The following is a 64,957-nucleotide window of genomic DNA, read 5'->3' as shown; positions in this document are numbered from 1 at the left end:
AAGGTTTTCGGGCGCAGGTAAGTGCCGATATTACATGGAAAATCCCAAGATGGCGCTGACCGTGAGTTTTGCGCTCGTGATTTAGAACCATGTTTTCAACCCTTGTGAAGGGCGATGTAAGTTACCCAGCTTTATGACTTGTCTGAGACAGAAAATCTAACTTTTACTCAGCACGCGAAGCGCAAGCGTATCATTGCCGACCGCTATGCTAATAGCAATGTGGTGAAGCCCATAGCGCTGAGCGGTATTGAGAAGCGTGCGGAAGAGTTTGTCAGGCAGTGTGCTGATGCAGCAAGTAGAAGTGTGAATGTCTATGTAAGTTCAAATCTTCAAGCACGAAGAAGTGGCGGCGAGTCCTGTATCAGTAACACTGACACTATTGTCCCTGATCACCAGGTCAAGCTTCATTCTTACGCCTGTGACTGTGTAACCCATCACTTGTTCCACCCTTACGGAACCAATAGTCTCCAGAAACAAGAAGACACGGACATGATGGAGCAAGTCACGACGGACGATAGTCTACGAAGTAAGGTTGCCCGAGTTTATGTGCAGTGGGTGCTTGCTAACCCTCAACTTACTAACCAGACCGCCTTATCCAGCATCACTACCCCGTCTTCTACCAGTACTTCTCTAAGATTCTTGACTTGTTCTTCGATCCACGAACCACTCCCCTTGCTAAGGATTTCGTTATTGGTGCTACCTCCAAAATTGATCCCGCGCCGTTCACCCTGTTAAGCCGCCTTCAAGACAAGAGGGAAAGCGGCAGTAGCGTCAATCAGATGGACGCCATTGACATCGCCGCGGAATGTACGGATCACATGGTAGCTGGCATCGATACAACGGGTGATTCGCTGTGTTTCTTGTTGTGGGAACTGTCACAGCCGGCATCTCTCGAGATTCAACGGAAACTCCGGGAGGAGATTCGAGAGAATCCAGACGCCTCTTTTGACAAGCTTTCTTACCTTGACGCCGTGGTTCAAGAAGGCCTCCGATGCTATCCTGCGATTCCAATGTCCCTACCTCGCGTGATCCCACCGGGAGGGAAGACCGTCGATGGCTACTTTGTTTCCGAGGGTACCATCGTGAGCAGCCAGGCCTACTCGGTTCACCGCAACAACGATGCAGTCTTCCCCAACCCTGACACCTTCAACCCTGAACGCTGGCTATCCCCCACCGGAGAAGCCGAGAGGAAGAGACACATGTTTGCTTTTGCTCATGGTGGAAGAGGCTGTGTCGGAAAACAGTAAGGACTTACACTACCTTCCCACAGACTATGGGCGCGAGCTTATGCTAATCCCGAAACAGCCTTGCGTTAGCAGAGATGAAGATTTTACTCCGTGGCATATACGAACGATATTCCACTGTACCAGATCCTTCCATCACTCCCGAGAGTATGCGATCTCACGACCAGATCATTTCTGCCCGGCCATACGGACAACGTTGTCTCTTGCGATTCGTTCCTATTGCGAATGAAGAGGCTGTATAAGCGACTGCTGGTCACTCCTCTTTGAACTGACATGACGGGAACATGTTTGAAATCGCGAGATGAGTGACTAATGCTCAAGTTGTGAAGAGGCGGACTGAAGATGATTGTAGTAGCGTTCTGAACAGTTGTTGGTCAGCAGCGCTAGAGCTAGACCCAGCAGAGGTCGTCTCTGTACAAACGGACGCTACAATAAACTTTTTCTAGTACGAGTTGATCACCTCTAGCACGAATCACTTCCAAGCTATCCGTGACCCGTCCACCATTGCTTCGTTACTGAACTGGGATTTCTGCTTATCTTGTCAAGTTCTTGGCGAGACAATCTCTCCTGAAAAGCGACTTTGGGTTTCATCCCTCTGAACGATGCATTTCGTTCAATTTGTATCCGTACTCAAGTCACTTACCCCATTGCGTCGTCAAAACCCGAGGCGGGAGGCGGGGCGTGAACGCAACGGTTGTGAGTCAAATCATCCTTCAAGAGTGGAGTTGGGGTCTGAAAATCACGGGGGCCTTGGCCACCGGGAAATCCCACCGAGTCAGTGTCGGCATTTCATTGGAACCTTATTCATTGCTGGCGCTGTTGCCATGGATGGTGCAAATTGCGTAGGATCTCTTTTCAGCGTCGGTACTTTTGCTTCATGGCTCACGGCCAAGCGTGACGAAATCCGACTTGATAGTGGATCACCAGTGTCGAAATACAATTCATCACCTTGCGAAAGAGTCTTGAACCGGCGGTGAGGCATAGCTCTGAAGGCAGCGTACAGAGGTTCAAAATCCAGCTGCTCAGCGAAATATATCGCGCATTCAATGCGAGAGCGAGCGCCTTTGATCAAAAGTTTGAGAAAGACTTCTCGTGGCTATTCACAATAATGAGTTGACGTGACGATGTGAAAGCTTGTCTCGGACGGAGAATTGCGCTCGCGAGGCCGGCGGAAATAGCGGGCGCATGCAAAGGTTTTTACAATGAGTTCAGGCTCATTTTACACAGCCCACCTTGGTCGCGAACTAGTAAATTGGCATTTCTTTCTCTAGCTGTCACTCAGCCCTGGTCAATCAAAGCGTTGAACTCTAAGAGAGAGCATCTTGACCCAATCCTTGCTCAATATGGTTGTGATCCACCGGACGGTCCGGGATGCAGTGCCTTTCGAAGCACACAAGCATGGCCAACATGCTGCAACGGGACCATAATGTAGTCTGTATCTCGACCAGGGCAAACGATATGAGAAAGACGATCAATTCAGTAGAGGCAGGATTGTACTCCGTACGCAGTAGTCCGCAGAGTCCGGGCCCGGCCTCGGACTCAGAAGATGTTCGTCTGTTAATGTGGAGCCCGTTATTCAGAGTTCGTGCTCTTTAATCAATTTGACTTCATTACCTCTTTGAGTCAAACTCTCCTTGGTGATTGGCCTTGGCTCTCAACTTTACCGGACCGCCGGGCTCGGTCGGCACCTTTTGCCTTGGAATACGGCATGTACGGATATATAGCTTCTATAGTCGCCACGCCTTAATAACCCGGTCTTGGAAAGAAGCACATCTCCAGTCACTCCTTTGATTACCTAGTAATTCTTTTTTACACAACTTCTCTTTGCCATGCGTTCTCACCTTTTGTCGCTGTGCGCTTTCAGCGCCACATTAATTAGTGCCGCTCCCTCCGGCCTCGGCTGTTATGACGAGTCCGCCTTCAAACCCGAGGACATCATCCTACGCGACGTTCTCGTTGTCGGAGGTGGAGCTACCGGAACCTACGCCGCCGTCCGTCTTCGGGACCAGAACAAGACCGTCGCCGTCGTAGAACGCGCCGACAAACTCGGAGGCCACGTTAACACCTTCCGCGACCCCGCGACCGGCGCACCTATCGATTACGGCGTGCAGGCATTCATTCAGAATGACCAGACAACACAATTCTTCGAACGCTTCAACGTCCAGCTGAACGCCTCCGCTCTGTCTCCTTTCCCGAGCAAGATTGTCGACTTCAAGACCGGTTTCGTCGTCCCCAACGCCACGGCCGTCGACCCCAATACCCTCGTCGGGCCCCTGGCGAACTACCTTTTCGCCACTCTCAACTTCGACTTCTTGGCTGAAGGCGCCTACGATATCCCCGAGAATGTTCCTGAGGATCTTCTTCTGCCCTTTGGCCAATTCGTCCAGAAGTACAACCTGACCGAGGTTGTCCAAGTCGTCTGGATCTTCGCCCACGGTGTTGGCAACCTTCTCGAGACCCCGACCCTGTATGTCTTGCAGAACTTTGGCCAGCCCCATCTCCTCGGTCTCTCCAGCGGCTACCTGTACGCCCCTGGTGGCAACCAGCAGGTGTACGACAAGGCCGGCGCTTTCCTCGGAAACGACGTCCTGTACTCCAGCACTGTCGTTGCCTCCAAGCGCTCTGATGATGGCGTCAAGGCCGTCGTTGCCACCTCCACGGGCCGCAAGCTCATCAAGGCCAAGAAGCTCCTGATCACCATCCCTCCTACCATCCAGAACCTCGCGCCCTTCGACCTCGACGACTCTGAGACTTCCGTCTTCAACCAGTGGGAGAACGTCCCCTACTACGTTGGTGTCGTCTCTGACTCCGGTCTTCCTGACCTGACCAACTTCCTCAACGTCGATATTACCGCCCCTGATGCCCTCCCCTCCAAGCCCTTTGTCTGGCGCCTGGAGACCGTCGGCGTTCCTGGCTACCAGACCGTCAAGGTCATCGGTGAGGCTGACTCTATCAAGGCCCAGGGCTTGGTCACCGATGCCGTTCGTAAGGTCGGAGCCTCTTCCAACAGCACCTCTGCGACTGGCGGCGAGTTTGCCGCTTGGGAGGAGCACTCCAACCTCCAGCTTCACGTTTCTACGGAGGCTGTCAAGGCCGGTTTCTACCGCGACTTGTACGCTCTTCAGGGAAAGAGAAGCACATACTACACCGGCAACGCTTGGTGCTCTGACTACTCTCCCCTGCTTTGGCAGTTCACTGAGAAGAGAATTCTCCCCTCCCTGTAAAGGAGATTTTGTTCATAGAACAGCGTAATTAGTAATTTGACATACCACTGCTGCGAACACCTTTCTTGGTCTGGTCAAACCAATGAACCTCTATCATTCATCTTTAGTGCTATCACCCACTGAGCCTTGACACCTGAATAACTTACAGTTTGAGTGACTACTTAGTCTCCAAGAAGAATGTTCTTTGGCTCATGGCTCTTAATGTCACACCGCAACATTATATACGTGAATGGATGCTAGTACGGACATGTGACTAAAAGTTGGCCCCCTGCCATGTTTCTCCGCACGAGTTTCGAATTGAGTAATTAGAGCAGCGCCCCTATAGTATACTCCATTGAGCTCACAGAGATACAAATAGGTCCCTGCCAAACCAGCCTTGAGGATAGGTGCAAGGTCTGAAATCTTCCCGTCAAAAGTTCTAAATAGCTTTTTTCGTCCTGCTTCTTCAATGTTCAATCAGTTTTCAAATCTAACAAGAATGCTCAGTGGAGTTGACCTGATACTCTACTCGTAAGAAAGAACTCAAGATTTGGTCTTATGGTATGCGAATATTGTTGTCTAGGTCCTCTGGTTTATATTGGCATTACAAAACTGACCGAACGTTAGACATAGAATGGCCCTCAAAAAGGGGTGCCCCGTTTATGGATGAGCATCAGATATATGTACACATTAGGGCAAATGAATATATCGGCCAGCTAGTTGACTCTAATGTTTCTAACAAAATGTGCAGTCATAAGATCTTCTATCCTGCTCAACATCGGTTAGTCGCATTCTCCCATGTTTCTGGCCCCGGCGATCCTTCACCAACAGGGGATTTAGTTTAGTAATCCATTCACACACGAGTACCGGAGCTTTTTAGTCAACGTGCTCCAGGAATTGCGATTTTGAGGTGGATCAGCTAGAGGGTAGCATTATTGATCTAAATCTAGGCTCTCGTCGCTGATTATCGTCTTCGTGAAATGGGAATTTGTGCACCTTGCCTAGGTAGGGCACTTATGTCGTAGTCACGGTGACCTGGTCGTTCTAGTACACCAGAATAGAAGTTATCACCGTGATACGTCATCGTCAAGCATGGAGGGGCTCTGCTTGAGGCATCGTCGCCACTCGTTCAAGTGAGAGGCTTCAAGACCAAGTGTAGGTCCCAAGCTCTCATCTTCCCACCTTTGAGACATGTGTGGGGTGGTCGAGGCCCTTGCTGTATTTTGGAGCACCGTATCAATGCTGCAGTGGTCACATTGTTATGCCTTAAGCACAAGCCTACTACGCCCCTCTAGAGATCTTTGGATTAGCACCAACCCCAACTTTACAGACTCTAACGGCGAGAGGGAGAACTCAATGCTCAAAGCAACGAATTGCTCACATTGCAGAACAGAGCACTCGGCATTCAAAAGAAACATCAATCCTGTTCCAAGAAATTGGACACCCAGTCCAAGAGGCCATAGGAGACGCCGAGTTTCATGATGGCACTCGACTAAGCCTGTTCCTGCAGCCTGGGAAAACCTTAAGGCTGAAGTGATCTTGGCAGTCGGCCTGTCTCCGAGAGGTCGGCCTCTGATTTTACCATTAGTTGGCGGCGCTGCGGACAGTCCCGCCCCCCGGACTCCGTGAACCGGCCGAGGTGGTGTTGTGGGGAGCTTCAAAAGCCACGACCAATAGAAATACCGATGCCGGCCTTCGGGGAGTTTTCATTGGTTTTTTCCATCAACGCATGAAAGGCGCGCCTAATCCATGAAGCATCAAGTCGCAAATACACCGCTGCCAAGGCCCCCTGTCAGAAGGTTGGGGGCTGGGTTAAGCTTGGTCACCAATAATTCCACGATCCGCCGGCGGCCTATTCCCCGAACGAGCCTATTTGGGAGGTGGGCAGCGGTCTAGAATGGCTGCTCGAGTCAGTGAGCATACTTTCTTTAGCAACCTGTCAGCAGTTTTGGGTGTAAGCGAGGAAGCACGCTGTTTCAGTCCAAGCCCGCAAACTCCGACAGAAACAACCAATAAATTGTTTCGGGTGGCCTTTGATAGGAAACCTCAGAAAATAGACAGACTTTCTCTAGCGGCTATGATTTGATGATTTGACTGTAAGTAGCAAAGGCCTGTTCAGTATGACAAAATATCTCAAGGCAATTATGTCAGAGTAACATGGTCATTCGCATATGCTATCCAACGAATATGTCGATTTATTGAAGAAAACGAAAAGGCAGCCACCACTTTCTTCTCTTAGTTCCACATGGCTCGTGACCCAAAATAGCATGTTTTAAAACCACTTTACAGAATACCACACCATCTCTCATATATGTCGTCCGTTAAGGTCACCAGGTCTGACATATACATAGTCTGAACGGGGGGCTCTCGAGCCATTTAGAGTATCCAGTAGGGCTGGGTGCGTGTGGGGGACGTAACATACACAGAGGGGCAAAGTGCCAAGAAACAATGCATTGAGTGACTGGCCTTGACATGTTCAGCTCTTTACTGCAGAGCCAGGTAGTATGGTTCAGCTCTACAGAGCAGAATTAGGTAGGTAGTATTATCGGCCTTGTTCAGAATGACCGTCCGCCGAGCCGCACCAGCCCAAAATGGCTTTGAGATAGTCTTGGATCAATCAATATGAGGTTCATGGAGCCATCTAACCGAAAGGTGTTCGGACGTCACGAGCAATCGAAACCCGCGCCGAGAGTCCGGTAAGACTAACGACCTTGTCTTCATTGCCTTAGAAGGCCTTCAATAAGACCTTCATACTTTTCCCCTGAATATTCACTGCCCCCAATATGGAGTCTTGAACGTCAAAATCAGACAGGCCTCAATCTCGGAAGGCTTGGTTAAACATCGTGTTCTGGCGACTGGTTGGCCTTGATGCCACCCACGGCCCTCAACTTGGTCAGGCCAACTAAAGACGTCTAGAAGTTTGTTTAATTGCTATTTTCAACGTGAGACGAGGATTATAAATGCTCAGCTCCTTGGCAGATGCTTTGGTGATCTTCAAGATAGTAATCAAGACATCATACAAGCAAAGCATCATCATCATCAGATATTCGAGTATAAAGAGCAAGCCTTCGTCCTTTTCCAAAGCTATCATTTCTTCTTCATTCATCGCATCAATTTCCTTCCTTTCACTCAGACTCAACTTTCATTCGCTTTACAGCACACCCACATTCACTTTTCATTCATTTGATTCCTTAACTTTCACAATGGTTTCTTTCAAGGTCTCCAACATCCTGGCCCTCGCTGCCGCCGTTGCAGCCGCGCCTACTGAGCTCCTTCAGTCCCGCGCCGTTGTGGCTCACGACTCCATCAGCCCCGTCGCCCAGAGAATCCAGACTGGCGGCCTCGGCAAGGTCATCGAGACCTTCAACCCCCTTCTCCACATCGCCCACGGTTGCCAGCCATATCCCGCCGTTGCCGATAACGGTGATACCAGCGGTGGTCTTCAGGATACCGGCAGCTCCACCGGCGGCTGCCGCGATCAGTCTAAGGGTCAAACGTATGCCCGCGCCGGCACAGTCGACGGCAAGACGGTCATCATGTACTCTTGGTACTTTCCCAAGGACCACCCCACCGGCGGTGACGTCGCCGGAGGCCACCGCCACGACTGGGAGAACATTGTCCTCCAGATCGACGACCCAGCCGCGGCTACCCCCAAGATCATCGGCGGAGCTGCCTCCAGCCACAGCGGCTACAGCAAGGCCAACGGCGCTCCGCCCATGGACGGTAACAGCGCCAAGGTTGAATACTTCACCACCTTCCCGACCAACCACGAGCTTCAGTTCACTCAAACCAAGGGCAAGACTTACCCCATCTCCGACTGGGATGCTCTCCCCGCCGCCGCCAAGACCGCTCTTCAGGACACCAACTTTGGAAAGGCTAACGTTCCCTTCAAGGATGGGAGCTTCGAGAGCAAGGTCCGCGAGGCTCTCAAATAGACGGGCATTATATACATGACATAACGGCTTTATGGGCGCTCCATTACGATTTTTACGGATGTGTTCTTTGGTCAACCATTGTTGTAAATTTGGGTTCATTTTTCATTAGCTAGCTATTTCTGATCTATCTTTCCAATACGATGAGTCTGAGTTGTTCTTTCAAAACTTTGCAATGTAACGATTGGCATTGAGTTGTTGTGACATGCTGGACTCTCATACTCTATCGGGAGTACAATGCATGCCAAGTATGCGCTTCGTTGAGTTCTTAAACTCAAATTTCTCTATCTATAATGTTTCAATTTCAAAAAGCGCCTTCGGTTGACGTGTGTAGAGACACTGTTCCGAAATCTTGAAATGCCAGTGTTGATTATCAGAGGCTGGCAAATTGTCAGCAGCTTTTTCTGCCCTCCATTGACTTCATGCGCTGTGCATGAGACACGAGATGGCCCGACCTCTCGGCCTGTATCCACATAACATAGGGAACTTCAGCGCGAAGATCCGTTATCTTGCCGATCTCAGACGGGAGTCGATTGACTTTCCGATGTGTTTGGTTGATCTAAATTCTGCTCACCTTCTCCGTGGACTTTATGCCCAACAGTTGAAACGAATCCTTCAGCTATCCGATGTCGAAGGACCGCAACCTATTTATCTACGTAATGCTCAAAGAAAAATAAATTCGATATTGCAACGACTAGGCTTCAGTATTTCATTTTCATCAATCTTCATAAAATCATGTTGATTTCTGACAATATGACTTCCGGTATCCTCTCTCGGCCTGGGCGAATTGAGCTGGCCTCTATTCCTAGGTAGGTAACTCATTGTAATATCAAACAATCACGGCCAGAAATATACAACTTACGATTCAATCTCTGATCTTTCAATAGCTTCATTAGCCTCACTATTCGTTCATCACAAGATAAGGTAGTTCTTCCGACATGCTGAGCCCAGCTCATACTTTCGGATAACCACAGTCAGCCTGACAATTGATTCAAGGAACTTTGACAACATTACACAGGCTATTTTTGACAATTTCGTACATCAGACATCTCGATACACGAATAATACTGATTGGTCCAGACAATTGAAATTTCGTCGGCTCGGTCTTCATTAATGCCGAGAACATCATTTCCCCATGCCGGGTGAATCTACGTCTTCCGACGAGTCAGTCCCGCCCTTCATCCCATCTTCGGCGGAGACGTTTACTTCCTCTTATTTCTCAACTTCATCACCCATGTTGAAGCACGGATCGATTGCAGCAATTCCTAATTCTATCTCATCATCTCACGGCGTTTCTGAGATGTCAATTAATGGCGTGGTGGCTTACAATGTGGCCGTCTTCGTCAGCACCCTCTTCCTTCTCGAGGCCGGCGCCGACAAGTTCGTGGACAACACGGCCATCGTCGCTCGGCGCACCGGCATCCCGGACACCCTCATCGCCCTAATTACCGCCGGCGCCGAGTGGGAAGAAGTAAGCCCCGCCTCATCCTGACTCTCTTTACATCTTGTCAACCACATCATTCTCTCGGAGAACAGCCTAGACTCACAATACATCTCCAGCTCGTCGTGGTCGTCAGCGCGCTGGCGCAAGGCCGCGCCTCGCTCGCACTGTGCAACATTGTCGGCTCAGCCATCTCCAACATCCTCGGCGCCTTTTCGCTGGGTCTCATTTTCCGCAAGCAAGGGGTCGCGGTGGAGTTTGATCGCAGCGCGCGCATCTACTCGCTGCTGTTGCTCGGTATTACGACTGCTGTCATTCCTATCACGTACTTGCCACGTACGCTCCTTTGGCGGGTCACCGGCATCGTCTTGATTGTTGGATTTGTGGTCTACCTACTATCGATAGGATGGGCAATCAGCCGAGGAACGCTGGTAGCACCAGAAGGTTCAGACAGCGATAGCTCCAGCGATGGAGATGACACTTCATCCAGTTCTTCAGACTCTTCCATTTCTTCTCGGAGAAATAGCCGCGCTCCAGCATCGCAACCTGTACCAGAAACTAACGACACCGACGGCGAGCGACAACCCCTCCTCCGTCCCTCGGACCGATTCCTGCGCCGTCGCCGCGGGCTTACTTACCACATCGCCTACCTCTTCGCCGGCTTCCTCGCGATCTGCCTCTCAGGCTACATCCTCTCCCACGCAGCGACCAACATTGCCGACGCCCTCGGTGCCTCCGAAGTGCTCTTCGGTATTGTCGTCCTCGCCATTGGCACAACCCTGCCGGAGAAGTTCATCGCCGTGCTCAGCGGCCAGCGCGGGCACGGCGGCATCTTGGTTGCTAACACGGTAGGCAGCAACGTCTTCTTGCTGACGCTCTGCCTGGGTATTGTCATGGTTGGCACGGAGGGGGCGTTGGGGAGCGCGGGGAGCGTATCGGACGCCGAGTTGGCTGTTCTATGGGGTAGTACTGCACTATTTACGGGGTCGATGTGGTTGAATAGGACTATTCAGCGGGTGGTGGGTGGTATTATGTTGATTGGATATGTTGGGTTTATTGTTGCGGAGTTTACTGTGTTGCGTAGATCGGGAGATTTGTAGGCTGATCATGGGTAGAGTCGTCTGTAAACATAGTTGTGTCGTGATGATACTTTAGGATGACTGTCCTTATTCTCTTCGTCTGAAGCACGTCAGAATGTGAGGATGAGTCTTCGGAAATTATCTTTCAAAAACAACTACGTCAAACATCTCACTCCAGCCGTGCCTTCATCCATAGATCAGGGGAGATAGAACCACCTTTCTTTGAACCAGCTGTAACTAAATCCTAGCAACGGTCTGCTTCGCTGTCTGGGTACCCAGAGTGGCAACCCATTTGACCGGTCAGTTTTCAACTGGAAGGTGGTGTTCATAATACACGCATTTCAGGCAAAACCTGTCTTGGCATGACCATCGTCACTTACCAAAGGAGCTTTTTCCGCTCCAAGGGGTCATCTGCTCTTTGACCTAGTACTCAGATCCGTTTCATTGGGTAATTCTACACCGCAATGCCATCAAACCTGTTGTTATCCATGACAACAAGGTAGCCTCACCTGGACTCAGTCTGGCGCTTTGCCGTTCCAAAGATCGAGTTCACCCGGCGCACACGTCTACTATGCCGCGCGAAACTGTCACAATCCGACTGTTGCTGGTCTTCTACACTCATAATTGCTATAACTATTCGCCTCTAGCTTAAATGCGGGATGGGTACACTTCAACGTAGCATCGGAACTTTCGATATATGAGGTCCCGGCAAATATCTGCAGGTGAACAACCGGTTGGCATATAGAGATCCTCGTCTTGGCGCCTCCCCATTTCAATTTGAGAACCCCCAACTTGTCCTGAACGTTTTGGCGAATTGCCGTTTGCGGTAGCTTCTAAATGAACCATGATAGATGAATTGTCTCTGGGAATATGAAAGAGGCCATAGGCTAAATCCCCGCAAACTCGGTAGTTGAACGTTACCACCAGCTCAATCCCGCATACTCGCTTGGCCGGCGTGAGCCGTAATGCTAATTGCGTTTAAGGATCTGACAGCCATGTCTTGAGTCTCCATAATTTTGAGTATAAATAGAGTGTTCAAGCGTCTTGAGACAGATGATAAAAAGCCTTCACCAAAACCACAAGCCATGAAGTCCATCATCATCGCAGCCACCATCTCAGGCGCCCTCGCCTCCCTCAACTGTACGGCCACAGCCGAAGTCAAAACCTACTGCTGCCCGGACACCAAGTCCGAGCTCGTCAAGACTGGGCCCGCTGGTACCCTCATCATGATGGGCTGCGCTGCCGACAACACCAATAAGTACATCATAGTCTTCCTGACCTTGGCTCAATAGCTCTGAGATTACTGATGAGAAAATAAGGAATTGGTATTGGAACTACAACGGCCTCTACACGGCCTACTCGACCCAGTTCAAAGATTGCTACCTTAACACCATCCCTTTCAACGACCTCAAGGGTAAGCCCAACCAGATTCCTACGAATTCAATGCCTACATCCTCATATGTCCTAAAACATGCTGTTTGCTAACGATACTCACAATGACACAGTTCTCCCCGATTGCAAGGACGATACATACGTTCTCGACCTCACCCGCGGCAAGTCTGGACCCCTCGACAAGTGTAACCCCAACTGCGTCAGCCAGAACAAGTTCCCGGCCAACACCTATTTTGGCGACCGGCAGAAGGAGACCAACATGGCGTCTGATTTTCCGCGTCCCAATCCGAGCCCAGGATGGCCTGGGGTTCGTAGAGGGCGCAGAGTCTAGACTTCGACCCCTTTCAGTAATGAGGCGGAAGACCTCGAGTTCGATGTTGCGAGATGTGAGGTCACGAAATGAAATTGCAACGAGATTTGTACTTTCTTTTAGTTAAGGTAGCAGCGATATTGTGAAATTCAATTATAGTCGATCTTGCAGACCATCCAGTCTCTGATCCAAGTAAAGCAATGTCCAAAGACGGGGAATATCCAAGTATAAATAGTCAACGCCGTACCGTTGCGGTCAATCCAAACTCAAAAGGTATCAAAGATATAACGTCAAAAAAACCCATAACCTAACCCCTACCATTAATGAGCCGTCGAACTCTCCCCTCCCCCATGATGCCCCGGCTTCAGCATCCTCTTCAGACTACTCGGGTCCTCCAACGCATCAAGCGCCTTCTGCGTCGTACTCTTGACCGGCTCGCCATCATATCCCGCCTGGTCCATGTGCTCCAGCGCGCTCTCGTTGGAGCTGAGCGAGCTCGAGCTGGGACTCCGCGCCACCATGTTGATCATCTTGCCCTCCTTCTTCTTGGCCTCGACCTGCTCCTTCTTGAGCTTCTGCAGCTTCTCGTCCTCGCAGTGCATCACCACGATGCCCAGCCCGGGGAAGTTTGCCTCGAGGAATTCTTTGAGTTTGGGGAGGATCGACTTGTCTGGTCGGTAGGTGCCCGAGTCGTTATCGATGTAGAGCTGGTAGTACGACGGATTATGCGGCGGGTGCTCGTTCGGCGGGCCGTTGGGCAGCTCCTCCGTCGGGTGCGTCCGCTCAGGCGGGTCCGCCTCCTCCGACGCATCGGGCTTCTCGAGCCGCCGAATGAAGAACTCGCCCGAGCAGGCGATGTACGTCTCGACGTCGCTGTGCATGGTATGCTTGCTAAGCATGTCGATGCTAAACTCCTTACCCGTCTCCGTAAACCGGAACATGCCGTCGAGGGTCAGCACGTAGGTGAAGATGCGGCCGCCCTGGTCAAAGTGGACGAGCTTGAGGAACTGCAGCGCGGCCTCCTCGGAGCGGGCCTTGAAGACGCCGTACTCTGTCGAGCTGTCAAAGTTGTAGACGCGGCTGTGCTGCTTGTGCAGGGCCTTGTTGAGGATGCGGCCGCGCAGGCCGCTCTTTGCGAACATGAGGCCGATCATGGGGCGGAACTCGACGTAGCGGTGGTAGAGTTCGGGAGGGACGGGTCCTGAGAGCTGCATCTCGTTCGATTGGAAGCTGTGACGGCGTGTTAATAACGTGTTTGGCAGGACGGTGTCGGGAGATGGAACCTACTCGTATTTCTGTGTCTTGTTGTCTTTCTCCTTGTTTTCTGCTTCATCGAACAAGTCGGACCGAGCATCATTCTCCTCGTCCCGGTTGACCTTGATACCAGTAAGACGGCCAATCATGGGACTAAAGTGCTTAAAGTAGGTGGTCGGCCCGAGTGTGCACATCTGCGCGTGCGGCGGGTCAGACTGTCCTAGGAGCTCCATACTAATCCACAGCCTGGGGGACATATCAACGCGCGGGTCAAAGTGGCTGGTGATGGCCTTGACAAAGTAAGCCCGCTTGCTTCCCATGCGCTTCTTGGCCGTGAACTCCTGGCCGGGGCGTGGATACCCCTTCCAGTCCGGACCGACGCGGGGCACCCTGACGGTGACGTTGCCGAGACGGTCGTCGTGGTCGGGCCAGTCCTCATCATAGAGGCGGCATTTGAGGATGAAGCCGTCGGCGGGGACGTTGGCCACCACCCACTCGGTGTCCCATACGGGCTCCGTCGTCTTGCGGATGGTCTGGGTGCGGAGGGTGAGGTCCGGGTCCTCCTTGTGGCGCTTCGGGACGGCGGCGCGGAGGGTGACGTGGATAAAAGGGTCGGAGGACTGGGTGCCAATGTCGGCGGCGGGGAGGTTGCTCGCCTTGTGGAAGATGAATCGCACGGTGTAGCCGGGAGGCGCGTCGGGTAAGGGTGTCGGGTCGAAGCCGCCAGAGGGCTTGGTCTTGTCCTTGACCTTTTCTTTGCCCTCGGAGTAGAGGCCCTTGAGATCGCTAGAGTGGTGATGGGGCTCCTCGTGGGGCGGCTTGTGACCGTTAGCATCCGGGTTCTGTACGCCCTCGATCTTGTTCTCGAGGGCTGCTCCCTCTCCGTGCTTGGGCTCATGTTCGTTGGTTGGCGGCCCACCGTTTGTTGTTGTGGCTGATGGGACTGTGCCATCATTGATCTGCTCGCTAGCGGCGGCCGGCGCGCCGTTGGGCGAGGATGAAGGTGACGAGTGCCCGTTCAGGTCCGGCGCATCGTGGGTGGTGGCATTGCCGTTGAGGGCCGCCGGGGAGTGAGTTGTGCCATTGGGTGCGTGGCCGTTTGTCGAGGGACCGTCGGCTGCGGTGCCATTCACCGTGTGACCGTTGAGGTTCCCAATCGGCTCAGAGGTTGTTGCTGTTGTTGTCGCAGGCTGGGCGGCGCCGAGATCTGTTGGTGGCGCCGAAGTTGTGGCCGTGGTGGTGGAAGTTTCGGCGGCGGCAGAGGTGGACGGGTCGGCGGAATGTGGGTGCCCGTTGGGCCTTTGTTCGTCGGCGGCCGACATGGTGCGGATGGTGGTTATAGTGCGCGATTGAAACAAGAAATACTTTGATTGGAATTACGGGAAAATGTCTGCGATCGCGACACAGACAGCGACAGCAGCGACGGCGATGGTGGCTTGAAATGCGCCCGTCGGGGGGGCCGGAGAGAGGCGTTGGGAACCCCGGCAAGTGTTGGCTTGCGGAAGAGACAAGTCCCTGTGTCTTTCTCTCTCGTGTATCTCAATTTCTTAGGATCTGTAGGGCGCAGATGGAGCGAACAGAATAGCGCCAGATCCTGTCAGAAAAACCCTGCAGCGCCGTGGTGGCCGTTGCCAAGACCCGAGAGTGTCGATCCCCCCGAATCGTGGAGGGGCAGCGCGCTGCTGTGTCTTTCTTCAGTGCGAGTGCGAGCTCTCAGTCACTCTGTCTCTCTCTCAAAGCTGGGCTAAGCTTCACTTCACTTCTACGATGAGCTTGAGCTTGAACCGGGAACTGAGTTTGGGTTTGGAGAGCTGTGTCCAATGATGTCTTTGGGAGGAATCACCAAAAGCTTGGCATGGGGTCCGTGGTGTCCGCTTGCAAACGAAACGAAGCTTTGGCGGCGGGCGGGAGGAACGTTGGTTTGTTGAAGAAGATGCGCTGGCCGAGGTGACAAGGGGATTCGAGGTACTAGGTAGGTAAGGTAAGGTGGATGGCGCTTATTCGTCTGTTGTGTTTGAAGGAGAAGTATCTATGCTGACGGCCAAGGGGGTAACCAAAAGAACAAGATATGACGATGGCAGGAGAGAGTTGTTTGGAGGAAGGAAAAAGAGAAAAGAAGCCTTGAAATGGGAGGTAACCGGATGGAGCGAGAAGGAAGAGAAAGACTCAGTCAGACCAGACCACTGACCAGACCACTGACCAGACAGACAAGACGATGCGAGGGGCTGGGGGGGTAACAGAGACGGGGTCCGAGGGAAATCACAGGCCGCAGTCCAAACCATCAAAATTGCCCTCTTTTGGGTTAGACGTGATCCTTGACTCTTGCGCGAGCTAGCTAGCTACTCCGTTCGTGTAGGCATAGTACGAATAGAGACTAGGACTCTTTGCGAAAAACAAGGGACCCTGCCCCCTGTTCATATCCTCAGCCTCTGTTCCCCTGTACAGATAGATCATCATTAGAGGCATGGCATGGGTACTGAGTAAAGGAAAAGAGAGAGAGAGAGAGAGAAACCGAGCCAACATCTCAGCATAGTGAGCACCTACACACCCACTCAGCATCACACAATACGAAAAGAATAAGATACGGAACCATAGAACGCAGCAAGATCAACAAAGCGTCGCAAGCAACATGCAACTCGCGCCTGCGCCTGACGTCATGGCCCCCTCCAAGATTTGGCGTCGAGGGTGCGGCTAGAAGATGCCGAAGCCGGGGTCATGCTGCTCAGCTTGAGCCAATTGCCATCCTAATTTCGAGCCCCCATTCCGGCCATCAGCAAGCATAAGTTCCTTGAGCCTTGAGCCTTTAGCCTTGAAGTACCGCTAAGGTAAAGTACAGTAAGCTCTCATGCGCCATAGCCGGCCATGTCCGGGATGCTGCCGCCAGCACTCGCAGCGTTTCACCATCACGAGCCTTTTCCAACTTTGCCTTTTCTTATTACCCTACAGTAAACCTGCAAGACTTGGTAAACATTGTGCCGCTCCCCTTGCATGACAGGTGCTGCAGTCGCCAGTGAGCGCCCACCGGGACCACCAGTACGTAAGAAGACCAGCATCTGCGCAAATCTTATGTGGAGAGATGATGGCAACAACCAAGATAAGGTGAACAAGCGTGACACAAGGTCTCACCAGCTTGCCGACCATCCGGCTTCCCGTCTTCTTTTTTTTTTTTGTCTCTTTTTTCTGAGTCCTGCCAAGATTTAAGGTAGGACCACTTGATTAGCTGATCTGCCGCCTGGGGCCTTCCGCTGCATTCCCGTCTCCGGCACACTCCGTTCCGATTGTCTCGGCGCTGCTCCACTGAAACTCGGCCAGGCCACTCCGCTCCGCTCCGGGTTCTTGTTGACACCGACACTCCAGAAAGCATGCTGATTGAGACGCCTACAAACGCTGAAGATTGCTTTGAGCATTTATTCTTCACTTTCTTGATGTTGTCTCATCCATTCATGAGCTCAAATGGCGAGACGTCCCAACAAATCCATCTCATGTCAAATTGGCCAATTGCAAGTTGGATGGCGCATCAGTACATTGCTATAGTACTTGTACCCTCAATAGAATATCGCAACATCAGGATCATAAAGGCATCTTAAATCTACTCTGACAGGCCTCATGTTATCAGCTCAATAAAGCAGATATCATGATCATCTTTGACTCACTCCAAGACACCATTTCTTTCTAGCCCAGACTCGAACCTTCGAGGTCATGTCCACTTTTCTTCAACATGATGTGCCCTGATCTCTTTCAACTCACCTTCGTACCTGGAAAGGACTTGACCATTCGATTCCCTTTCAGGTGAAGAGAATCTCTATCTTGCCCCATCCAACTATTCCTCTCTACCAATTTTCCTTGCGGGATCTTACACTCATTTCCCTAGCCCTGTCCAGAGTTGCTCACCCTATTAATACAGCAATTCACGAACAAGCAAGTGATAATGGCAGGTCTCACCAATGGGAATAAGCTTACAACTATCTTTGAAAGCCGTTACCCAGATCAATCTCATTCCAAACTTATAGCCCTTTCCCTAGTCCGGGCCCGACGGTGCCAATGATGAACCTCCGGGAGATGGAAATTTCCCTCTTTCTCCCGGGCCCGTCCCATCCATAAGGTATATCGCTGCCTGACAACCATCTCTGAAAGCTGCCATTCTTTGAGACCATTCTTCTCAAGTTGGCCTTGCGGTGTCTCAATATCAAGCCTAACTATTACTTTCACTGCCTAGTAATAGTTTCCGGGAGCTCCCTCTCTCATCGGAACCCTTCTACCCGCCTCGCGCTCACTTTAGACCATACCCTAAGATAATTTTCACTGCCTGATGATGTCTGGCAACAGCTCTCCAAGCTCCCACCATTCGAAGTGCCTTGCCCCCATGTGTTTTTCACTGCCTGCACACCCTCATCAAGACTGCTCTGCTTACACAAAGCCTCATGATGCACTTTATGGATTTGAGAGGAATCGAATTTCCTTGTCAGTCATGACCGCCTCACTATAGCCTCGGAAAGCCTTCTTTCTCATCAATTGTTGTCCTTTATGGCAGTCTATCCCTCGATCTTGCTCATGATATGATTGGTAACCTGGCAGCCGCCTGCGAAATGATCTCTGCCTGTCATGGGAATAGGTCTTCCTGCACCGAACAAGTCCTCAAATCGGCTTCAGGATAAGGCATGGCAGATCAGCCACTTGCTCTCGACCCACTGCATATCTAATGTGATTTCTCACGGCCTGGCAACAGTCCTGTCTGGCTCACATTCTTGAGGATCACTCGGCCCTCCCACTTCTCACCCTGTAAGGCTATGCTACCTATGCTTAATGATGCTATTCACTGCCTTGGACCAGCCTTTGGAAGCTCTCGCCCTCTGCGTTCTCCTAAATCTTATCCTATTTCTCATGCTGTCTTTCTCTCCCCATTTATCGTGCTGCCTTCTCGTGCCCCTTTTCCGTACTGCCTTTCCTGTACTGGAATCTTCTCGCGCTGTCTTTCTTGTCCTGCCTCTCTGATATTATCTCTCTCTTGTGCTATTTCTCTCACTTACGATGTTATCCTTATGATATCTCTCTTATGCTGTCTCTCTTGTGTTATCTCTCTTGTGCGGTCTCGCTTATACTATCTCTCTTATACTATCTCTTCCTCCTAGTCCCTCTGTTGCTACCTTTTATATACTACGTCATTGATATCGTCTCTCTCCTTAACTTCAATTCTCTCTCTTGCGTTATTTCTCTAGTGTTATCTTAATCTCCCGTGCTGCCTCTCTCTATTATAGTGTCTCTTCCTCTAGTCCCGTACTTATCTCTCCTTTTTACGCTATATCTCTCTCCTATGGTATCTCTTTCTCTTATACTACCTCTCTTTCTTTTACTATCTCTATCTCCCGTACTGCCTGTCTCTCTTATAGTACCTTTCTCTATTGTGTTACCTCTTTCTCTTATAGTGTCTTTCTCTCTCGTGATATCTTAGTCTACTATATTGCCTCTTTCTCTAATACTATCTCTTTCTCTAATGCTATTTCTCTCTCCTGTGCTGCCTCTCTCTCCTGTGCTGCCTCTCTCTCCTGTGCTGCCTCTCTCTCCCGTGCTGCCTCTCTCTCTCGTGCTGCCTCTGTCTCCCGTGCTGCCTTTCTCGTCCACCCCTCTTCCCTTCCTAGCTCCCGCCCCTTTCGATCTCGCCCTATCCCGTAGCCCATGATATTATCCACAACGAATACGGCGAGAGCTAGGCGGGGCGAGCGGTCATAAAGGGCTTTCTTTCCCCTTCAGCCTTGTCAACAAAACTTCTCCTCCACATCCACATCAAAAAAGTCCATTCAAGATGGACCAGCAGTACCACGAGGGTAAGTCTGCCAACCTTTCTTTCATTTCAGTGTTTCTGGACCCCTCAAAATTCTGATCGAGGGCATTGGGCCCCTGGTTCACTGCCTCTGAGGCTTCCACCTCGATCGCGGTATAAAAGGAACCCTCTTCTCCCTCCTCGCAGCTCGATCCTTGGCTACCAGACACCGGTCTCTCGGCCCCAGAGGCCATGGGAGATTGGCCTCCCGTCGCTTTGAGGTGCAAGAAGAGATGCTGACGATGTATATTAGAGGAGCGCAAGCGCCTGGAGTACTACCAGGCGGATAGGGCCAGAATGGCTGGTGCTTACCAGTACGTCCCGTAAGTTCACCCCGAGTCTCACTCAAAATATCCTCTTCTGATGCTAGAAATATAGGCCCGAGGAAGCGTACCCGGCCGAAGCTCTGGCGGACCCCAACGAGATCGAGGGTCCCCGTCTTCACGACAACTACCACGAGGCCGCTCAAGGCGCCCACGAGAATCCGTTCTATGTCGAGCACCTAGGCCAGAACGTCGTGCTTCCCCAGCAAGCCAACAACGCTGTCGAGGGGCCGTTTTCTCAGCAGGGCCAGAATGATGCCATCCAAGCCGAGGATTATGCTCCCATCGACCCCGAGCTCCAGAACCAGGCCATTATTGCCGTTCAGCCGGCCGGAAACGCTCTCAATGAGCCTCACGTTGCTCCCGCAGGCGATTTTGCGCACCCGAATTTCAACGATCTGCTTCCCGATTACATCTATGACTTTCAGACTGGCGCTGCGAACATTCAGCCAGGTCACGCCGGCCAGATCGACAACTTGCTCCAGGACGGCTTCAACATCCCGTACCCTGACTTGGGCCCGATCCCTGCACCCTTCCCCGACTTTGGCGATCCCGCGATGTTCCTTCAAGAGCACGAGCAATGGCAGCATTACAACAACCAGGAATTCGAGCAGTATGGGCAGCAAATGGTCGACATGCAGGCTCAGGGGATACCTTATCAGGACGTACAGCTCCAGTATCGTGAGGAACAGCACAATGAGGGCCAGGAGTATCAGCGGATGCCTTTCCAGCGGTACGCGCAAGACAATGGATATCATATTCATGGACAGGGCCACCACGACCAAGATCTTCACCAGCAGCATGATCGCCATGTCCACCAGAACCACGCATTCGATCAGCCGCAGCAGAAGCAGCACCATCATGACCACAACGAGGATGCCCCTCTTCAGCAAGACGAAGCCCAGGACGCCGCCGCCGCTCCCGACCCGCTCGCACAGGACAATAGCCCTCAGCCGGCCGCCAACGTTCAAGCTCCTCGGGCCAGAAACGGAAGACGGTCCCACAACAGGAACATTGAGTATTGTCAGTTCAACGACGGAACGCCAGACCCTGAACCCGAGCACTATGGCCTGAGAATGGTCTCTCCAAGACCCCCTTGCCGGGAGCTCCCGAGAATGGTGAATGGCGTCCAGAAGGTCGCGATCGAATGTAATCGATGCGACAAAGTTCTTTCGCGTAAGGACGAAATGCGTTGGCATCTTCGCCTTACTCACTACGGCAAAAGATACGGAAAGAAGGGGGTCCACATCGAGAAGGGCCGCCAACAGGCCCTTCTCGATTGCCCCCAGTGATTGTACTTAGGATGGAAGGACTTGGGGATGGTTCTGGAGTTTGTTTGGTAGCTAAATAAAGAAGTGCTTTTCCGTAGACGCTCGTCAGTAGATTTAACGTGACGATTCGTCAGCGAATAAACTAAGCGTGAGCGAGCGATCACAGAAGGGGCCAGAGAGGGTTAAAGTGCTGGCTCAAAGAAAACATCTTATATAATCTATACTAAGATATCCTCTTTTGAAAAGTCTTTCCCGCAAAAATGAGATGCGCTGGCATCTTGGCCGCGACCACTATAAAGAATAAAATTGCGCAGAGGGATTCTATATCGAGATGGACCGCTAGAAGACCCCTTTTCGTTGTCCTCGCGAAAGCAGAAGGAAGATTATGGAGTATTCTGGTGGGATAGAGTCGGTAGTTAATCCAGACGTGCTAACTGGGAAGTCCAGGAGATAGTGACACATTGACCAGGGTCAAGATCAGGTCCTGCTAGAATGCTCTAGAGATGGTTATTGATCCCCTTTGGGCGAACTGGTGTCGAGTACTAGAATGGGCTTGATAGTTGATGAGTGAGCCTTGCTTAAGAAACTCAACAACCTGGAAACTTGACCACTTGATGTACGGATCGTACGGTGGACGCTGCGGGAGAGATGATGAGCTGAGTGAGAACAAAGCACCAAATGCACGAAGCTGGACCAAAGGTTCTAAGTGAGAACAAGGAGCAAGTAATTGACGACTTGAGCTGTAAATGCTTGCCCTTGAGTCGGACTCTAGTCGTGGACTAAGACCAACTCTTCCAACCTTAGGGAATCCCACAGGAAGAGTTGGTATGAGTAGGACTTACTGGGATGTCTAGCCGATGAACGATCGTGTCACATATAAGTAGAAGGTAATTGAAGAGAGTAGAAAGATACAGGAGTTCAGTCAACTGTGTTTGCAAAGAAATCTGTTTGAAAGAATCCAAGAAGTACCATCGGACATATGAGTGTCCCTCAACCTCGGAAGCACATTCTACGTGAGGATTCGATGACGAATAAACAACGCGAGATTGAGCGTTCACAGAGGAGAAAACTACTATGGTTGGGTATATGTAGTCTATAAGGTCTACCCACCTTATAGTGAATGGCGCCCAGAAGGTCGTAATCGAGTGTAATCGATGCGACAAGATTCTTTCGCGCAAAGACGAGATGCGGTGGCACATCTGCATAGTCTATTACGGGCAGTAAGGTATTTAAGTAACTAGTAGGAATTACGAGATATTGCCTTTGAGTAAGGGCAAGAGCAGACCCTGCTTGCCTGCCCCAAGAGCGATTGATTGCATTCGCCGAGTCTGGCGCGTTGGAATCCTTGGAACTTGGCAGGATCGTCTCTAGTGTATGTAGAATCTGACGATAGCTTCCAGCTGAGCCTACGTTTTCTGCACATCTCATCTGCCTCGGTATCAATTGTTGAGAGAGACCAAAAGAGACATCAGAATACTGGAAGAGTTGCTCCAGATATTCAGACAAACGTCAGATTCTTATTCTTGAAGGGGATCAGGGCTAGAATGACAGCATGGTGATAGTACGAAGTCCGATCAATGACACCATCAGTCAACATGCCAACAGACCCCTTGCTCTGTTTGTTGTTCGTCTGGCCAAAGATCAAATCATCCGCGTGCCCCAACTCCATGCCCTGGCGCAGTAGCGCAGCACTCTCCTCGGGGAGGTAATACGCGCCGGTCCTTGCCTTGCCCACGCGTCCGTCGCGGCTGATGACGACAATCCAGGCAAAGTTCATGATGGGGGCGCTCTGGTCGGCCGGCATGTCGATGCCGCCTTCGAGACCGATCCAGTAGTCTGCGTCCTTTTCGACCTCCCGGGCGTTGCGGGCCCGGTTCAGGGCTCCGCGGAGGGTCTCTTCGTCGGTGAGGGGCTGGTCTGGGACGCCGGAGGGGACGCTGACGCCGCGGACGGTGTAGGTTGCGTCTGGGAGGGCTGATTCGAAGCCGAGTTTTGCGGCTTGGACTTTGACTGGGTTTTTGGAGGCTACAATGATTGAGATGGGGGTTGGCATGTTTGCTGTGGTGGTTGGTGTTGTGATATGGAAGAAGGTAAAGCAAATTCTAGGATAATGGTACTGGCTGAAATGCTGAGATTTGTGTTCACAATGGAAACTCAAAAAGATTGTAGTATGCTGGTATGGAATCAACTGAGAATGAGGTTGCTATTGAGTTTCTTATGAGATATCTAGAGTTGAGGCTGAGAAAATGAGTCATCCGGGGAACATCTGGTGGAGCGAATTGCTTTGGTTAGTAGATAGTTGCATTTTCATGAGGCTAAAATGAGTGGATTTTGTACCTTTGAACGCGCAATTGGCAATTGCAGCTTACCTTAAGGTACCTTACTGGAGACGGCGGGCGGGAAGGTCGCCGGCACCCTGGCCGCTGCCAGGCGTTAGGGGAGTGGAGTGGGCCCGAGTATCAAAGTTAAGGGGTAGCACGCTGCACGGGCCTGGGATCCCACAGGGCTGGGCCGATTCAACCCCTAACGTCGGTGGCATTAGATAAGCAAATCTTGGAGCGAGCTGGAGGGGAACCTAACCCGAACCTGAGGAGACAACCCTGGGGCTCTGAGAGATGGGATTTTGGAGGGCCATTTGGAGCATCTGGAGCAATTTGGGGGGCATCCATGTGCTATGAAATCTCACCACTGCGGCGGACTGCGCCAGGGGCCATGCGACAGGTGGCACTACGCCCAAACTGCAGCAACGGGATTGGCGGCAGCAAAATAGCCTCGTCTGACGACCCCTGCGCCGTGGGCCGACCAAATGTCCCCTTACTGCGTAGCTTCCTGAAAGTCTGAAAGATGAACCACCCCCCTGGTCGAACCTGTCGTCCCTCGCCGAATCTCCCCTCCTCGCCGGTGATTATTTGGGGAGGGTTTCTTCCCGGCCCTGGTAAGCTCAGATAACCTAACCAAAAAGCTGCCAGAACGACGCGATCCCGTCCGAGGTTTCGCATCCTCCTTTTTGCGGGAGATTATTTCTTCTCTTCAGTTCTACCCTCCACCGTTTCGTTATTTTCTACCGAATTACTTACCTCTGCGCATACCTCGACTTTCGCAAAGCCGCCCCCCCCCCCCCCCCCCCCCACACCCCACCCCACCAACCCCCCCCCCCCCCCCCCCACACCCCCCCCCCCCCCCCTCCCCCCCCCCCCCCCTCCCCCCCCCCCCCCCCTCCCCACCCCCCCCCCCCCCCCCCCCCCAAAAGTCAAGCGACAGCAAATCGCCCACCATGGCGCGGAGACAACACCTCACGCTCATGGTCCTCCTGGCCGTCGTCGCCTTCTTCAGCGTCTCCTACCTCTTCTCGAGCGGCACCAGCGAACCCTCATCCCCCGCGCACCCGGCCGCCGCCGTACCCCTAAAGGGCGATTCCGTATCGTCGAGCGGTGACACCCCCGATCTTGGCCACATCTCGAGCAGCATCCTGTCCGGCGAATCCATTGCGCCCAAGTTGGAGAATGCGACGGCAAAGTAAGCCTCCCGCCCTCTTGCAGGAGAAGAATACCCACATCCCGGGACCGTTCCCTCGGGTCTTCCTGGTTCTCAAGGTTATGCTAACACAGTCTCCTCCCCGCAGAGCCGAGCTCGGCCGCGCTTCGTGGAAGCTCTTCCACACCATGATGGCCCGCTTCCCCGAGAAGCCCACTCCCGACGACAGCCTCGCTCTCAAGACGTACATCCAGCTCTTTGCCCGCCTCTACCCCTGCGGCGACTGCGCTTCCCACTTCCGCAAGCTGCTGGCAAAGTACCCACCCCAAACGAGCAGCCGTAACGCTGCCGCAGGCTGGGCCTGCTTCGTACACAACGAGGTCAACACCCGGTTGAAGAAGGAGCTGTTTGACTGTAACAAGATTGGCGACTTTTACGACTGTGGGTGCGGCGATGAGGATAAGAAGAAGACGGAGGGCGGTGGTGACAAGCCCAGCGCTGAGCTGGCCAAGGACGGGTGAGTTATGTTGCTTGTGGCAATGACTTTGGAATTGCTCTACATGGAGCTTCTTTCGCTGATATTATGGCAGTCTGACCAAGGGCGGTTAAAGTGTTGATTGATCGATATGTTTTGGATATCCGAGGCGCGTGACTATTGTACCATATCTACAAGAATACCTGTACAAAGAAGCATTTCCTGGGCTGGCGTTGTGGATGACCACCGGATCCAGCGGAACAAATTGAATTTGAAGGTTTGGACGCATTTGCTCTGATCTGTGTTGGAACGGAAATCGTCTATATTGGGGTTAAATTTCACATGCCAGTATCTATGGTGGCAGAATCTCCGTCCCTGAAGCTATCGTCCTCACGTGGGCCTCTCTGGAATAGCATTGAACAGCTATTGAAGGGGTGATACTGTGACCCTAACACCCAAGCCATAAGATGAATTTTCTGTATAACGATATGAATTTTGTTAAACGATCACATTCTTCGTTGAATTCAAATCAGCTCAGTATCTTCCAATGCGCATGGCATCGTTGCGCGCGTCACCAATGACTGATTATGTCAGCAGTCACGTGGCTCATCCAATCGTCCCGGGCGGGCAAGGCCAACGCGTTCTGGAGCTGCCTGAGCTTCGTCAAGCTCCATTCAGCCTTCCACCGACGACACATCAAACCAATCCAACCCCCCTTCGATATCTACGCCGAATCCTCCCCCCTCCCTCCGACCTCCAATCCTCGACAAACCGAATTTTCACACGAAGTAACGAGATACACACCACACATAAGTCATCAAAATGGAGTTCACCACCACCGGACAGCTGAACGAAGGTACGGGCGGGCAGAAGCTTGGATGATGCTATTGCGGGACCACACACCCCAGAACGGAACACTGAAGCTGATGATTGCGGGCGGACAGACGGCATTCACATCGACATGGAGAGATTAAAGAAGGGAGAGGTCAAGTGAGTGATGATGCTACATCCTCGGCCCCCCACAGAACCACTGCTAACCTATGTCGTAGCCTCGGAACCTCAATGTAAGCTACCCCTCCGATCGCCCCTCCCCTCCCGCATACATCTGACACCTCGCGATAGTATGGCAGTCACCTTCAAGGACGGTGTTATTCTCGGTACGTCAGATTTACCCATAAATGTCTTCCCAAACGCATACGTCCCCACGGCGGCCACAGTACACTTTGGTCACTTTTGGAGGGGCAAACAAACAGGGACCATACGAGGAACGTACAACTGACGACGAGTCACTCCATCTAGGTGCTGATTCCAGAACAACGACGGGCGCCTACATTGCCAACCGAGTCACCGACAAGCTCAAACAAGTCCACGACACCATCTGGTGCTGCCGGTCAGGCTCCGCCGCCGACACCCAGGCCGTCGCCGACATTGTCCAGTACCAGCTCGGCCTGTACGCCATGCGCAACGGAAAGCCTCCCATGACCCAGACCGCCGCCGCCATCTTCCAGGAGGTCTGTTACGCCAACAAGGATCGCTTGACGTAAGTTTTCTTGCCTCCTGCTCTCGCGGAAGTGTCTCCGAGCGACCATGGGACATAGGGACGCTAGCATCCGGATCAAAACTAACTCGAAACGATTCACAGCGCCGGTCTCATCATTGCCGGCTGGGACGAGCGACACGGCGGCCAGGTCTACTCCATCCCCCTCGGCGGATCCCTACACAAGCAGTCATATGCCATTGGCGGCTCGGGTTCGACGTACATTTACGGATACTGTGACGAGCACTGGAAGGAGGGCATGGAGGAGAAGGAGGCCGTCGACTTTGTCAAAGGATCGCTCAAGGAGGCCATCAAGTGGGATGGCAGCTCTGGTGGTGTCATTCGCATGGTCGTCCTGACCGCCAAGGGCGCCGTGCGGCATCTGTACCTCCCCGACGAGGACTACAAAGTGCAGCACTAGGTGGGAGCAGTTGAATGTGGGAAAGCCAGAGGAAGAGGCGGAGAGAGGGAGACGTTTATTGTGATGCGGCTTGAGGAAAGTCAACTGGTCGCCCGCATCGACACCGGCCGGGCATGATGAGCAGCAAGACGTCACACAGGCTAGTTTGCCGCGCGGTCACGAAATTGCCCCCCGAGTCCCGAGGAGAGAAGACAGAGCGAAGAACGTCCATGCCGGGGCGAGATCTCGGGCTTGGCGACAGACGATGAATGTACAATAAATAGATTACCCGCAAGACGAGATTTCTTCACGAGAGGCCTGAGGGTTATTCCATGGACTGTAACACTGACACTGTGACACCCCAGAAGATTGCGATAACGTACGGTACTACACACAGCACGGAACGGGAGTAGGTACGGGCAGCTCGCGTGGTCAATATGATGAGATGCGATTGCGTGCGATGCGCCGCAACGCCACAATAGACGGGCGAAAGAATAAGAGTCTGGGGGTAAGGTTAAAAGTTCAAGTCCTGGTATTGGTAGGAAGTGGCTGAAGGAGATGCCGGCACGCGAACGCTGCCACCCGTATGCACGATGCAGGGAGGACGGCACAGTCACTCTACGGAGTACCTACATGGTAGATTAAAAAAAAAAATAAGGGGTGTCAGAGTGTCACTGTCGCTATCACTGTCGAAGCCTCGGATTCGGAGGCGGTGAGGGATGGTATGGGGGAGGAAGGGGACTTAGCGCTGCTCGGTTCTGCGGGATGGCGAGTGATGAGCGGGAACAAATCAGCGGCGGGTGCGGGGGAGGACGGGGGGCGGGAGGTGCCTTTGGCTTCTCGTTGGAGGATTTGCGATGTGATGGTGCTGTGTAGGTTAGCTTAACCTGTAGGTGAGGTTAAAGGTGAGTTTGTCTGCCCGAGGCACGCTTGATGGCGTGGTGTGTTACTTGGGCAAAGGTATCCGGAAGTTGAGTACGCAGTACGGTTCTTGGGAATCTTGACGCTGAGAGAATGTCGACTACACAGTACCCAGTCGACACGAAGCAAAGCCATCCAAGTTGTGACATACGGAGTACGAGCAAGTCAAGTGCATGACTAAGTTGGAGAATGATGACGGAAGGGTGATAGCAAGTCGTTGGCCGTCGGTAACGATTTAGGAAAGGTCATGGAAGGGCGGTGGATAGGAACGTGGGACGGGGCTGTCGGGCTGCGGGCTGCGGGTGTGCCACGATGGCTGCCATGGGCTGCAATATCTGGCGATTGCGCGATATGCCTTGCTCCGTCCAGATTGATCATTAGGGTATCCGTACCTGGGGGCCGGGGCGGTATTGCGGTGAAGGCCTCATTATGTGTGTTGTACCTATCCATAAGGTATGGGGTAGTGTTGATTAATAGATGGGGGAATTTCTTGGAAACAAACCCCAAGATCCCAAGACCTCGTGCCGGAGGGAACGCCGGGTATTGGCCGGGAGTCACCATCCGTGCAGGCCCCCGAGGGGGGGGGGGGGGGGCGTCAAGGCGTCTTGGAAGGGGGAAAGGGGAGCTGGGCGTGGGATGGATGATGATGAAAGCTTGTTTTTGTGTTGCCCCTTTTGGCCGTGTTGGTAGTGGCAATGGGCATTGCCGTCGAATAAGGTATCTTACTCTAAGTGTAGTAGGTAGGTAATGGGTGTCAGGAGGTGGGATAGCGGCAGCTGAGTGTTTGTACATAGATTGCTAGCGGTGTAAGCAGCAGACAACCCTTTGGCGCGAATGCAACGATCCGGCGGGCATTTGGTCGTCTCATGTGCCGTTAGTCAACATTCAGTTGGTGTTGACAGGTATCTCGCGTTGGACGGGCCCGGCGGGTACCTGGGATAGGTAGGCGACCAGGAACGGCGGTTTCTATTTTCTGAGCCCCGAAATGACCGGTCGTTAAAGTCGCCGTGGCCTCCGTGTCCATTGTCAGAGCTCGAGACAGCTTTCTTTTTGAGCAGTGCGATACTCTGTGGAAAGGGGGAAATAATGGGGAGAGCGTGGCTGGCTATGCGATTATGGAGTCAACAACGACGATGTTGCTTGATTTGGACGGAAGTGAGGTCCAGATTCGGTCGGGACTTGAGCGGGGGATACTGGAATAGAATTCCAGGATACCAGAGGGGCATGTACATACATACACAGTAGTGTAATGCCACTGCGCGGTGTTTGCGAATTTGCAGTACGTAAAATGGGAGAAGCTTGTCGATGTTTCCTCCGAGATCCATTTTGTGCCATGGCCAAAGTTGCATGCTGCAGTTATTTTGGTGGAGCTGGAAGGGCATCTCGGGTCCAGCGTGTCGTATTACGGCAGGCAATTGGCGATTGGAATTACGATGCGAATGCTCCGTACCCAGGTATCTATCTTGCTGTGGTAGGTACGGGGTACCTATCTTAGGTATTGCTACTCGATTGGTTCCATTGGGTGTTCAGGTCACCTCAGGCCAGAAAGGGAAGTGGCAGGGCTGGCGGGCGGAGAGGAGGGGAGAGGGGAGGAGAGGGAGATACGTACCTTATCTTATCCGATAAGACATCAGAACGGCAGAACGTGCCAGGGGGTGAAAGTGTCGAAAAGTCGAGGTTCCAGGTTCCCCTGCCGGGCTCAGGTGGCCCCCTGCTCGCCAAATCTCTTATCAGCGGTATCGCGTATCTGAGAGACCAATGGGAGAAGGGCATGGGCACACCCTCTCCTCCCGAAGATGCGGATGGGTCGTCTGTCTTTCCGCCGCGTGTCAGTTCCAGTGGTCCGCCGTCTGTTGCAAGCGCTCTCTCCATTATTTCTTTTCATTTTGCGTTTTTCTATGCAGACGCTCCGACTCGAGGCTGTTGCCAACTTGCTTGAACATGCTGCGAGTGCGACCTGTCAGGTCAGTCAGTCTCTGTTGAGGCGAAGTTGAAGCACGGTTGCGGGCTGGGGAAGCATCCAAGCCTTTCAAGGTCTGAGGCACAAGGCAGAGAGAGAATTGCTCTATGGCGAGAATAGTATTCGTTGGGCAGCCATCCGTCCCATCGGGAAATGTTGGAGACTTTGGTACTCCCCAAGTTGGGAGAGCTCGGGAATGCTCAAGCAAGGACCAGGGCTTGTGAGGTTGCGGCTGGAGAGGAGCGCAATCTAGGTCCATGTCGAGGTGAAGCTCCAGCCTCCAGGACCTCGGCGCGAGGGACGAAAGAGTGAGAGCTGGATCATGGATGGAAAATGGCGAGAGCAGGATCGCAATGAGGCTGTGCTTGGTTCGGTTGGGCCCGCCGACTAGGAACTGGGAGTTTCCGACTTGCAACGATGGCACGAGCAGAAATCCAGATTCGGGGGGCAGCCTGGGAGGCACGGAGGACCCTTGGATTTCTTGGCCCACAGGTGACGGGTGGTGTTGCTGTTGCGGGAGCTGTGAGTGGCTGCTACCTCACCTTACCTTGCCTTCCATCCATTGCTTGCTTGCTCGTGGGAGTGGCACAGTCGGGTGTTGGTGGCTAGCGCGGGCTTCTGTCATGTCATGTTTCGGGTGGCTCCTCATCTTTTTTTGCCATGCCGCCACACGAGATGCAGTGAGACATTCAGTCAAGATGAGATTCATGATGGTCATTAGCTGTACATGTAGACCTTCTGCAGATTTCGAGCAAAGACGGAAGAGGTGATGAGTGAAGAGTTATAAGATTTGGGTTTCCATTGCTGAGAATCAATCACTCACTGCTCACTGAATTCTCACCGAGTCTTAGAGTGAAGCTCAGAGTGAAGCTCACATGCCTGTGAATGACAACTCACGCGCGGATCCAAGACACGCGGGGAACCACGGCCGTGGCATCGCAACTGAGCGTGCATGCTGCCAGCTGCGCTGTAATAAAAATGGAACAGTTCGCTGCACGGCACTACTTACTTTTGAACCCGTCAGCCACCATGAGTGACGAGCGACAGACGGTTTGGAGTCTGGAAACAGTCTACAGTGTAACAGTCTGAGGGAGAGAGTCTGGAGTCTGGAGTGATGCATCTGTGCAGTGTGCCGTCATTTGGGGAGCTGCTGCACATCAACAGGTGGTAAGGTCCTCTCAATGCTCTCTCATCCACTCATCCATGAATCGACTTAACCCAGCTGAGCCTTCTGGCGGTCATCCTTTTGCCATCTACCTCATCCGTCTCCACCAGACCGCCAATCTCATCAAGGGTCCCCCTCTAACCATCTCACTCACTCTGAGTATCTATCCTCTCTCATCAGGTCACAAAAGTATGAGAGCTGTTTCCCTTCTCATACATCTCGAGTAAAGACCAACCAAGCCACACAAGTAACTCACATTCATGACCTGATACCATCATCTTTACTCGATATCTCATCCAGATAGGTGAAGCAAGGTGCCCATCCTCTGCAACAACAGCATCCACTCCCCAAGTTCCAGGCCCAGTCCATCGGCCATTGCGTCTCCAGCGCTCTCTCCACCAGCCCGCTGCCCCCTCTACCGTCCCTCTACCGTCCCTCTAAGGTCCCGCTGCCCAGGTACCTAAGCATTGAGCGCTGTTTCCTGCCTTCACCAAGTTTCCCCCTCCATCGCTCCTGCGCAGTAAAGGGCCACCCACCTGCCTGCCGCCTGCCACCCACCGCCGCCGCCGTCGCGCCCAAATCCTCCCGCCGTTCTTCTTTTCCCACCCCCCCCCCCCCCCCCCCCCCCCCCCCCCCCCCCCCCTCCCCCCCCCCCCCCCCCCCCCCCCCCCCCCCCCCCCCCCCCCCCCCCCCCCCAACCCCCCCCCCCTTCTTCTTTTCCCCCCCCCCCCCCCCCCCCATCTCTATTACCCGTCGCCCATTTTGCCAACCCACGCCAGCTTCTCCCCCGATTCATCCTTCATCCACCATCCATCCATCCATCCACACACACCCATCCAACCCGCTCTCCTCCGACCCTTTTTCTCTCTTCCTCCTTTCCTCCCCCAGTCTGCTTTTCTGTTCTGGCTTGTCTCGTCCTTCCTCTAGACTGGACGTCTTTTCAACAAGGGGGGCTTCTTTCGACGACTTCCTCTTCCTTTGATCTCGCCGACCCCCTCCCCTCCATCGGTACCTTGATTGTTTCTTGGTACTCGACATCGCAGACGCTCTGCGAAACAGAACAGAAACAGATTCTCGAGTCGCATAGTCGGACGAGCCCTCTTACCGCCTCAAGATTCCTGCTCCGCCAAAAGGTCGCCATCGCCGCCTCCTTCGACACCACCCAACCGTCTCTGTCAGGCCTAACGCGTCTCGTTGTGAGCCTACTGCCCTTCGACCCGATCCGACTAGACCTTGTCTACCTACGACCTTTTTGCACTCGACACCTCGTTGCTATCTCCGACGAATACTTCCTGCGACCGCGGCAAAGATACACCGTTGCCCCTTCATCGCGTCGACCTTCCCGCCTCTCTACCCAAAGACTCAGTATCTAGTAGATCCATCGCCTGTCGACAGGCCCTTCCGCCTCTTTGTTGGACGACTTAGGTGAGTTCATTCCGTCTTGCCTTCCGCCTCGGCGATTCTCCATCTTCCCTGCCTTTTCCCTACAACCCATGTCGCACTTCACTTGATTCGTCCTGGCAATGAGAGGCGCCCCTGTGACGTCGTTCGAGCCTGCGCGCGATGCTCAAGGCTGCCATCAGCTCTGCACCCAAGGCTGCTGCCATCACGATCAAGACGTTGGGCTGTGGTCTCAGCACGCTTGTCTGTGTCGTTGTTTCCCTGCTGGTGGATTCCGGCTGTTCATCTGCCATCGAGCTGCCCTTCTCATGCCTTGACCTGCATGTGCGAACACTCAGCCTTGCTTGCCCACCCTCCGCTGCCCATACGCACTCCCCTTCTCCCCCCCCCCCCCCCCCCCCCCCCCCCCCCCCCCCCCCCCCCCCCCCCCCCCCCCCCCCCCCCCCCTCCCCCCCCCGCCTCCCCCCCCCCCCCCCCCCCCCCCCCCCCCCCCCCCCCCCCCCCCCCCCCCCCCCACGATTACGGCTCTGGCCTCACGTCACCGCCCTGGCACAAGCTCTTGAGTCAGCCTGAGGTTCGAAAAAATCGGCCTAGTGCCGCGCTCGTTTTCTCGGTCGGGAGTCTTGGGCGCCAATGTTATCACACGGCAACCGTTGCTGCCCCAATACTACTTTGGCCTCGTATAAACGCAAACCACAAGATGCAATTTAGACATGATGCTAACTCGTCGTTCCTGCAGTTGCCTGTTCCAACCATCCTAATTGTAATTCAGTCTTGCTGGAATAAAACGATGCTATGGCAGCTGTAATCGGTGACTACGTCTCTGATCCCTCTCGTTTCCATAACATGATTGCCAACCCGGGCATTCAACACCAACACTCGCACGATTCTCACTACCGATCCTCAAGTCGGTCAAGAGACGTCCCTGCACACCACGCGTCTGCGAGCCCGAGATACCAACATTCTACGAGCGCCCCGCCCACGCGTCAAAAGCGCCCCGAACAAGACTCGGCCGAGAAGCCCGCGCCCCCTAGCGCAGGTGCATCTCGCTTCCCCTCGCCTCCATCATCTTCGTCGCCAACAGGTGCCAGGCCCCAGCATGCTGATAGCCCCGCATACATGGCAACCGATTCTCGCGATGCCGGCCATGCTGGTTCCGTAGTCGCCTCTGAACAGGCTCACCCCGCTCCTAGCCAAGACTCACAACCTCAGCAACCTTCGCCCGCATCCGATGGAAATGGTGTTGCCGGCGCCACAAACTCATACCCCCTCTCCGATGCCTCGTCTCCCGTACAGCCACCCCAAGGCCAGACAATTCACATTCGCGACTTGGCCCATATCCAGAGTCTCGCTAAGGCCGACCTATTATCGGGTAATGGGCCGGGGATACTGAACGATCCGCCGCTGCAGGCGATGAAGTACGAGATCAGTGCGATGCCCATTGGCGACATCATTGAAATGGTCGCTGCCCTTCTCACCAAGATCACCACCACCAACGACCTGCAGCATGATGCCATGCAGCGCAACGTTGCGCATCAGCAGCAGGCGAGCCAGAACAGCGAGTCAGGCAACGGCTCGCAAATGAGCCCGTTGAGCACGTCTGTGCTTGCTTTCCATGGCAAGAACATCCCTGCTATCACAATTCTGAGCTACTTGTCCCGCATTCACAAATACTGCCCGACCACCTATGAGGTCTTTTTGAGTTTGCTAGTCTACTTTGACCGCATGACGGAGCGAGTCAACGAGATGGTGGTCAAGCACGAGGAGGCGCGGAGGGTGTCTACTTCCCAGTCAACTCCAAAGGCACAGTCGGCCGACGTCGAAATGCGTGACGAGGACGACGAAACCGACTCGGATCTTGCCGACGATGACGATGCGGACGAACAGAACACCAAGACGAGCGAGAGTACCGGTAGCATTGTACCTCAGCCGACACCTCCTGGCGCGCCCCCGGCTACGTACTTTGTTGTCGACAGCTTCAATATCCATAGACTGGTCATTGCGGGCGTAACTTGCGCGAGCAAGTTCTTCTCAGACGTCTTTTACACCAACTCCAGATACGCCAAGGTATGTAAATGGTTGAACTTGACCGATTTGTCTCGCCCAGTGCTCACTCTCATGTCTTAGGTCGGTGGTCTTCCGTTAGCCGAACTCAACCATCTCGAGCTTCAGTTCCTCCTTTTGAACGATTTCCGCCTAGCGGTTCCCGTCGAAGATCTCGAGGCGTACGCGACCATGCTGGTCGAGTTTTACGCGCGGGAAGTGGTGGCACAGCGATCACGCCCTGCTGCTGTGACCGGTGGTGATTCCTAAGCAAATTTGCAATATTGCAATACTATGAGATTGATACCCTAAACTACGCTGATTTGGGGTCGAAGTGGTCTGCTATGGCTTGCTGGTACCTTTTACTAGCATCGCATCCTAGTAGAATCAACTTTTATACGTTTGGCTCGTTGGCACCTCAGAGCTTGGGAGGGATATTGGACATCTACTCATCCGACTGGGCACCAGAGGCTCGGAGCAGATTACAATTCTTGGGCGAACGGTGCGCACCGTTTCGTCAGGGCGTGTTTGGTATGACGTCGAGCGACCAATGGACCGATGACCAAGGAGAATGGATCAGTTTTTTTCCTCGAAATACCCGGATAGAACGGGTCTGTATGGAGTTTTCGTGGGCGGTATTATATTGCAAGTTCTGGTGGAGCGCATTTGAAGGCGACTTCATACGTTGATCTCATTACGAGTGGTGGATTTCGCGCGCGAGCTGTACATGGGCAACCAGACAGACGAAAGACGGAAGACGGGTTCTGTGATGAACGGGCAGGGGTTGGACTAGGCTACACTACACGCTACGTTACGTTCTAGACTTTGCGCGGGCATACTTGGGACAAGGCGTTTGGTGTTCCGAGACTGACATAGATGGCGAGCATAATGAAATGTCCTGAGTACGAGAAATTTAATTGGAAGCCGGCCGAACTGCTGTCTTTGATTGATTTGTGATGGGCATGTGATGGGCAGTATCTGTATGTGGATGACTCTTATTAAATGACCATGACAGGAATGGATTTGAAGCTAACTAATGATAGATAGTCTCGCCGCTCATCGAAAACTATCTTTAGCTACTCGAAAGGGAAATGCGGTTGAGTGTGTGTCGGCTGCTGTCTCAACTTGCTCAGATTTCTCTTATCAAGCTACTTTAGGAAGAGTAGGAAGATGGTTCTCTTTAACAACATGTTCCTCGTAGGGTGGAAGAGCAGGTCAATTTACTGGAGCGTTGGGCAGGCTGACTGGGTGGGAGCAAATCCAGACGAGATGAGTTAAAAGTGCAGTGTTAACTTGACATCACTACTCGCTTCACTGTGTGTTTAACCCTTCCTAAGCGCTTGCGATTGCATCATCTACCGACGCATGAAGTATGCAAGAGGCCTACCTCCATTAGGCCTTGGAGAGAACGTGGGACTCAACACTGATTTCTAGATGTTCAACTACCTATCGGGGTGACTTACCTTATCTTATTTCGCATAGTACCAGAGGGTTGCCTTTGTGGCAAGCCAGACATTAGGTGTTCAACCATCCAGGTCGTCTGTCTGACACGCTTAGCGCCGTCTAGCTTCGCGATGATGAAGTTGGACGGCGGGTGTGAAAACTGTGTATCCTGATGAAGAGCTGCCATTGAGGGTGCGAAGAGAGTAAACCAGGCCTTCCAAGACTTGCTATGCAACATAGTCATGCTGAGTATGGTCATCTCGGTGGTAGAATCTGGCGAGAGATGGTATGATCCTCCGTATTTTAACACAATTTTGTTGTAAGCATACTGAGGCTCTGAGCAGAGAGCACGGGAGGGGCTGAAATCGCAGTGTTCATGCAATCATGACTAAACTATGTAGTCCAAATGAAGCGTCAAATGATTGGGGGCTTCCTCATGGTCATCTTGCTGGAGGCTTGCAGTCCTCGAGAATCATTCGTCCATCAATGTGCCCAACCCCAGCTGCCGTAGTCTCATGTTACAAATGTTGAAAGCGATCCTTCCATTGAGAAACCAAACGCCAATCATCCCCTCATTGATCTTTTACTCTGTCGCTTCCGGCATGTGGCAGACAACCTCGACGTTATTCCCCGAAGGATCAATCACAAATGCGCCGTAGTAGTCGGGATGATACTGCGGCCGCAACCCAGGCGCGCCATTATCCTTCCCCCCGGCCGCAAGAGCAGCCTTGTGAAACTCGTCAATTACTTTGCGGTCTATGTTGAGGGTATATGATCAGCCAAAAACTTCTACGGCGTTACGAACTCCCGGCCACCAAGTACATAGTGAAGAACTTACTATCCGCCTTGAAGCCAATGTGGAGCGGGATATTCGCCTTGTCGACCTGGTGACAGGCGATCCAGAAATCGGGCCGCTGTACGCCGAGGCCGCAAGCGTATTCGTTTGGTTCGACGAACTTTTTGAAGCCGAGGGGGGCCAGGGCGGCGAGGTACCAGTCTACCGTTTCCTTGTAGATTGAGGCGGGGACGTAGAGGCCGATGTGATCGATGGACATGTTGGATGTAGTGGACGAGTACGCACTATGTGTGTTAAGGGATGGGAGAGACAAGATTCGTCGGATTTGTATGTTTGTATTGGGTTGAGGCTTTTGATAGTAGAGGAGGAGAAGAGAGGAGGGGAGGTTGGCGGGGTATTTTGTAGACAATGGCGGTTTCCCTTTCTACACGTTATCGCGTGGACTAGTTCGCGGGTATTGGAAAGTTCCGTCTTGGAATTGCGGCGCGAATGAGGCGCGAGTACACGTGCAAGAAGGGGGAATTGGGGGACGAGGTATCACCGCAAGCAGCCGCCGGGTCTAGGAGGAGCACAGGAGTTACACTAGAGTCGTGCCGGTCTGACTCAGATGGGAGCTACCGATGCCAAGCAATTAGGATAGTAGGTTTGCTGGGTAAGGCGCACGAGAATGTTTGCTATCTTTGCGCATTCAGATCATGTCTGTCAGCAACGTTGCCTGTTCAGGATGGACTTTGGGAAGCTGTTGAATCTTAGCACGGGAGATCCCCGCCCGGGGCTATCGGCGGGCTGAAGGCGCCAAGTGGGGCCGCGTAGGCAGCAGCTGCGCCGGGGCCGATGATTCTCGCCTTGTCTGAGGTGGATCGTGCGGGGGAGATAAGTTTGGACGAATGGCGAGTGAAGAGATACTAGGAAGTTTTCACGGGTGCCTGCTGAGAGTCTGGTGTCTTTGCGTGAATCCAAGGGTCCGATGAATACGAGACTGTAGAGGCTGATGTCACATTCACCGCCCCTTTGCATCACTCGCCGGCCGGCCGGTCTACGGTGTCTATGGGTACTGTTCATCCGGCCGGACTTTCGGCCAACGTCTGTCCTGGAAGGAGGTTGCTGGTGATGAACCTGGAAACATGCTTTCTATCGTGTTACTACAATATTGGTACAGGGTGCTATGCAACAGCGACGTTGCCATTCACGTCATTCTCAAATCTTTGCCAAGATCCTGCTGTTTATGCGGAACCTGACCATGGCGACTAGGCCAGCCGCCGCCAATGACAGAGAGCCAGCGTAGAACATGGCCGGACGGTACGCTTGAAGACCTCCCTCGGCGCCACCATAGGCTTCAAGAAGATATCCGGCAATCGGCGAGCCCTACGTCGACCGCATCAGTATACCATGTTTTTGAAAGGTAGTCAATATTGAAATTGTGCAACTCACCATGAGATAGCCGCCGGCCCATCCAGTCACAATCATGCTCATAGCGACAGAGACCCTCGCAGATCCAAACGTGTTCCCGACCACCGTAGGCATAGTCGAGAAGAAACCGCCGTTCGAGACGCCATTGATAATGACAAAGGCAACCATGGGACCGAGCGACGTCGAGACGGGCCAAATGGCCAGGATACTGACCGCAGACAGGAACAGGGAGACGAAGAGCACGTTGAGCGCGCCAAATGCGTCGCAAAAGGCACCGCAGCAGATGCGGCCGATGGCAGAAGAGAAGTTGAACCCCGCTACCAGGCCGGCGCCCGTCGAGGAGGAGAGGCCGATGGATTTGGAGTAGAGGGGGAGGAAGAAGGGAGGGACGAAGAGGGGGAAGGTCCCGACTGCACCGGCTAGGAAGACAAGGACGAAAGTGAGGGATTTGAAGAGACGCCTGCATTTCTGTGTTAGTGGATGATACATGTTCCATCTTGGAGATCATGGCGAGAACGGGAAAAGAGGGCTTCTTACCACTCGACGAACCCAGTGCTGCGGACGGGAACGCGCTCTTTGATGAGCCATGCTGCGGGGAGTCCCGTGGCCAGGGTGACAAGGGCAAGGACGCGGTAGGCCCATGCGGATCCGAGATGGTTGAGAAGGGCGTCGAGGGCGAAGCTGTTTACTGCGCCGCCGAGGCCACCGCCGGCGAAGACGATGCCATTGGCAAGGCCGCGCTTGCGGCTGAAGTACTGTGCCGGGACCACAGAGACGATCTGGATGATCTCGTCAGCAACAAAGCTCAAAGCATTGGGCTAGTTTGAGGAGCTCAGCTCACCGTGAAACATAAGCTTGACGATTTGTTAGCATATAAAATTCGCAAAGAAGCTTCACGAAGGGACGACGTACCTCATCCCCAGGCCCATGATGACACCGCTCGTTGCAAACATGGCGCCCACATTCTTGACCGCGAAGCTACTCAGCAACTCGCTAACCCCCAACAGCGAAATCCCCAACAACCCCGTCTTCCTCGGCCCGATCCGCCTCATGACGCGCGAGTTGACAATAGCCAACGCCGAGATGAGCGCCGCGGCCAGCGACCCGACGAACGAGAGCACGGCGGGCGTACCGAGACCATCTTCGATGAGGGCGCCCTGGATGACGCCCCACGAGTACGAGGTGCCGATGATCCACCAGGCGACGACGAAGCAGCCGCCCACGACGACCCAGCCGTAGCCGCCTTCGGGGACGGTGGAGTCTGCTTCGCGGGAGGCTTGGAGGATTGGATCTGTGGCGTCGTCGACGTTTTGGGATGTGGATGGGAAGGGGGAGGGCTTTTGGGATACGTTGGCGGGGAGGGGATGGAGTTCTATGCCTGAGGTGGAGGCTGAGGCTGATGCCGTAGCTGTTGTTGTGGTTGTTGACATGACGGCGAGTATTGGCTTGGGTCGAGCTTTCCGGTGAATAATGCGAAGAATCAACAGCCTTCTCTCCTGGTGCGATTGTGCTCTTCTTAAGGGAAGACTATGCGATGAGCCAAGGAGTTGAATTGGTGTCAGGTGAAAAGCGAGGTCAGCAATGGAGTCAAAAGTCAATGTGCCCCACCGACGCCCAGCGCGCCCTTCCTTTGACAGGCTCCGTTTCGATTAGCTTCCGGCTCGGCGGGGGAGTGCCGGACGCCGAATGAATTGACCGTGGGCCCGCCAAGGTCCGTTGAACTGTGTTTCCCATCTTCCGGGGTGCCGGGACTGGAGCACGGATTCAAGTTGACGGAGCCAAGATGTCGTTAGCATTCAGCACCACACTAGTGTCGTGATGGATGCATGCAGCTTGGGACATGTGCTTGTGGGGACAGTTATCGATACCGAGCTCAGGGAGCCGGTGTAAGTGAGAGGCATCCATCTTTCCTGGGAAAATTCCTCGAGCTCCTAAAGAAACGACTCTTATTCTACTACTGAATGTTTAAGTTGCAACGCTATTTAGAGAAGAAAAAAAAAACCCCCCACCATTATCTGTATTCGTACGGATATACGAAGTACATGATCCAGAAAGCTTGTCTATGAGATCGCCATCCTGCGGGGAAAGATGGCGAGGGCGGGGTTCTTCAGATTCGTCACCAATTAAAGTTAAATGACGTTGCATCAGCCCAAAGAGCAGCCCCATTCCGCTCGGAAATCGGCTAGGGAGGGCTCGGAGGACCCCTGCCAACCGCCAGGACAGGAGCGGGAGCTAGGAAACTGTAACTTGCGCCGGCCAGTCTCTGGGGTTGCAACTTGACATGGTGCTGTTGTGATGAACGCAGTGGAAAGTATCATTGAACTTTCTTGGGTTTCTTGAGTCTTGTTGATAGAATCATGATCGATCAAGTGGGGATGGTCTTGGTCTCGTGCTGTTCCTCACTGACTACCTGTAAAAACCAGAATTAAGGGCAGGCGTAATTCATGTGCAAGTTGACGTGGTATTACACACAGAAATCGTCAAAACATGACCTTGAATGTGAGAATTCACATGTCCATACAGATACTATGGAGAGTCTAATCCACAAAGGGGCGTTGGGAGACAGAACATGCCGGTGGGATGAAGAGGTTTGGGCCGGGCAAGAACGAGTTAGACCGACAGCATCAATTACATGGAGTGAATCCTAGCGCATCTGAAGTAAGGTCTTCCCCATGATCTGAGAGCGGATGAGATGGGATGACAGAACCTTGAGCCCGTGGCAGCATCCGTACTCCATACTACACAATGTATGAGCTTCACGGTTGGATATGATCTCATGCTGCGCGTCTCAACCTCTGAATGAATTAGACGAGTGCTGATTGGATTGAATTGGAGGACGGCCGTTTTGCGGTGTCATCCGGTTTGTGACGGAATCTGGAAGCGAGATTGAGGTACCTGCCCTGGTTACCTTAGGTAAAGGTAAAGGTAGGAGGAATACGGAATACGGAGTACGGAGTACGTATGAGATACGGGTATGCTAAACCGAGCAAGTCCCATCCCGTCTTGGCATTCGGCAGGCGCGCTTGCCAGTCACGATGCTTCCATTTCTTCCAGGTACCTTATCTTCTGTGACCAGTTTGCAGCAAGAGGGGTATTTCGTACCTTCTTCGAGTTGTGCGTGGCTTCCCTTTCTCAGGCCAGTGACGTACCACATCACGGGATGCTTGGGGCATTGGATGAAGCAAGGGAAGGTACGAGATTATTGAGGGAGGCACAAAAGGGAGAAAGAGCAGGAGAGGAAGGGGTGAGTAAAAATACACGGAAGTTGCTGCCGGTGGCTCTTGGCAGCTGGAATTAGGTGTGTTAGTCAGCCAGAAGTCGTCGTAATGCTTTCCCAAATTTTTCTCCAGGTGTGGATCCCCTCGGACCCTCCTCCTCCTCCATTGTCCCAGTCACCACCCGCGCCTTGCCCGCGTCTCCGCTGGCCTCGCCTTTCCTCTTCCCGCCCCAAAGGACCCCAAGACCAACGAGGACCCAAGACCCCAAGACTTTCTTGTTTCCCCCCCATTCCCGACTTACTCGGACACACACACACACATACTCACCCCTCCAAGCGTCAAGACTTGCAACGTCCCGCCGCGCGTTCAACTCTTTCTTCCTCTTTCTCTTGTCCTCGTTCTCGTCTTGATCGCGCCGGCCCCGGATTCAGTCTCACCCTTAACCTAATCTCATCTCATTCTACCAGAGATCAGGTAGTCTCTCTATCCGTCTATCAGATCTCCCTTTCCGGTCCGAACCTTGTTTTGCGCACCTCGCCCTTCCTGGAACTACACCCACCAAGTACACGCTCTACACACTTCGCTTCACTTCACCTACACCAACTATGGCTGCCTCCTCTTCTTCCCAGCAATCCAAGGTCCTCATCCTCGATGGTGGCCTCGGCACTTCCTTGGAAGACAAGTACGGCATCAAGTTCGAGTCAGCCACCACGCCTCTCTGGTCTACCCATCTTCTCGTCGATGGCCAGGACACCCTGCTCGCCTGCCAGAAAGACTTTGGAGATGTACCCGTTGACATCATCCTCACTGCCACCTACCAGTTATCCATTCACGGCTTTGCCAACACCCGCACTGCCCACTTCCCCAACGGTATCGACAAAGCCAACATTGGCAACTTCATCCAGGACGCCATTCGTATTGCCGATGAGGCGGGACGTTCCCAAGGGAGCAAGACAGCTCTCAGCGTCGGTCCCTATGGAGCTTGCATGATCCCTGGCCAAGAGTACAGCGGCGCTTATGACGCCGACCACGATAGTCTCGAGAAGCTCCGTGACTGGCATGCCGAGCGGCTCCAGCTGTTCCAATCTGCCGCCGCCTTCTCTTCCCCCGTCAGCTATGTCGCCATTGAGACGATCCCACGCACAGATGAGATCAAGGCCGTGAGGCAGGCCCTGGATAAGACCCAAGTCCTGGCTTCAGAGACCCCCATTCCTTTCTGGATCGCGACGCTTTTCCCGAGAGAGGACGGCCTTCTGCCCGATGGTTCTTCCATCAAGGAGGCTGTGACGGCTATGCTCAGCCCTGACGTTGCCACGAGCCATCCCTGGGGTATCGGCATCAACTGCACCAAGGTGTGGAAGTTGGAGTCTCTCATTCAGAGCTACGAATCCGCTGTCAAGGAACTCATCCAGGAGGGCGCTGTCGACGCCGCTCCGGCCCTTATTCTCTACCCGGATGGCACCAACGGTGAAGTCTACAACACGACGACCCAAAAGTGGGAGCTTCCCCAAGGATCACAACACCCTACCACTTCATGGGAAGCCCAACTCTCACAAGTGGTCTCTAACGCCGAATCTCGAGGATTGTGGAAACAGATTGTTGTGGGTGGATGCTGCAAGGCAAGCCACGCTGATATTGCTCGGCTCCGAACTGCAGTAGAAGGCCTATCTCGGTAGAAAAAAACAGGACCAACATTTCTTGACCGACTTCTACCTCCGACTCCGACTCCGTTCTCGGCGTTCGGTACCGTGCCGAGCGCCTCTCTCCCGGCCCTCCGAGATCGACCACCGCCGGCCTGGTTGTACCATGCACCTTGCACCTTGCACCATGCTCCAAAGCAAAAAAAGACGTATCCCAAAAGGAAGCCCTCTATCCGGTGGTATCGCTGCCCAATGCAAAAGAGGGAGTCTCCCCTCTAGTGGCCAGTACGGCCAAAGCAAAAGAAAAAAAAGAAAAGGCATTTCATGTCATCATTCCAAGTTGTCTTTTTTCCCTCATTTCTTCCAACCTTGTCTCGTTGTTATCGCTTGGGCTTTCCAGTCGTCGAAGCGCTTCTGTCTCTTTTGCTGTTCCTTCTCGTTCCACGCCGCGATCGGCTGGATGGGTAGCCTGGCGAGCATCTCGTCCAGGTCGAAATGGCGTCTGAGTTCGCCGTTGACGCGGATCTGAATTGTCCCGATGCCTTCGTACAGGGCGGCGCCGAAGTCGGCCCAATCACGATACATGGATAGGAGACCTCCGATCTGGCAGCACATGAAGAAAGCCAGCTTCTCGGCCGGGATGAGGTGCTCCTTGCCTTGTGGCGGACGGGGCCAAGTGATCCCTCGGCTCTCTCGCTTTTCCGCGTCCATGACCATGGTGGTGAACCTTTCAAACATGTCATGGGCGGGCGGCCGCGGTGCACCGCCGGAGACGAGCCGATCGTGCTTCTGGCCAGGGGGCGGTGGCAGAACGTCGAGCACGAGGTTCTTGATGGTGAATTTTGCCGGGTCGGCGACGATACTACTGAAGGCGGTCGGGCCATACTGCAAATAACCAGACAGCATGGCGTAGAAATTCCAGACGATGAAGGGCGGACCGCCGCTACCGCCTCGAAACTGTTCCTCGTTCTTCCAGTCAGGGTTGACATCGGAGGGGGGGTCGAAAATTCGAAATTGGACTCGGACGCTGTCGGCATGGCGGGTCGCTCTTGGCACCGCGAGCCAAGTCGGCCACAAGCCACATTCTTTGACATACATTACATCGAGACGGCAATGCGTCCCCCTTGTCGCAAGCAGCGCCTTGGCTTCGGCGTGTATCTGTCGATTGACGAGGAAGATGTTGGTGTTGGGGGAGCCGGAAGGCGGGGAGCGAACCTTCTTCTCAACCCAAATGTCGTGACCATCGAAAAAACCTTTGCCCTTGTACTCGCGCCTCTTGCGGTCCTGGCTGACTGAGGGATTGGGCGGCGGTTGGCGGTCGGGAAGGAAGACGCATTCGCCGAGGATCAAGTCGCGAATCTCCCGCGGGATGCTGAGCAAACCGACGACCATGTTTGTTGTTGTGGTGTTGTGCGATTTTGATGTTTGCTGCAAAAAAGGGAATTTGCCTATACAAACGCAACCGCACAACTGGAGAGACGAACAGACACTTTGGGTGAGAGTGTCGCACAGAGAGGGGGTGGGCAGTGGGCAGTGGTGGTGGGCAGGGAACAGGACTAATCGACAGAAATTCGATGGGGTCGGGTGGCAACGGCGGGCAGCAAATGGAAACAGATGGGATGCAGGATGAACAGTAGTCTGGAAGTCAAGGACGACTGACTGGCAGGCTAGTACAAAGGTATAGTACAAAGGTACGGTGACCCTGACTGACCTACTGACTACCAGGTATCACCTGCAGCAGCCAGCAGCAGGGCAGCCAAAAAGAAGTCGGTCGAGTCGTGGAGGGCGAAAATTTACTCGAAAAAGGCACCACAGAAAAGTCGGGGTTCGAGGTCGAGTGAGGCGCAGCACGCAGCTCGCAGCGGCAGCGGAGTCGGCCCTTTGACCAACGACGTCATTCGACGGTGCGAAGGCGGGCCAAGAGGAGGAGAAGAAAAAAGAGGAAGTTGGGGAGAATTTCGAGGGGCCGACGAGAGACCCAAAAAGCCGGATACCAAATCAACAAAAAAGGCGCGATGAAAGTCAAAAAAGTAATGGGGGATTTTCGGATACCTGGACACGACGGGAGACGGTAGACGGGAACGGGAGGATGGCTGCTGGATGGGGTGGGCCGGGTAAGGTATTGTGTGTGTGCGTGTCGGTGTCGGTGTTGTGCACGAGGCCATCTACCAGTTCCCAGGAATTATCTGGGAGAGGGGATCGGATAAATGGGCTGCCATGCGATGCGTGTTGTAGTAAGTTGCAGCGCCACTGACTGACTGACTGTGAGATGCAGGGGAACTTCTTTCTTTCGTTCTGGATTTGAGTTTTTGGGTGCTGCTTCGTGCTGCTTCTTTCGCGCTGAAAAAATTGATGGCGAAGAGGGCGAGGTTGCGTACGCGCGAGTGCGTGTGCGTGCTTGTGCTTTTGCTTGATTCAGCTTGGGTTCTTTTGCTCCAGGGAGTGCAGCTGTAAGTAAGTAAGGTAAGGTAAATGTAGGTCAACTCGGTCTGGAGCGCGCCGAGCTGACCATATGGAAGAATTGTCAATGGATGATGGATGATGCTACGCCTCACTCGAGCCCATGTCCATGCGACTGACTGACTGATGAACAGTCTACCTAATTCCAAGTAATTACCTACTACAAAGCAAAGCGGCAGCAAGAGAAGAGAGAGCATTGACCGACGGGCCAGACGTAAAGAGCTGTGGCCCGTGGCGCGGAACCAGAGTCATCGGTAGCCTCCCCGTTAGCTCCCCGAGACAGACACAGACAGAAACAGGAACAAAAGAAATTTTGGGAAATAAAAATAAATAAAAATCATACACCAGTACCAGTGCCAGTACCAGTAGCAGTCCAGTTCAGTCCAGTCAGTCTCCAGTGAGTGAGTGAATAGTGACCAGTCATCAAAGGAGAAACCGGGAGCGGAGCGAGTGCGTGCGGGCGTTTCTGCGGTGTGTGGTTGTCAAATGCAGTGCAGTGCCGTACCTTTTACCCCATATCCTCTCGTCTCTCCATCCGGAAGAGAGGGGGGAAAGCCCATGACTGGATGGGGGGGATGGATCGGGGATCCATTACGCTGCTGCTGATGCAGAAACCAGCGGCCGGACTGACTAAGAGCAAGAAAGAAAGGAAAAGAGAGAGACGGCCAGGCCCAAGTCAGTTTCTTTACTGTGAAGCTGCTGCGCCTCGGTGGTTGTTATATAGCGCTGCCTGTGAGTACGTAAGTATACTTGATGTATGTCTGCTTCAGTACGGCGTTCTACATCTGTGTCCGAATTTCTGCGTATGTAGGCGCATGTCTTGACCGGTTTGGGGTTGCTGATGGCTCATCCTCGTGGCTGGGTTTGCTGGGCATCGGCATCCAGGGTTCTTGGTCCTGCTCTGTTCTGTCGGGTCCGTTCCCCCTCTCACTCACGCAAGCTGCCGAGGGTTTGCTCAGGGTTCTCTTGCCAGGCCCTGCTGCTGTTTCCTCTGCGTTGCCCGGGCTCTACGTAGTATGCATTTCTGATGGGGGATCCTCTGGCACACAGAATGGAGGATGGAGCCCCCGGGATCGGTAGCTGGTTGCTGAAGGGGGTTTAGTAAGAGGGATTTTGTGTCCGGGGCATGTGCTTCGTGCCGCCGCTGCTGGTGCTCGTGAGACGTGGAGACCATCCCCATCAGCCAAACCAACGGGCGCGGGCGCGACGATGAAGAGAACTGGGATGAGCCATGGTTGAGAAGCTGGAGGCCGCCTACGGGACTGGGTCTACCGGCCTTGAACATTTTTCTCTCTCGCAGGACGCACTATCTTTGCAGTGAAGACCAGTTTTGGAGGGGGCGCGCGTGATGGGATCGACACTACCTTAGTCCAGCGGGTTTATCACTCACTCACTCACTCTCACTCTTACACCTCACTGTGGGGGGGGGGGGGGGGGGGTTCCCAGTCTGAGGGAAATGCCGTTGATTGTGGTCAACGTCAAACGAAGCCAGATTAACAGCGCGAAAAAAAAATAAACCCCCCATCCAAATTAAGCGCGGCCGAGGAGGGAGCAGCGCGAGTGCTCTATACTCCGTACGTAGTAGCTAGATTCTTTCCCCTTCCTTCCAGGGTTTCGGCGCCGACCAGTACACACACACACTTCTGGGCAGCAGAATGAGAGTGAGAATGAGAGTGAGAGCGAGAGCAACGGGGCAAGCCTGACTTCGGCTTGACAGGTTTTTTCTGTCTGCCCAGTGCAGTTATTACAATGATGAACGGGCACAGCCCCAGGCCCTAAAGTCGGCACTTACTACTGGCACATACGCAGGACGGAGTAGGGCGCGGCGGTGATTTGTATTGATTGGAGACTCTTCGTGGTCGATCGCCGGTCAGAGACCAGATTTGGGTGTATCTTGAGCGGCCGTTTTGGATCTCTCTCGTTTTCGCCTTGCTTTGAATGACTGAGGTGCAAATGCGGCAAGCATCGCTTTACGGTAGATGAACAATAAAGGCTTGGAAATCGCAGGCCAGTGGCAGTGTAAGTACGTACACACTGATTTGCCATCGAGACATGTAATTCAGTACGTCTCTGCTTCGCTCTTCAAGTCGCGGCCCGAGGACTTGCTTCTGGTAGAAAGAACAAGAATAGAAGCAGGCATTGAACTAAACAACAAAGGAGTCGGCACATGGGAAGGTAGGTAGGTAGGCGGCAAGCCAGGCCGGTTTAACAAGCGGCAGACTAACAGACCGCCGAAGAAGCGGGATGAGCTTGTTTGACGATGCGATGCGGCATCACCGCTTCTTTGCTGTGGGAGAGCGCAATAAACAAGCATCGACGGATCATGGAAAGACGCGCTGGAGGGCAATGCGTGGTGGCCGCCGCAGCCTCTAGAAGTTGGCTATCGCCTCGGACACCTCACTGAGTTAGGGTGGCTCTGCTTCTCCAAATAACTTCCCCAAAAAATCGGCACATGCCGACTTCAAAGTGCCTGAAAATGTAAGATTGATGGCCGGCATGGGCGCCGGCGAAAGGGCCGGGTTGGATTTGGAGTGTGGTCCCGGGGGCTGTGGAGTCGCACAAAGATGAGTTCGTGAAGAGCAAATGAGTATCCGTAATCCCTCGGGTATCCGTATCCCAGAGTGAACAGAAAAAGGCGCACAGCGAAGATGACGAGATAAAAACATAAGGATAGCTGGCTTGAGCTGCACTGGAGCTGGCTCCTGAATACTCTCCATTTGGACAAATGACGCGACGCGGGATGTTGAAGCTGAGCAGACAAAATTTGGGGGTGAGGGAGGAGGACTGGATTCGGCATGCGTCTCGTCTTAGCTCCCCCAGCTTTCTTGTGTAACGAATGTCGCATTGGAATGTTGCGATCATGGATGGCACTTTGAAAGCAGCGACCTGGGTGCGCATCTGCAAGCTCAGAGACGAAAGAGGATGCAGCCAGGCCAGCCAGCCCTGAGCCAGCAGCTCTCTGAATGTGGGCATCCCGGACGCGGGCACCGCTAACTACTTGCAGCAAACCGAGACATGGCCACTGTTTTCTCCACACCTCACAACTCACATTGCAGCGGCGGTCAGCTCCTGCGCTGTGCCTGTTCGGCCGGTCCCCCGTGGTGGTGGGTGGGTGAGTGTTACTGGTGATGGGAATGCGTTGTTGTTGTTGGAGAAACGGTGTAAGAAGAAGCATGTCGAGCACTTGCACCAGAAGGGGACTGATGGATTGTGGCAGTGCCAGCGCCAGCAAGCTCTCGAGTCTCCCCTCCTCCATCTCGTTCTCCTCTCTGATCGCCTTTCGACTACTTTGCAGCGGCACTACAGCAGTGTCTCTTGCATGTTCCCATATAGAACATATGAGCCAGCGGCGGCAGACCGACAATCATCGGGAATGGAAACTTGTAGCGGGACCAATCTTGGTGGTTCTCTGCCCTCAATCTATCAAAGGTACTCGAGTAGCGAAGCTGGTAGCAAAGCTGGATTCAAGCTACACGGTAAGCTAGCTGAGAGGATCTCGAATGGACGGATGGATCGATGGTTCGGCCAGTGAGATGAGTGCAAAAGCTAGATGCAGGGCTGTAGAGGAGGGCAGACGGTAACGGGTTCTGCGGGCAAGGGAAGGGAGGGGCGTGAACGTGGACTCTCGAAGGGGGTAGGGGGTAGGGGGGCATTTGGAGGGTAAGGGGACCTTTCCTGTGTGTCTCAGTGAGTCTTGTCATGGACTACTCATGGCTCTGAGACTCGGGAGAGATGATGGAGGCCGAGGGAGGTCAAGAGACAAGAACAGAAACAAGAACAAGATCAGAGGATGGATCATGGACCAGGACGCACATGGGCGCGGGAGCCCTCCTCCTCCTCCTCCACACATCCTCTCCACAACCCGCACCAAAGCCAAGCCGAGTAATAAGTGGTCAGCATCGCCAACCCGGTCAACCATCTCTGGTCAGTGGAAGGTATCCATACCTACTCCGTCTCCGTAGTGTAACTGTCTATAGTACGGATCCAGGAAGGGCTAGGTAGGTAAACAAACCAAAGGACCAAGGGACCAAGGACCGGAGGCAAGGTAGAGGACGGGTATCGAGCGTAGTGCCGCGAGCACGGGGCAGGATGCGCCAAAACCTTGATTGGTTGTCACTGGCAAAGTCCTTTGAGAGCCTCTCTTGCGCCAAGAGATACTTGGATATCCAACTCTCAAGACTTCACCAACGTGTAATTTCGCATCAACGCCTCCAACCCTTTCTATGAGCGATTTATCACCCTCAATACTTGCACCCTTTTCCCTCCTTTCATTAACCTTTGCAACCAGGCCCGTTGTTTACCTACCATAGCCGCTCTCTTTCAGTTCTGCGGCTCCCATTTTTATTCTATTTTTCCTTTTCCCGTTCTAAACGCCCTCCCCCCCTAGCCAGACAACCAACCACCCCCCGTCCACCCCTTCATCGTCTCCTCCAAAGCGCAACCGAGCCTCCTCCTGGCAGTGCCATTCTCCCCCTTGGTTCTTGGTGCGGCCGCACGCAACGTTGTTTCTGTGACACGCCTCTCGCTCTTGATTTGGACACCTCTCGTCTGCTCGCTGGCCCTGCTCATTTCAAAACAGCCCGGCCTGGCTTAGCCGCGCCGGAGCAAAAAAAAAAAAAAAAAAAAAAAAAGTCTTGCGCATGAGGCATGAGATTCCCGTGTCCCCGTAGGCTGTCAGACTTGTCGGCCACAGTACGCTCGGCACGTTGGATTCTCAGTGCCATTTCACCGCCTCCTGGCGCCGTAGATACAACCGCCGTCCAACCTCCATCCTTCTTCGCACGTCGCCCGTCGGCTCTGCTCGTCGAGTCGCTCGTCTAGTGCTCCGTAAGAGTAGTTGCTGATGTTGCCTTTAACGGCCAGGTCTTGGCCCTTGGGGCCTTGTTCCTGTTTGTCATTGCTCACCACATTCGTGCTCGTCTCCTCGCCCATGCCTTGTCTTGTCTCTTGTATCGTCTGCCCTGAACTGGGGAACGCGACTTGTGAACTTGCACCCCCATTCCCTTCTCCTTCTCTTGACTATACGCCCTGCCCATACCATCCCATCCCATCCAACCGACTCCTCGGGAGTCAGAAGAAAAAGCCGCTCGCTTGGTGTTTCCCGTGTCTCCCCCCCCTCCCTTTCCTGCGACCAAAACAGGCTCTTATTGTGTTCCTCTTACTTGACACCATCCCAAGTCGATCCAAGTCAAGCAAAGCGTCGAGTCCCAGCCCATGCCATGTGATGGAATAAATGCGGATGCCGCAATCTCCGCAATGGCGGTGCGGCGTGTACGGTACCGTACCTTTTGGGAGAGGCTGATTGTCTCTCGTAAACATTTGCATACACAAATGCCAAGAGCTCATGATAGACATGAGGGTTAAGACGGATACCCTCTTCTGGACTTCCCGTCCCGTCTATTGTCTCGTGGCCCTGCCTTGTCCATTTCGTATATAAGACCCTGAATGTTTTGCAGGACGTTGCAGTGCAGATCTGCTCACAGACTCGCTCACTTCTCACTTCCCTTCCTTTTCTCCCTCTCCTCTGAGTGAGGCCTCCCTCCTATCGTTGTCGTTGTTACTCTGAGCTGTCCTGACAACCCGGAAAACCCTATTCTACCCTACCCTTATTCTTATCTTGAGATCACGTTGCACGAAACTTGCCAACCCGGAAGAAAAACACCGCATAGAAAAAATGGACGACGAATCTGAGCTCAAACACCAGAAGGAGGCGGCCGGAGACCGCATTCGCTGGGACGCCGACGAGGAGGCCGGCAGGAAGGCTCACCGCTCTAACGCTGGTCCGGCTCTTCATCATGCCCGGTCAAACACGTCAATGTCTATACACTCCGTCCGGTCGAGACGCAACTCCATTGACGCTGCTGCTGAGCTTCCTATCCAGTACCGCACGGTGTAAGTGTGGAACAACATGCGACAAATCAATGACAAGAAATGCCTCATCAACATCTTTCTCTCGGCTAACAACCCTCTTCGAAAAGTTCCTTTGAAATTGAAGAGTACAAGACAAAGACTGAAGCCGTCAAGAAGGCCAAAAATGTCGCAACAGGTTCGTGAAGCAGTCTGAAAAAACCCTCGTCTTGATCTATTGTGTTTCGAAATCGACGTGAACTGCAGCGACTAACACCATCTGCACCTCTGCAGAACTCTCGGAACTCGAATGGCACACCCTCTCCGTCGACGAGCTTCTCAGACGCCAGTCGTCCTCCCTCGCCGACGGCCTATCCGCGGACCAAGTCCAGCGCCGCACCGCACACTATGGCAAGAACGCCCCCTCGCCGGCCCCGACAAACCACACAAAACGCATTCTCGGATACTTCTTCAAGGGCTTCGGTACAGTTCTCCTCGTGGCTTCCATCCTCGTCTTCATCGCATGGAAGCCCCTGGGAAGCCCGCCCGCCGTGGCTAACTTGGCGCTGGCCATCGTGCTGCTTGCCGTCTTCTTCATCCAGGCTGCCTTTAACATGTGGCAGGACTGGTCTTCTTCGCGCGTGATGAACTCCATCAAGACTATGTTGCCTGAGAACTGCATGGTTATTCGTGATGGCAACCAGGTTGAGCTCATGGCTGAGAACATTGTTCCTGGTGACATTCTCATCGTCAAGTCAGGCAACAAATTGCCTGCTGATGTGCGTTTCCTCAAGGTCTCTTCGGATGCGAAGTTTGACAGAGCCATCTTGACTGGTCAGTTATTTTCCCTTTGTGGCTTTCGCCAAGTTAGGCACTCGTGGTCCAGGAGTTCCCTTACATTCTCACGTTGGGAACAATCACTGACAAAATACAAAACAACAGGAGAGTCTGTCCCTTTGCCCGCTTCGGTTGACTCGACCGATAACAACTACCTCGAGACTCGATGCATCGGTCTTCAAGGCACACATTGTGTCTCGGGCACTTGCACTGGTGTTGTCGTGGCCACCGGTGACAACACTATTTTCGGACGCATCGCCAAGCTGACCAACGAGCCCAAAAAGGGGTTGACAACTCTGGAACGCGAAGTTTTGCACTTTGTGTTGATCATCTGCTCCATCATGTTCCTCATGATTGTGCTTGTTTTGATTGTTTGGTATGCCATCAGGCCAGATACATGTCTTTTTTTGTACAAAAAGTAAACGCTAACTCCCAATTTCCATTGACAGGGGTGCATGGCTTAGGAAACAGTATCCTAACTGGATCAACGTTCCCAATTTGATCATCTCTTGCGTCTCTGTCGCTGTGGCATTCATTCCTGAGGGTTTGCCCGTTGCTTTGACGGCCAGCATGACCATCAGCGCCAATATGATGCGGAAGAACAAGATTCTGTGCAAGTCGCTCAAGACTGTCGAAACACTTGGTTCTGTCTCGATTATTTGTTCCGACAAGACGGGTACTCTGACCCAGGTAAGTTGCATAATTATCCATACCTAGTTCGTTATAGTATGGGAACTAACCAATCATCTTGCAGAACACAATGATTGTGACTGAGTGTGCCATCGGTACCATGAAGATGACGGCCGACGGTGCGCGGGACAAGATCGCAGTCGACAGACACAACCACCCCAATAACAACTCCTTGGAGCAGCTTCGTGCGCTCGCCGGTCTCTGCAACGCCGGCCAGTTCGATGCCGCGACCGTCCGCTTGCCGCTCCACGAGCGCGTCATCCACGGTGATGCCACGGACCAGGCCATCCTGCGCTTCTCTGAGAGCCTGGGGCAGACCGCTGAGCTGCGCCGTTGCTGGCAGACAAAGTACGAACTTGCCTTCAACAGCAAGAACAAGTACATGATTCGCGTTCTCGGCATGTCACACCCTGATGGACTGTCGCTTGCTTTGCCTTCCGATACTGCTTCAGTCTTCCAGCCGGGCGATGTGTAAGTTTCCACGTCGAACAGGATTGCAAACAAATGGCACAATCTAACAGTGCAACCAGCTTGTTGACCATCAAGGGTGCTCCTGATGTGCTCATGCCGAGACTGAGCAACTACGTTAACCCTGCCGGATACACTACCGCTCTGGACCCTTCAACTCGTGCATCCATCGAGCAGATCAAGGACGAATGGTCAGCTCAGGGGCGTCGTGTGCTGTTGCTCGCTCGCAAGGCCATCTCAAGATCTGCTCTCAAGGGCCACCCGTCTGACAGCGCGTACGAGATGGAAATCAATAACCAGGCGAAATCCGGTCTTACGCTCGTCGGTCTCGTCGGAATTGTCGATCCTCCTCGTCCCGAGATCCCCGAGGTTATGAACACCCTCCGTGGCGCAGGCATCCGCATCTTCATGGTAAGCTTCTCCCAGCAATCCATTGCACTCCTAGGTTACACAGAAGACTAACAACGTGTAGGTTACTGGTGACTTCGCTCTTACTGCCCAGGCCATCGCAGCCGAATGCAACATCATCAGTGTTCCTCGCTCGCAAGTCGACGACATCTCAGCTCTCCAACGCGTCAACCACGTCGACCCCTCCATCAAACACATCGTGGACGACCTCGAGTCCTCCCCGCGTCAAGCCCTCGTCCTCTCCGGGCCCGAGTTGATGACCCTCAACGAAGAGCAGTGGGACCAGCTGGCTCAATACCAGGAAATCGTCTTCGCCCGCACGACGCCGGAGCAGAAACTCCGCATCGTCCGCGAACTCCAGTCCCGTCACGAGATCGTAGGCATGACCGGTGACGGCGTCAACGATGCACCCTCTCTTCGCGCCGCTGATGTCGGTATCGCCCTTGGTTCCGGAAGCGATATTGCCATCGAGGCCGCCGACATGGTTCTGCTTGACTCCTTCTCCAGCGTCGTCGAGGCCCTGCGGTATGGACGCATGATGTTTGACAACCTCAAGAAGACCGTCGCCTACCTCCTCCCGGCTGGAAGTTTCTCCGAGTTCTGGCCCGTCATGACCAACGTTCTCTTCGGCATTCCCCAGATCCTCAGCAGTTTCCTCATGATCATCATCTGTCTCTTCACCGACGCCGCCGCCGCCATCGCCATGGCCTACGAGGCGCCCGAGGCCGACGTGCTTCTTCGCAAGCCTCGTGTGCCCGGAAAGGACCGCCTCGTTGATTGGCAGCTCGTCGTACAGTCTTACGGCCTGGTGGGTGTCTTGGAGACCCTGTCTTCGTTTGCCATGTCCTACTGGTACCTGGAGCGCAACGGCATCAAGTTCAGCGATATTTGGTTCTCCTTTGGCAACTTGCCGTCATCGATCGATCCGGACTACTATCAGCAGAAGCTCAATGTCGCCAGTTCAATCTACTTTGTCAACCTTGTCGTCATGCAGTGGTTCAACCTCCTAGCCATCCGCACCCGTCGGTTGTCGCTGTTCCAGCACCCGCCCATCGGCAACAAGCGCACACAGAATTTGTACCTCTTCCCCGCCATTATCTTTGCGCTCCTGATGGCCATCTTCTGGCTGTACGTTCCCGAGTTCCAGACGACGCTCGCCACGGCCCCTGTCCCTGTCGAGTACTGGTTCCTGCCGATGACTTTTGGTCTGGGTATTCTTCTCATTGACGAGGCGAGAAAGTTTGCTGTGCGGAAGTGGCCTACGGGCATCATTGCAAAGTGTGCGTGGTAGATGTAGATATCGGCGTTGGATTCGGGGGCTTGGGTCGGGGATCGTCTACTGCAAAGGGAATACCCCTGGGCTGAAGGTTCTTTCTAGTGGGAGTCAAAGGGAAGGCATATTGATGTAATATTGTTTTTCCATACAGCAAGCGAGCCAGCGTTGACTCTGCAAGCAAATTTTGTATTTCTTTTTGTGTCGAAATTGATATGACGTATTGCGCCTGTCTTAGACCCCGTCGCTCAATAACCAATCTTGAGAGCCGTCTTCACGCATACATCAACACCTATTGCTCAAGGTGTGAGTAGTCAGGCTATCATGCAAAATGATTTTGGCAGCCGTTATCCTGGCGCTGCTAGAGATGCATTAAATATCCCTAATGCCACATAGTCACGTCGTCCACAAGACGATATTGGATAATTTACAATCGGCCCATATAGTCAGCCTTCCTCAAGGCCTTGATCAAGACCTAACCGTAATTCTTGCCGTTCACGCATAGCGATCATCTTTTCACACCTCATCTCTTCGTTGTATATTTCAATTTCCATCCATGATCAGCGGAATTGGACATTTATAGCTTAGCTCTGAAAGAGCACCTTTTGATGCATGAGTCTACAGGGGCCACAGGACGCGCCACTGTCGAAATCCAGGCATTGCAATCGTCTTCCTTTTCTCAGTGGATGATGCAGTGGATGATGAGCAGCTCGGGAATTTACCATACGACCAGACTTTGAGGAGGGAGATGCCACTCTAGCGCAGTTTGGGTCGCCCAGTACTCAAGGCGAGCTGTGGCATTGTTTACAATTGAGTTCTGTCCTGCCAACATTCCGGAATTTCTGAAAGAAGGTTCGTCCTGTCGGTGGTAGTCAATCAAAAAGTTCCTTTGTAGGCTCCGGTACTTCTTGCGTTTCGAATGGGTTAGATCCGGCAATGGTTCTTGAATTACCACTTGCCGCTTGATAGTTGCGGCTATAAGATGTTGAGCGAAGTTTGACCTCAAGCCGAATTCTTCCGAATTGTTCTGGAAAATGATCAGGTTGAGTGAGTTGCAGCCTCCGCGCGGCCGCTGATGACAGTGCGTCGCTAGCTGAAGCAGTGCATCTTGGAGTTACGGGTTGTTGCCGCTTCTGGAAAGGCTTCCTTTCGAACCGAGCGACCCCGACCTTGGCATACGGCGCCGATCTATAGGCGATCTTGGCGACGCAGGCCTGGCACGCCTAGCGACTGGGATGAGGTAGATGGCGTAGACTTGACACGGACATTGCTGACGCGCTGTCGACCCAGCGTGAATCTTTCCCGTCTGCATTTACGAGCGACTTTGATGTACAGCGGTTTCGTGAAGCTCGTGCCAGATAACGTCAGCACTAAATCAATCCTTCGTGAGGGACAAATTGTTCGTGTCACACGTTCTGAGCGTTCAAACCAAAGTGCCTCCTATGGCTATGGCCGTTGATCAAGTAGATTTAGCCAGTAGCAAGTAAATCCTTCAACCCAGACAAAGCAAGGATGGGATGAAGGAAATATAAAGCCGCCGTCAATGCACTTTGGGATTTTCTAGTCTTCGAAAAGGTACCCAGAACTATTTGAAACCCCACGCCACCGCCCGGATGAAGTCTCCGAGTTTATTTCGTGCTGCCTTCAACCCGTTCGAGGCGCCCAACGACACGGCAGGAAACCTGCAGGGAACTGGATTCCGACCCACAATCATGGGTTCAAGTTGGGCACGCATCAACGACGGCTGGGACGCGGCAGAGCTGCTCTTTGAGAAGCACCATGTCTTTCTCGAAATCTTCTGGATTTCGAGCACGTACCTGCGTTTTCTAGTCCCAAGTTGGAGGAAGGTTTCGACGCCGACTCATGCAAAGTATACGGCGCTGCCATGGATTCCTCTCATGATCCATGTCATTCTCGGGACCATCGAGCTGGCCCGATACTACTACCCTCTCGTCATCACCGGTGAACCTCCCGTGCCAAACTTGATCGACCTCGTTCTAGGACTGGCTTTCTCGGCCGGAAGCTTCCATCTGGCTGGGTATGTCCGCGAGGGGAATATTCCCTTCATTAGAGCCACGTTCCAGGCAACGTCTTTCCAGCGAGCGCTCGCCTCCACGTTGGGGTACGTGCATGGTGACGCGCAGTGGCACCGAGCGTCCATCAAGCTGCTGAACAACTTCACTTGGGTCCGATGGCTCTCCACGTTCGGGAAGCATCTCCAGGGATTCAGAACGTACGGGGAAACCTTCACGGCCACCGTGGTCATGGCTCACCCGCTTTCTTTGTGGGAGGGAGACTACCCCGCGGGGATTCCTCTCTATGCCTCCATCGTGCTCGCGTTGCTGGCCGTCGACAAGTGGGCATCACGAAAACTAGACGGAAAGTGAGTTGCGCTAGAAGACCGGACGATCCAATACCGCCGTCCGAAAATGTGGTTTTTGGGCTGACCTGAACGTCACAGACCAGGGTTCGTCCCCCGCGTTCTCGCGCATTGCGGACTTGTCACCGTGAACAAAGCGTATTTCGAAACATCGACGTCTGGGGAAAAGCTGGAGTAGCTTGGTTGCGCGAACATGAGTGTTGGAGGTTGGAAGAAGGAAGAAGGAAGCTTTCTGGGCACGTCACGGATTCCGCGAGAGGTTTTGCTTTCGGCTGCGCCCATTACAGATACGCACGCCTGGATTCATCACGGAACAGGGTGGAACCATGGCTCGCAATTGACACATTGTTTACAGTCACATCAGACTGATTACTTACTCACAGAATTCAACGTTTCAAGTTCTCAGACTCTTGGCTGCTCCTTGTTGAGTAACGTGGTCGTAAAGAGTTTGCAATGAGTATTGGCAAAACAGTCACAAGAGAGCCGCAACCGCAGGAACAATGTGGACTCGGTAAACCTCCGAAGCGCGGATGGATCACCGAATCTCGCATGCAGGTTACGGACCCAATCCCAAGTGCCGCAGCTAGTGGTCATACACCTGCATTGGGCAACGCTCGCCGTGAAAAGGGAGAGCGAAGCCGATCGGCTCGTCGCATTCGTAGCGGGTGCCGTCACCCGCCAGGGTCCGGCCGGCGAGGTAAGGAACACGAGGGCCGTCCTGAGACTTATATGCTTCCAAGATTCCACACCGCACCAATGGCCCCTTTCCATACATGAGATCTGATCGAAGGGGAAGGGAGAGGAAACGGGCGCGGGCCTTATGCCGTTATCTTATTGCGCGCCTTCTAGAAGGCATAGCGCGTCTTACTAAGTTACGCCGTGTATTACGCCGTCGTCACTATCCCCGTTCGCGCCGTGTTCTCAGAGGCCGCGAGTCAGCAAGCCGTTCGTGACGTGGGGGTCTTTTCGGTTCGCACATCCACTGATAGTGGTCCTTTTGGTCAACTCTTGGCCTACGTTGGGGCCTTGGCATCGCATGCTGCCGTCTTGGCTGCTGTTGCTTAATTTTCGCCGCATTGCATGGCATCGTTATCAGTGCTGGGCGGATCATCTTCAACGGTTCAATCGTTCAACGACACTTCAACAGAAGCGCCGTGTGTTTGTAGGTGGATCCCTTTTCCCACAATCCATACACCGAACCATCCATTGCATCCGTAGTATTCTAAGGCCTGCATCTAGGCTCGTACGACCAAGCTTCTTTGGCTTTTTCTGCCCCCCTTAGCCGCCATGTACCATAGGCCGGTTCCGCAGCTTTCTTGCTGGATGGTGGGAGGGATTTAAGCAGCAAGGCGGGACCTGGGAGGGTCGTCATGAGCGAAGGCGGCGAATAGGTGGAACGACAATTCGTCTGAGCGTCTCCACGGGGGAGGTGTGATGAAGCTATCGCCCTCAAGGAAACGGGACGGGTGTGGCTGGCTCGGTCGACTTCCGTCCTAGCCCTGGCCGAGTCAACCGGGCCACGCACAACGGAGCGTAGTCGGCATTGACGACACAGGAAGGCCCGCCGTCGCCCGTACGAATACTTCGTAGCTTTGGTTCACCTTACGCTGCGGCTGGGTTACTCCGTCCTACTCCATGGTACACTCGATACCTTGTCGAGCCCTCTCCAAGACTCCCCAGGCCCGCCAGGGCCATCTCCCCTCTCCCTCTTTTCTCCATCTTTTGCTCGCAGCCCCTCCACATTGCTGACCCTTACCTCAACGGAGAGGCAAGCTCGTTTGGAGTTTGGATTATGAATCTGCCTTTGCGGTCAGAATCCCGCGGGGTCTCCGCAGACCTTTCCCCACAAGGGACAGTCACATTGAGATGAACGCGGTCCGCTGGATGAATTTCCTTAAGAACGAGGTCGCCTCGCCTCTCTGTCGTGTGCCCTTAGTCTGGCTTCTCTATCCCACCCCTCGTCGACTGTCTGTTCTCATTCCTACCGTGCGGACATACGCTCAGGCTGAACCTTCACCCGTCACCTGAAGAATTCGGATCACAGCCGTGCGTGCGCCCACAAAGATCAGTCCTGACAATGGGTGCAAACTACTTCGGCCAGACGGGCAATGCCCTGAGCGTTATCCAGATCGCTCTCGTCGTCTGCCCGGCCTTTATCCTCTTCGGATACAACCAGGCTGGCCTCGGTGGCCTCCTGACTACTGAGGACTGGGTCAAGACCTTCCCTCAGATCGATACCGTCAACACCACCGGCGAGACCAAGAACGCCAACTCAACTCTCCAGGGTTTCGTCGTTGCTACTTTTACTATTGGTGCCCTCTTTGGCTCTCTCTCATGTTCCTGGTCTGGTAACGCTTTCGGACGACGCAATGTCATCTTCTTCGCCGGTATCTGCACTCTCATCGGAGAGATCCTCGAGTGTGCTTCCTTCCACCTGGCACAGCTTATCGTCGGTCGCCTCATCGTTGGTCTCGGAGTTGGCCAGCTCAGCTCTATTGTGCCCGTGTGGCAGAGTGAGACCTCCGGCGCCAAGAACCGTGGTCGCCAGGTCGTCCTGACTGGTCTCTTCACCTGCGTCGGTTACGTCTTGGAGAGCTGGATTAACCTTGGTTTCTGGGAGTTCAAGACTGGCCCCGTCACATGGCGTCCCCCTATCGCGATTGCCATTCTCTTCTCCTTGATGCTGATGGGTAGCATCTACTTCCTTCCCGAGTCGCCCAGATGGCTCGTCATGAAGGCTCGCTCTGCCGAGGCCCGTTCCATCATCGCTGCTTTCCGTGGCCTGCCTGAGGACTCCCTTGAAGTCCAGGCCGAGGTTGCTGGTATCGAGCACTCTCTCGAGGAGACGACGCAGAACGCCGCCAAGCTCTCCGACATGCTCAAGATGGGCGATGACAAGCTCGCCTACCGATTCGGACTCTGCATCCTGCTCCAGTTCTACCAGCAGATGTCGGGAAGCAACCTCGTTTCCGTCTACGCTCCCATCCTGTTCCAGCAGAACTTGGGCATGGAGCCCGAGCAGTCCAAGGCCCTCGCTGGTGGTGCTCTGACCTGGAAGTTCCTCTCGTCATTCCTGGCCTTCTTCGCCATTGATCGATTCGGTCGCCGTGCTGTCTTCATCTTCAGCGGTTTCGGAATGGCTGCCTGCATGACCTGCTTGGCCATCACCACATCCTTCCCCAAGGACAACACTGCTGCCCAGATCGCCGCTGGTTGCTTCATCTACCTGTTCAACACCTTCGTGCCTATCGGCTTCTTGGGTGCCAACTTCCTGTACTGCACCGAGATTGCGCCCATCCGTCTCCGCATGGCCATGTCTTCCATCTCTACTGCCAACCACTGGCTTTGGTAAGTCGCAACTATGTTTCTCGTTCTCCATCATCTCTTCTTACTAACGGTTGCCCAGGAACTTCATTGTTGTCATGGTCACCCCCGTTGCCCTCAACACGATCGGCTACCAATACTACATTGTCTACGCCGTCATCTCGGCCTGCATTCCCGTCAGCGTCTACTTCCTCTTCCCCGAGACTATGGGCCGCAACTTGGAGGAGATCGAAATGCTGTTCAAGGACTCTCCTTCCGTGTTTGCCACGGTCAAGTTTGCCAAGAACCGGCCTATCGCTATGCCCCAGGAGTTCGAGAGCGACAAGCCGTCACAAAAGGCCGACTATGTTGAGAAGCAGACCGATGACTCTGCGTAATGTGAAATCGAAGAATTTTGCGGCCGGGAATTTGCAGGATGGACACTAGAGGAACAGTTCAGCATTAGCAAGCGGAAGTCTTTTTTTAGCGAAATGAATCAATCGTCATGATCTTGGTATCTGCGAATACCACACTCAACTACTGTTCATCTTTCCATGATTACACGTGAATATGCCTCAGCCTCAAAGGCGATTTTAACAGTTCATTGAACCGCCCACTACATGATCAAATGAGGAATAATCGAGAGTGCCGACAGAATGACGAAGCCAGTCGGCAGTGGTGCAAGAGTGGCGTTCGTGTTCCCTTGAACGTTGTTGTGTTGGTTGTTATTCCCGGGCCCACTCAAAGATTGCCCTTCCTCTCCAGCTTACCTTTCCTGGGACTTGAAAGCAAGGCAGATGCAGCTCACCTAGGTAGACACTGACATCACCCCATCGCGTGTCGTTCGGGTGACTCGTACCCAGTACGAAGTCTTTAAGCCGGGAAAGATACTATCTAGTACTAGCGTTCGCTGTGACTATATTGTTGATGAGGGGGTGGGCCGGTGAAAGACAGCGCTGAGCGCTCATGATGCGTATGTGAGAATGGCGAATAAACCCCGAACGAAGGCCAGCCTTGATCGAATGCTTTTCGAAATCAAAAGAGGGGCGGATGGAAAAACTCAATTGAGTTTCCGTAAACCTCGTCGCGTCAAGCAAGACCAACCACATCAGCGTGTTCATGTGGGAGAGTCAATAGTGCTTATCTATGCATATTGGATGCCCTTGATCTTGTGAGATTGCAGAGAGGTCAGACGCGTACCTGTCCGGGCCGCATCTGATAGTGGTCACCAACATTTCCCTGGTCTTACTTGCAGGTACACTAAGCCCCAATCTGGCAGGAAACACAGGCTCGGACGTAACATCAACAGGGCTGATATGCTGGGGTAAGACCGCTGTGCCTGCTGGAGTGCTATCCTCCAGTTGGCCATGGGACGATCGAGGCCTCTGCCGCCTGTTGGCCGCAGAATATTAATCACCGCGACATCATTTAAGCTTGCAACGGACGACCTGTCAGCGACGCAATGCAACAGCAATGCAGCATCTCGTATTCGTCTATGTCTTGGCAGCCTCTGCACCGTTGGGTGCGATAAGTTTCAGGGCTTATTATATCGAGCCTCCGCGCTCTCCGAGTAGAGGGTATTTCGGGTCTTTGCAGGTAGACTTCACTTTTCAGACATTTGCTTGATTAAATTCAGCGACAAGATGCTTGGCTCAATTCTCAAGACTGTGCTATCGGCTGCGGCTGTCGTATCAGCGTGCACCCCTCCCACGGAACCTCTCTCGAACAACATAACCGAGGGTTTCGGAATCCAGGTTCAGAACGCTTCAGTACCCATCATTCACAATCGCTACATCAACTTGTGGTCAGCAGGCGGTGGTGACCAGCATCTCTATTTGAGCCCAGCTGGAGACTCTGCTTTCAACTTGACCCTCGTCAACGGCGTGCTGTCGAGGGGCATCATCCATGCCGTCATTAACGGAGAAGTAAGTTGATCGATCGCAGTTTGGCGTTGGCGTTGGCGTTTTATTGACACTTCGTAGTACACCGCAGACGACAACACGACCAAGATGTTCATGACGGAACGTGGAGACCCCAAGGCCTTCTTCCAGCCGGTGTATGGATGCAACCCAGACACGGATGCTGTGCAGGTCGAGTTGGACTTTGTTTCCAGAGCCGCCGTGCCAGGTGGTTTTATCTGCTTCAGAAGTGCTTCCGGCGAGAGGCACGAGGCCAGATACTCTCCTCCTGGTAACACTGGTGAGTTTCTGGCTTCCTATTCTTCGATCTATGATTCTCCTCATACCAAGCCTTTTTCTATGATAACGAAGCTAACTAAATATCTTAACCCAGTCGTCAGAGCAGACAGTCCTTGCTACGAGGTTACCTTGGCTGTGGTTCCTGCCCCGACAGCTTGAGAGGATCTGAAAGCGATGGTGTCCACATTAGGAAGAGAACTGTGTAGTTCGCATAACAATGCAGCACATTTTAGTTGATGACTTTTCAAGCAATTCCAGAACTTTTCAAATCGAAACAACTTGATATCCAAGTCTGTGATGTCTCCGAATAGAGAATTGCTAATCCGTGATTTGACGACTTCAGCCCAAAGTTGTCAACCAGAGGTGCGCAACGTATCTCATCGGGTGCTGAATAGGGTCAGCATATCGCTACTTGGGGTACTAGCGAAATCTATGTTGTTCCTTATAATCCGTACTGTTACCGTTCTAATTCTTCTCGATACGCCAATTGGAAAATTCGAGAAGGGATTAGCGCTGGGGAAAACTGGAGGTCAATGAACTGACGCTATTCAGCATGATGAAATAAGTCCACAAATCAGTCCTTATGAATTATGACGGCAGTACTAGAAACTTCTGATTAACATTCTTGAGTGTCAATCCGACATTGGGTTAAGTACTGATGCATATGGCTTAGTGGTAAACGGTTGGCACCTATTATGAAGCTTGATGCACTGTTTACTCACGTGAAACATGCACGCTGAAAGCGCTGCGGAATCCTTGCCGAGGTCCAACTCGCTTGTTTGGTAGCGACCTTTGGACTTCCAGGTAGCAACTCATCGCCAATTTCGCGTTCGATACACAACAGCAACGCCTGTGCATGAACTACTCTACAAAAGGAGCTCTGTTTCATCATGAGTCGAAATCAGATTGACGGAAACTTACCGGAGACGGTCGCTGAACTAGAGGCCCTCCCTTGGTGTCGCGCACTCCTCAAAAACCCGTCAGTCGTCACTTTCATTCCGCCATCCCGGGTACCAGAAAACGCCAACCCACACGACAGGTTCTTCGGTAAAACACTCAATAACTTGACCGGTATACCAGCTTGCATCAGCTTTCATGGCGAGGCCCCGGGTCGATCTGTCATCACCGAACTCTCGTCCCTATTCGCGCTTTCAAGAGGGGTTGATGGCTATCCCAACATCGCGCACGGTGGCATGACTGCAGTTTTGATCGACGAGGTCCTTGGCGTCTTGATTCAGAGGAACATGGACACGGAGAGGGACGACCCGATCTTCAAGATGAACACAGTCACTTCTTCGATGAACATCAAATACCTCAAACCCATCAAAACGCCTAGTGTTGTGCTAGGAACCGGGCAAATCAAGGAAATCCGTGGAAAAAAGATGCTACTCAAAGCTGTCCTCAAAGACGCGGATGGTATGGAGCTAGTGATCTGCGACTCAATATGGATTGGGATTCCCAGAGTCAAGATGTAATATTCTATCGAAAAGAATTGGAGACTCGGAGAGACATCTAAATACACTTGCGCCATTGAGGGATCGGTCTACACAACTTCAGGCCACATTCATTTCTTAGAAGTTATTGAAACCTTGACGGGGCTTTATATCTGCAGACATGATAGTCCACATGACTGTGAGATAGTTTTAGTTTCTTTCAAAGAGAGGCACATGTTGAGCTTCTAGCTTTTGAACCTCCATAAGTAAGTCAACATACCCACTTCCTGGCACCCCCCTGTTTCTGGCACCACAAAAACGATGGGATCACAACCCAACCTCCTCATTACTATTAACTATTGATCCTCAACCACACCCACTACAATACAGCTGCCAGCCTCACTAGGGCATTCAGAGTCGCTGGATTCAGCCGTGATAACCTCCTTTTCACCCGCTTCGATTTGAGCCCGATGGATATCCCTGATGTTCGCGAACTTCGTATTGGGATCG

The 64,957-nt window shown here is 53.2% G+C and overlaps 27 protein-coding genes across 27 annotated transcripts in view; 17 read left to right on the top strand and 10 right to left on the bottom strand.

Annotated features, from left to right (window-relative positions):
• Positions 1-1,486, top strand: part of CTAM01_13542 (cytochrome P450) — a gene marked incomplete at both ends in the record, with an annotated part of 1,795 nt that extends 309 nt beyond the window's left edge. Inside the window, 6 exons of the mRNA XM_060529545.1 lie at positions 1-17; positions 86-116; positions 172-315; positions 397-526; positions 586-1,243; positions 1,306-1,486. The exon at positions 1-17 is cut by the window's left edge and continues 309 nt beyond it. Of these exons, the coding sequence (XP_060375885.1) occupies positions 1-17; positions 86-116; positions 172-315; positions 397-526; positions 586-1,243; positions 1,306-1,486 (1,161 nt within the window). The remainder of the gene's footprint in view (positions 18-85; positions 117-171; positions 316-396; positions 527-585; positions 1,244-1,305) is intronic.
• A 1,587-nt stretch (positions 1,487-3,073) lies between these two features.
• Positions 3,074-4,468, top strand: CTAM01_13541 (FAD dependent oxidoreductase; the record flags this gene model as incomplete). The annotated part of the gene is made up of 1 exon (XM_060529544.1): positions 3,074-4,468. The coding sequence occupies one exon, from the start codon at positions 3,074-3,076 to the stop codon at positions 4,466-4,468; it is 1,395 nt and encodes a 464-aa protein (XP_060375884.1).
• A 3,182-nt stretch (positions 4,469-7,650) lies between these two features.
• On the top strand, positions 7,651-8,382 carry CTAM01_13540 (necrosis- and ethylene-inducing protein; the record flags this gene model as incomplete). The annotated part of the gene is made up of 1 exon (XM_060529543.1): positions 7,651-8,382. The coding sequence occupies one exon, from the start codon at positions 7,651-7,653 to the stop codon at positions 8,380-8,382; it is 732 nt and encodes a 243-aa protein (XP_060375883.1).
• Positions 8,383-9,514: 1,132 nt separating this feature from the next.
• Positions 9,515-10,920, top strand: CTAM01_13539 (uncharacterized protein; the record flags this gene model as incomplete). Its single annotated transcript, XM_060529542.1, has 2 exons — positions 9,515-9,850; positions 9,940-10,920. 2 exons carry the CDS (start codon positions 9,515-9,517, stop codon positions 10,918-10,920), a joined length of 1,317 nt encoding a protein of 438 aa, XP_060375882.1.
• Positions 10,921-11,984: 1,064 nt separating this feature from the next.
• CTAM01_13538 (uncharacterized protein) lies at positions 11,985-12,622 on the top strand (the record flags this gene model as incomplete). The annotated part of the gene is made up of 3 exons (XM_060529541.1): positions 11,985-12,157; positions 12,219-12,313; positions 12,405-12,622. 3 exons carry the CDS (start codon positions 11,985-11,987, stop codon positions 12,620-12,622), a joined length of 486 nt encoding a protein of 161 aa, XP_060375881.1.
• A 299-nt stretch (positions 12,623-12,921) lies between these two features.
• CTAM01_13537 (C2 domain-containing protein) lies at positions 12,922-15,177 on the bottom strand (the record flags this gene model as incomplete). Its single annotated transcript, XM_060529540.1, has 2 exons — positions 12,922-13,831; positions 13,889-15,177. The coding sequence occupies 2 exons, from the start codon at positions 15,175-15,177 to the stop codon at positions 12,922-12,924; spliced, it is 2,199 nt and encodes a 732-aa protein (XP_060375880.1).
• A 4,478-nt stretch (positions 15,178-19,655) lies between these two features.
• CTAM01_13536 (uncharacterized protein) lies at positions 19,656-21,288 on the top strand (the record flags this gene model as incomplete). The annotated part of the gene is made up of 3 exons (XM_060529539.1): positions 19,656-19,677; positions 19,927-19,996; positions 20,052-21,288. 3 exons carry the CDS (start codon positions 19,656-19,658, stop codon positions 21,286-21,288), a joined length of 1,329 nt encoding a protein of 442 aa, XP_060375879.1.
• Positions 21,289-22,765: 1,477 nt separating this feature from the next.
• CTAM01_13535 (uncharacterized protein) lies at positions 22,766-23,320 on the bottom strand (the record flags this gene model as incomplete). The annotated part of the gene is made up of 1 exon (XM_060529538.1): positions 22,766-23,320. The coding sequence occupies one exon, from the start codon at positions 23,318-23,320 to the stop codon at positions 22,766-22,768; it is 555 nt and encodes a 184-aa protein (XP_060375878.1).
• Positions 23,321-24,541: 1,221 nt separating this feature from the next.
• Positions 24,542-25,262, top strand: CTAM01_13534 (Erv1/Alr family protein; the record flags this gene model as incomplete). Its single annotated transcript, XM_060529537.1, has 2 exons — positions 24,542-24,783; positions 24,890-25,262. 2 exons carry the CDS (start codon positions 24,542-24,544, stop codon positions 25,260-25,262), a joined length of 615 nt encoding a protein of 204 aa, XP_060375877.1.
• A 776-nt stretch (positions 25,263-26,038) lies between these two features.
• Positions 26,039-27,174, top strand: CTAM01_13533 (proteasome component PRE3; the record flags this gene model as incomplete). Its single annotated transcript, XM_060529536.1, has 6 exons — positions 26,039-26,072; positions 26,161-26,206; positions 26,266-26,280; positions 26,339-26,373; positions 26,516-26,756; positions 26,859-27,174. 6 exons carry the CDS (start codon positions 26,039-26,041, stop codon positions 27,172-27,174), a joined length of 687 nt encoding a protein of 228 aa, XP_060375876.1.
• Positions 27,175-28,251: 1,077 nt separating this feature from the next.
• CTAM01_13532 (uncharacterized protein) lies at positions 28,252-28,866 on the bottom strand (the record flags this gene model as incomplete). The annotated part of the gene is made up of 1 exon (XM_060529535.1): positions 28,252-28,866. The coding sequence occupies one exon, from the start codon at positions 28,864-28,866 to the stop codon at positions 28,252-28,254; it is 615 nt and encodes a 204-aa protein (XP_060375875.1).
• A 744-nt stretch (positions 28,867-29,610) lies between these two features.
• CTAM01_13531 (uncharacterized protein) lies at positions 29,611-30,597 on the bottom strand (the record flags this gene model as incomplete). Its single annotated transcript, XM_060529534.1, has 2 exons — positions 29,611-29,889; positions 30,577-30,597. 2 exons carry the CDS (start codon positions 30,595-30,597, stop codon positions 29,611-29,613), a joined length of 300 nt encoding a protein of 99 aa, XP_060375874.1.
• Positions 30,598-33,395: 2,798 nt separating this feature from the next.
• On the top strand, positions 33,396-34,913 carry CTAM01_13530 (cyclin; the record flags this gene model as incomplete). The annotated part of the gene is made up of 2 exons (XM_060529533.1): positions 33,396-34,667; positions 34,728-34,913. The coding sequence occupies 2 exons, from the start codon at positions 33,396-33,398 to the stop codon at positions 34,911-34,913; spliced, it is 1,458 nt and encodes a 485-aa protein (XP_060375873.1).
• A 1,756-nt stretch (positions 34,914-36,669) lies between these two features.
• CTAM01_13529 (glyoxalase/bleomycin resistance protein/dioxygenase) lies at positions 36,670-37,141 on the bottom strand (the record flags this gene model as incomplete). Its single annotated transcript, XM_060529532.1, has 2 exons — positions 36,670-36,842; positions 36,925-37,141. The coding sequence occupies 2 exons, from the start codon at positions 37,139-37,141 to the stop codon at positions 36,670-36,672; spliced, it is 390 nt and encodes a 129-aa protein (XP_060375872.1).
• Positions 37,142-38,079: 938 nt separating this feature from the next.
• CTAM01_13528 (major facilitator superfamily transporter) lies at positions 38,080-39,722 on the bottom strand (the record flags this gene model as incomplete). The annotated part of the gene is made up of 4 exons (XM_060529531.1): positions 38,080-38,247; positions 38,314-38,752; positions 38,830-39,096; positions 39,205-39,722. The coding sequence occupies 4 exons, from the start codon at positions 39,720-39,722 to the stop codon at positions 38,080-38,082; spliced, it is 1,392 nt and encodes a 463-aa protein (XP_060375871.1).
• Positions 39,723-42,115: 2,393 nt separating this feature from the next.
• CTAM01_13527 (homocysteine S-methyltransferase) lies at positions 42,116-43,186 on the top strand (the record flags this gene model as incomplete). The annotated part of the gene is made up of 1 exon (XM_060529530.1): positions 42,116-43,186. The coding sequence occupies one exon, from the start codon at positions 42,116-42,118 to the stop codon at positions 43,184-43,186; it is 1,071 nt and encodes a 356-aa protein (XP_060375870.1).
• Positions 43,187-43,504: 318 nt separating this feature from the next.
• On the bottom strand, positions 43,505-44,542 carry CTAM01_13526 (uncharacterized protein; the record flags this gene model as incomplete). Its single annotated transcript, XM_060529529.1, has 1 exon — positions 43,505-44,542. The coding sequence occupies one exon, from the start codon at positions 44,540-44,542 to the stop codon at positions 43,505-43,507; it is 1,038 nt and encodes a 345-aa protein (XP_060375869.1).
• A 2,859-nt stretch (positions 44,543-47,401) lies between these two features.
• On the bottom strand, positions 47,402-47,656 carry CTAM01_13525 (uncharacterized protein; the record flags this gene model as incomplete). Its single annotated transcript, XM_060529528.1, has 1 exon — positions 47,402-47,656. The coding sequence occupies one exon, from the start codon at positions 47,654-47,656 to the stop codon at positions 47,402-47,404; it is 255 nt and encodes an 84-aa protein (XP_060375868.1).
• Positions 47,657-48,071: 415 nt separating this feature from the next.
• Positions 48,072-48,785, bottom strand: CTAM01_13524 (uncharacterized protein; the record flags this gene model as incomplete). Its single annotated transcript, XM_060529527.1, has 1 exon — positions 48,072-48,785. One exon carries the CDS (start codon positions 48,783-48,785, stop codon positions 48,072-48,074), a length of 714 nt encoding a protein of 237 aa, XP_060375867.1.
• A 914-nt stretch (positions 48,786-49,699) lies between these two features.
• CTAM01_13523 (uncharacterized protein) lies at positions 49,700-50,454 on the top strand (the record flags this gene model as incomplete). Its single annotated transcript, XM_060529526.1, has 2 exons — positions 49,700-49,801; positions 50,281-50,454. The coding sequence occupies 2 exons, from the start codon at positions 49,700-49,702 to the stop codon at positions 50,452-50,454; spliced, it is 276 nt and encodes a 91-aa protein (XP_060375866.1).
• Positions 50,336-50,542, bottom strand: CTAM01_13522 (uncharacterized protein; the record flags this gene model as incomplete). Its single annotated transcript, XM_060529525.1, has 1 exon — positions 50,336-50,542. One exon carries the CDS (start codon positions 50,540-50,542, stop codon positions 50,336-50,338), a length of 207 nt encoding a protein of 68 aa, XP_060375865.1.
• A 742-nt stretch (positions 50,543-51,284) lies between these two features.
• Positions 51,285-55,151, top strand: CTAM01_13521 (Na+/H+/K+ antiporter P-type ATPase; the record flags this gene model as incomplete). The annotated part of the gene is made up of 8 exons (XM_060529524.1): positions 51,285-51,502; positions 51,589-51,656; positions 51,752-52,291; positions 52,400-52,670; positions 52,744-52,984; positions 53,049-53,455; positions 53,515-53,863; positions 53,925-55,151. The coding sequence occupies 8 exons, from the start codon at positions 51,285-51,287 to the stop codon at positions 55,149-55,151; spliced, it is 3,321 nt and encodes a 1,106-aa protein (XP_060375864.1).
• A 1,595-nt stretch (positions 55,152-56,746) lies between these two features.
• On the top strand, positions 56,747-57,691 carry CTAM01_13520 (uncharacterized protein; the record flags this gene model as incomplete). Its single annotated transcript, XM_060529523.1, has 2 exons — positions 56,747-57,516; positions 57,595-57,691. The coding sequence occupies 2 exons, from the start codon at positions 56,747-56,749 to the stop codon at positions 57,689-57,691; spliced, it is 867 nt and encodes a 288-aa protein (XP_060375863.1).
• Positions 57,692-57,966: 275 nt separating this feature from the next.
• On the top strand, positions 57,967-58,578 carry CTAM01_13519 (uncharacterized protein; the record flags this gene model as incomplete). Its single annotated transcript, XM_060529522.1, has 3 exons — positions 57,967-58,210; positions 58,363-58,447; positions 58,503-58,578. 3 exons carry the CDS (start codon positions 57,967-57,969, stop codon positions 58,576-58,578), a joined length of 405 nt encoding a protein of 134 aa, XP_060375862.1.
• A 1,012-nt stretch (positions 58,579-59,590) lies between these two features.
• CTAM01_13518 (uncharacterized protein) lies at positions 59,591-61,214 on the top strand (the record flags this gene model as incomplete). Its single annotated transcript, XM_060529521.1, has 2 exons — positions 59,591-60,861; positions 60,920-61,214. The coding sequence occupies 2 exons, from the start codon at positions 59,591-59,593 to the stop codon at positions 61,212-61,214; spliced, it is 1,566 nt and encodes a 521-aa protein (XP_060375861.1).
• Positions 61,215-62,459: 1,245 nt separating this feature from the next.
• Positions 62,460-63,173, top strand: CTAM01_13517 (uncharacterized protein; the record flags this gene model as incomplete). The annotated part of the gene is made up of 3 exons (XM_060529520.1): positions 62,460-62,741; positions 62,799-63,015; positions 63,109-63,173. 3 exons carry the CDS (start codon positions 62,460-62,462, stop codon positions 63,171-63,173), a joined length of 564 nt encoding a protein of 187 aa, XP_060375860.1.
• Positions 63,174-63,904: 731 nt separating this feature from the next.
• On the top strand, positions 63,905-64,489 carry CTAM01_13516 (thioesterase superfamily protein; the record flags this gene model as incomplete). Its single annotated transcript, XM_060529519.1, has 1 exon — positions 63,905-64,489. The coding sequence occupies one exon, from the start codon at positions 63,905-63,907 to the stop codon at positions 64,487-64,489; it is 585 nt and encodes a 194-aa protein (XP_060375859.1).
• Between the last annotated feature and the right edge of the window lie 468 nt (positions 64,490-64,957).

Source organism: Colletotrichum tamarilloi (assembly GCF_030869305.1).
Source record: "Colletotrichum tamarilloi strain Tom-12 chromosome Unknown Scaffold_98.1, whole genome shotgun sequence".
In the NCBI taxonomy this organism is placed as follows: domain Eukaryota; kingdom Fungi; phylum Ascomycota; class Sordariomycetes; order Glomerellales; family Glomerellaceae; genus Colletotrichum; species Colletotrichum tamarilloi.
This window is presented reverse-complemented; position numbering and strand designations above follow the sequence as displayed.